This window comes from Coffea arabica, chromosome 6e (assembly GCF_036785885.1).
Source record: "Coffea arabica cultivar ET-39 chromosome 6e, Coffea Arabica ET-39 HiFi, whole genome shotgun sequence".
Taxonomy (NCBI): Eukaryota; Viridiplantae; Streptophyta; class Magnoliopsida; order Gentianales; family Rubiaceae; genus Coffea; species Coffea arabica.
Window position 1 is genome coordinate 58,628,395 of NC_092321.1, and position 72,089 is coordinate 58,700,483.

The following is a 72,089-nucleotide window of genomic DNA, read 5'->3' on the forward strand; positions in this document are numbered from 1 at the left end:
GAATGTAGAAAATGGTGGGATGTAAAGAGAACTATTGATGTAAAATTTTTTTGATACTTTAAGAAGTAAAGTGTTCAAAATTAAAGTTTAAAAATGAAAGTGAGAACCCCTTTAAAGTTTAAGAGTCCAAAATGAAATTTACTCATGGCAAATCATGAAATAACAAGGTCATAGCTTACAATTAGTCTATAGATCACACGTACTCACTCTGTCTCATTGAAAGATTTATGTTTTCTTTTTTAATTTATAAAATTATTGTCACTTATCAAAATTGGCAATGAGAACTTTCACACATTTTAATTCTGTTTCCTTCAATATAACAGTCCTTTTTTATATTTTAGTGAGCCCAAATATGTACTTAACCAGTGCACTTGATAGTGCGTGACTCCCATGTGAAATGCAAACAACAATCGTACAAGAGACTTTCCTCAAAAAGCAGGTTGGAGGCATTTCATTCCTTTGCATCCCACATCTGTCATCACATATCTTGTGGCCTTTATATCATTGAAACACGTGTGAATATATTGAAAGTCAAGCGGGGTATTACTGAAACTTAAATTCAAATCATTCAAAAGTATTACCGGCATTACTGATAATATTGCGAGTCTCAAAATGTGACAAATATTTCAGAACGGAAGGAGATTATTTTCAGACCATCTTTAATTGACTTAATATTGCAAATGTTAAGGCAGAATGACTCAACATGTATATATCATCTTGCAAGTTGAATGAATAATTTGGTAAAGAAAAATACAGGGTTGGCATTCGATTTACTCTATCATTAACTCCCCCTTTTCCAATCATCTTCTCATCAGCTGAAATCTTTGAGAGTGGCAGCTAGCCTATGTTGTTTGTTTACGGCAATAAAAGAGATGTGTTTATGATTTATCGTAATGTATAGTACCATGTAAATTGGCACACTAAAGAAAACAACCTAAATGAAAAAAAAAAAGTTTTATACGCTATATAAACTAACTCAACATGCACTGCACTAACAGAATTTTTCAGTTTGTTGCAATTAAAAAATTATGTTTCATCTATTTAATATCCTGTCACGTGCAACGCATGTGCTTTGTTTCTATCTAGTTAGTATAAATGACAACTTAATAATCTCGAACTAAGCATCAAATCTGCTGGTTTCAAAGACTTAATTTGCCTGAAACATTTCTTTTTATGCCAGAGAACTAAGCATCAGAACTAGAATTTTTTTTTGACTGTTGGAAAAATGGCTCGACAAGTTTGTTTAAGTAGAGAGGCTTAAGAAAGAATGGCTGATTTATATTACGCATGCGACTGATGTTGATCATCCTGGTCACCGCTAACAAGTAACTGAAATTTTCAACGCTTTGAGCTGTGAAGCGGTGGGATTTGGCTTATTCTTGCCTGTGATCGATGGTAATGTCGCGTGATTTTCCCTTGTCCGGTTTATAATTTTTGGTCTTGCGACCGCTGGCACTTCGGGCCAAACTGAATAAGTTAAGGCTAGCTATCTGTGTCCTATGTGTATTTAGTTGCATATATTTTTAGCGCTCACTGAACACAGCAATTGGTGCTTGTTTTGTGTCACTAGTTAATAACTTCAAACCCTAATGTCCCATGGTTGATAATTAGCAGCCCATGCAGTGACAAGGTTGTGACCTACGGTGGGAGTGGGAAAGGTGTGGAGACGGATGAGAAGGTGTTAAAAAAAAAAAAAAAAAAAAGATCGTGACCTACAGCTTTTAACACGTACTGTATTATTCTCGGACCATTTTTGGTTGGCTTAGTATAAAAAATATTGTATACATACTTATTTGATAATTAAAAGTTTGAGTGATTTTGCCTCAAATCATCACTACTAGCCAAAGCAGGTTCTTGGGATTGTAAGTCACTTACGGAGGTACTTTACAGATTATATATCGATATAATCCTACATTGATAGAGGAATTAGAACACATCAACTTTTGTGATGAAGTCCAAACTTTTATTGCTTATTCATTTGTTTGCTGTGTAAAAAAACATTTTGAATTCCCAGTAGAAAGAGATTTTTCTAAGGAAAAAGCTTTTAAGGCTGTCCAATATCCCTTCTTTTTCCAAATAATTTTACGAATACGCTTTTTTGATGTAGAAGTACGCTTTTTTGTTCTTACCAACTAAGTCAACTCTTTTGGTCCAAAGTATATATTTCATTTTTAAAATTGAATGAATAATTTGAGAAAGAATCACACAGGGTGTACGATTTACTCTACCATTGACTCCGGTTTTCCAATGATCTTCTGATCAGCCAAAATCTATGAGAATTGGACCCAGCCAATGTTGCTTAAGGCAATTATCAGATTTATGTATAGTATATAGAACCATCTAATTTGATACATTAATGAAAATTACCTTAATGAAAAGGAAAAGTTTCATGCACTGTATAAACTAACTCAACATGCACAAGTACCAAAATTTTTCAATTTGTTGCAATTAAAAATAAATTTTATCTATTTAGTATCCTAACACGTGCAATGCATGTGCTTTATTTCAAAGACTTTAATTTGCCTGAAACATTTGTTGTATATACGACTTCATGAGCTTGAGCAGATTATTATACTGTGTAACTTATTGCTAGTTTGGCTGTAGAATACTACAATCTTCTTTCTTCCTTTTCTTTTCTTTTTTTTTTCTGGTTTGGCTTTTCTGTTATCACTTTTTGGTTCATTATTAGTGCGAAGCTATCATATTCTCCTCGAGCTTCTTCATCCAACTGATTTTGTCCATTTATTTTTTTCACGTTTATAGCTATATCAAAAAATTTAGATGTTAGATGATTTACCTTTTGAATTTATTGCTACATATATGATTGCATAGGAGTGTAAATAAATCTAATCAAACCAAATGCCTTAATGTTTAAATTTGTTTAATTATTTTAACTAGTTTGAAATTTTGTTCAAACTTGGCATACTTTATTTACTGAATCGAACTCGAACGACCTTTTATCGAGATAACTCAAGAAGTTTAAATTTTTTACATATAAAATCTAATTTTATACTAATCAAACCAAGTTCGAGTCAAATTTAAAAGTTTATCGAATATAAAACGCTGTTCAAGTTTAGCTTGTTTAGTTGGTGAACTAAATTCGAATAAAGTCTTACAAGTCGGGCTCGATTTGATATTGAGTAGTTTAGCTTATCTTTTAGATTTATGAATGCAAAATGGATATATTTTTGTGTTATGCATAGCATATCATGCTTTACGTGATTAGTTATGTAGGTTTTATGTCATTGTTTAGAGGTTGCTATCTTAATTAGATTTTGGCATGTACAGCAACCTATATAAACATTATTTTTGACATGCCATTATTGTACTTTGTAACTAACAGGTTTACTTTAAGAAATCGGTGCTTTTAAATTATTCATTAGATATTATTTTCTGCGATTTGGTTTGGTTTCTTGTCATTCCATACTAGTGTGATTGAACCACCAAGTAAAAATATTAATCACATTTTTATCAACGTGATCATGGTCCTGTTTGATAACTTAATTCATCATTTAAATTTAATGGATTCAAATCTTAATATATTCAGACGTATTTAATAACCAAAAAATGAATTCGAGTAATGCGAAATAAAATCGAACTCGAGCTCGAGCTTAACTTTCAAAAGTTTGATGAGTTTAAGATCGAATTCAAGTTCAAATTTTTTAACTTGAGTTAAGCTCGAGTAGTGAGTTTGACTCGAATCGATTATATCCCTAGGTACAAATAGAAGTAAAATGTTATCTCTCCTCTTACATATATTTTTTAATGCATAAGAGACGATAACGTTATAGAACTTGTCAATCAATGGGAGGTAAGAGAGAGATTTGTGAAATTATCCCTTGATAGTTTTCAAAATTCTCATTCACTGAACACAACATGCTGTTCGCCCTTGATAGCTTTCAAAATGATCTCACGTTAAATTAAAGGACGAAAGGTCTAGTGGAAAACTAGAAAGAATAGTACTTTCGAAGTTACATTTTGACCCTCCACATATCACAACCATAAAAAACAATTACAAGAAAAGGTCATATATTACAGCAATCCATTTCAAACAATGGCAACGAATGTGAAATTGATTATTTTTTTTCAATTTTCTGCATATTATATTAGTCCTTGTGTCACTTCATATAAGCTAAATTATGTCTCTCAAAAAAAAAAAAAAACAATTTACGTCATTCTATTCCACAAAAAAGGGAATTAAGAAACAAAAAAGGGCCAGTCAGATTCGTGTCATCTTTTGCGCTTTCATAATTGTGAGATTTATTATGTCCCAAGAATTCTTTTATTATTATTATTATTATGTCCCAAGAATTCATTTCTTTAGTACTTTTCCTTTTTCAGTTATTGGGAAAGAAGATATATATTTTAGACCTACCACGTTATTCATGGGTATCAGGCATGTTTGTCTTTTTATTTTTTTTTCTTGTTACCTTTTATTCTCTGTTAGAAATTGCTCTTCTAATTGGATCTCATCTCGCAAAATAGTTATTGAAACTCTAATTTTTATAATGATGTTCCCTTTTGTAATCGCAATTCTACTTTTTTTTAAATCTGTTTTCTCTTACTATAAAATTAAAATAGTGAAAGTATCATTACAAAAAAAATAAAAATTTAAAAAATGTGGATAGTCATTAACATTTTCCTTTTTTATATTTTTGAGGACTGATGAATTATCTGCCAACGATGGTGCCATTGTTCCTTTAGTTGGATAACTCCTTCAAGAAGAATGGATATAAAAAATACTGATACATGCTTTACTGATTGTTGTCATGTTGATGGTAAACAAGCCTTGCGGATAGGGTTGTAAATCGAACCAAGTAGTTAAATATTTGATTTGAACTTGGCTTGAATTATACTCGTTCAAACTTGTTTTTTTAGGTATCAATCTAAGAATAAACATGATTTCAAACTCGAAAATATTAACTAACCAATCACGATTTTCACGTTGTTCAACTAGATATGTTCATAAACATATAATGCAAATAAATTTCATAAAAATATACTTATAGTTTCCTTCCTTAACTCCACTTATTCCTTCCTGTATATATATTACTTATCTTCAAAAATTGCAAGTATGTAATACTCTTGTCTCTTGAATAGGCATAATTGAATTGAATCACATCTCTAATTCATTATAATAGATTTCTTGAATAAGCATAATTGACTTTAATTACATCCATAATTCATCGTAATAGACTTCTTGAATATCAGAAACACTACAACAAAAATGTCCTTTTGTGAGAACCCGTAATTTTCTCATTTTCTAGGTTTTATTCTCTGTATTGGCGTGTTTTCTGCATTTTCTTTATTAGGAAAATTTTCCCGATAATTTTTATGAGTAAATATAGGTTTTAGATGATTTTTCTAGTATCGGTTAGTTTTTGAGAAATTAAGAGCGTATACTGGACGTGGGACCCGCTAGTGCGGAAAGTTCGGAAAAATTCGGCCAATTAGGTTAAGTTTTGGATACCGGGTTTAAATTATCGGGTGCTAAGAGATAATTAGAGGTTACCAAGTGGATTGGTGTGAGAGGAAACAAAGTGATATGCATGCATTAAATAGGGTGACAAGTGTCACCATATGATTAAATCTTGCATTTTGACTACTATTCACCTTGACGGGTTTTTACTTTAAGTGCAAGTTTAATTCCGAATTTACACCCGTTGGACTGCAAGTATACAGGTCGCAATTGTAGTACAAGATGTGTATCGGGTCGATCCCACGAGGAGCAATTTAAAACGATTATTAGATACTAATTTACTCTATTATTTAGACTCACAATAAAATTAAGCAGAAAATTTAGAATTAAATTCAACTACAAGAGTTCTTAACTAGAAAATTGCAATATCTCAAGGGGAGTAGAATTCACTAAATATTAAGATCTAGGGATGTAGATTCCACTTATGACACAAAAGATCTAAAATGAATTAATTCAACACTTGTTACTGCTCTTGTTTAACCAAGGATTCATTTCCAAAAATACCAAAATCACATTCTCATGATAATAATGGGTTAAAACATATTAGTTTGTCCTAATCTCTTGGTAAATACTAAATCTGTTCTTATTCACACATGAAATGCAGATTTCATCCACTTGAATGTATTTCTATTCTCATGAATATACAACTCAAGTTCTACTTGTGTCATTCCATTATTTTTACCATTTCTTAATGAATAAAAACAACTATAAACCTGTTATTGGTGATCAAACAACAACAAGTAATCAAGCATACACAAGTAGACAAGTTAATACAACATATAACAAGAATGAATAACAATCAATTCATATCATTTGGCCATAAGTTTCATCTACTCCCTAGATAAAGAAAATTAGCTACTCATGAATGATAAAACACTCATAACTTCATTAATGTAAATCATCATGAATTACAAAATACAAGAGGAGTAAAGAAAGCCTTAGCCAAGATATGGTGAAGCCTTCAAAAATCTTCTTTGTTCTTCAACTTAGATGATTACACAATGAAATCCCAATTTTTCTTGCAATTCCTAGGTAGAGAGAATATGTTTTTCTGTAAGAAGCTAAGCTCCGAATGAATGTCCAGACCTCTCCCTATATCTCTGCATAAAAAACACTCAAAGGCTTATTTTTCCAAGTCAAATTCCAACTTTTGATTCCCCAAATCTAACTTTGTTATAATTGTCAATAACCAATGTTTTTGACTTGAAAATAAGCCACCTTTCTTGCCCTTTTGGCTTCTGAAGCATGTGCACCGAATTCCCTTGCATCTTATAGCTGGAAAGTGGTATGAACACAAGAGAAAATGGCTGAGCAATTTGCAGAATTTCGGCTACAAAACGCGCTTACACAAAACGCGGCTACAACTCGCGTTTTTTTGCACTCGCGTTTTCACTTTGACCTTATTTCAACTGAGATTTTCTCCATGATGCAGGCCGAACTGGTTTTTGTGCAAAACACCATAGTTGTAGCCCTTTGAGTTAGCTTTCCAATGCTCTAAAAATCATCCAAATCGGAGTTTTGTAGCCTGAGATATGATCGAAATACTGAAGAGTGTCAAAACTGTCTTGAAGTGCAATTCTTCATTTGAACGTTTTTCACTTCATTTTTCTTTTCACCACTTAATTTCATCACCAAATCTCTATTTTTCACCTCATTTGCCATCCTTTGGTGATTGAGTCATCATTCCTGCATAAAAATGAAGGTTTTACCATTAAAATCACTAAAAATGCAATATTATCCACTTTTACCAAAAATATATAATTTGACCAAAAACCTCTTTATTTTAATTATAAAACTAAATAATCAACTCAAAATTAACTAATAAAATGCACTTAAAAATACGTAAAATAAACTCTTATCACACCTTTTTACCATTTTACTAAATAAACCCAAAAATTGACCAAAACTCTTCATTTCCAAGCTTCTTGTGGCCGGCCACTTCAAACAAAAAGAAAGGGAAAAACTCTCCAAATTCTTGCTCCAATCTTGCTCAAATTCAACAAACCAACCGTTTAATCTTGCTTTTACTCCATAAAAACCCTAAAGTGAGTGGTTGTGAGGTGATTAGTGAAGTTGTTTGGAAGCTTAAGGTGCTAAGTGGTCTCTTTTCTTTGGTTACTAAGGTGAGTAGTGAAGGAACCCCTCTCCTCTATCTAATGATGTTTAATTAATGACTTGTGGTAGCCTAAGGGATGAGATTAGGTGTTATTTCATGATTTTGGTTGAGATTGATGACATTTTCTATTTAATCATGATTTTTCTGATTTAATATGATTCATATGTTGTGGCCATGGATGATGATTGGAAATGATCTGGAATGAAACCTTAGTGTGTCAATTGTAGTTATTTGCGGAAAATTTCCGCATTGAACGGAAATTTCAGAAGTTAGGGTTTCGATTACCCCCTTTCTGCCTGGTGCTGTTCATCATAGTTAGAGGCTGAATTAGCCTTGGGTTAAAAAATGAAAGTTGTAGGGAATGATATTTTAGAGATTCCTGCAAAATTTCAGGCCAATCGGAGTAAAGTAGCTTATGAAAAGACTGAAATACCCCTGCTGCCCTGTTTCTACCCGAACTTGATAATTGCTTCTGTAATTGGTTAATTTGGTTGGGAATACTTCTGATTTGGTTATTGACGCCATCTTAAGAAGTGTAGCCTGGTGTCTTAGCTTTCGGATGGCTTTGGAATCACTTGATTTGGACTTAGGTAGCCTAAATTACGGTTCGTTAACCAGAATGCGGTTTGTTAACCTGTTTTTGCAGTTCTGGTTTAGTATATTGAATTTTTGACCTGGTTGCACTAGAAACTGGACTGAGTATCCTTCTTCAACCGTGTATTGTACCTCCATCCGATAATCGTAGTGCCAATGGTGCCAAAACCGCAAAATGATGTCAAAAACTGTTTTTATGGTTTAGAGCTTAATTCCATTTCCGGATTTCCCTGGTTTACTCTAGTGCTTATACATTCTTATGGAGCCCTATTTTGGTAGTATTTGAAATTGGTTTATGACCTGTAATCGAGTCTTATTGTGCTTATTTGAATGTTTTAGGACGTGACGGTGGTCCAAGACGCTCTTTGGGCGGAAGTTTATGAAATATCATTTGCTTGCTTGGTGAGTATACTACTCACTTGTTTGTTTACAATGTGGCTTTATTATATTGAACTTGATGCCTTGAAGGCTTATTTGCACTGTTGAAACTGATTAAAGTGAGGGTGTACTTGATCGCCCTCACCCCCTTTTGTATTATACACGACTGTCTACTGTTTCACTGTGGTACTTGAAATGTACATGGAAAACTGGATTTGGTGTCGTTTGGACGAGGATCCAACGGCTTTTACTGTTACTACTGAGCTCAACCCCATTGGTAGTCGATTGAATCGAGCCAACGAGGGCTTGGTCGTGAAAGTTGACGAGCCATGGGAACTGTTATATGAAATCTTGTAGTAGTGAGACTCTTGATTCCGGTATACTCGAGTATTATCAAATTTCTACTGTTTGGAGTTCGGGCCCGGTAGGGGTATGTTGGGTGGAAGGAATGGACGTAAAGTGGAGCCTACGGTTGGTTACTCTTAAACATTGACGGAGGGTCAATGAGGTCCGATCAAGAATGCAAGCGAGGAAAGGAGCTCTTGAGAGCCGCCCGTATCCTTTTATCAACACTATTGATGTGTGCCTTTGCTTACTTTTGATGTATTGGAATGAGAAGCTTGATGCTTATATGAACTTTGCTGCTTGAGTGATAGTATATCACTGGGCGTAAGCTCACTCTGTTTCTTTTGTTTTCCTTACAGGAAATTGATTACTTTTGGAAAGGTTGTACATGTTGGTTGTCGAGTTGAGCTTATGTAAATGTATTTTTGAATAGCTCCTTTTGGGCAAAACCCTAACTGTATTTTGATCTAATTATCTCGCTTTTGTTTTGTAAATTACAAACGTATGTATATAACACTGCTTAACCCTGTTTATGGGTCTTATTTGGTTTGGAAATATTTTTTCGAGTTATATGACATGGCACCCACTACTCACCGACGATTTGATTTGCATTTGGCTATCTTGCGATTCCGGCTTGTGTGAGCACGTTTTATTTTTTCGAAATGTTTTAGATCGCGTTTGTCTGCAACGTTAGTCCTGGCGAGAGCTAGGCAGGCAGTCCGCTAACCTCTTTGGTTTGCCTTAGGGGAAGGTGGGGCTGTCACACCTTTAGCGGCATTTAAAGGTGTCAGTATAGATAATCTAACCTGACACTTTATCTATCCTCACACCTAGGGCGAGTGTTGTCCCTTCCAATGTGGGGATAGCCTCAAATCTTTAGCAGCATTCAAATGTGTCAGGAAAACCATGCTGCTATAGCATTCCCTCTGCCAACAAAAACTCTTTTTTGTGATAATCGAAAGTGTCCGTATAGCATTAGGACATCAGTAGCGGATCAGTAGGATATCCAATTTATGAAGGCATCTTGAGTTGTCTTAATATATGGCTTTAAGGACACGTAGCCATGTGAATTTACACTGCTTTGGACGATATGCCCATTTGTCATTAGTGTTTTTCGAAGCTAAGTTATGCTGACACTTTTAATTGCCAAGAGTTTTTTCCTTGTTTTTTTTTTTATATGGAAGCAACCTGCAATTAGTCCTCCCTGCTGTACATTCCATCAACCAGAATCCCAAGGGACTTGTAAAATTATCCCAAAGAGCAGAATGCATATAGCAATTTAAAAGAAGAAGTCGATACTCAAATATAATTCATTGAATTAAAAGTCGATAACAAGTACAAACATAACAAGTACTAAAATGGCAAACAAGTGCTAAAAGCAAGTACTAAAATCCCAAACCAGTATCGAAAGATTCTCATTTACAATAACTTGAAAGACTTTCCTGTGCACAAACTAAAAGACTCTCATCCCTAACAAGTTGAAAGAAGTAGAAGTAGCTTCCAAACTTTCCATTTTGTTGAGAGTCCTCAGTCATAACCATGAAGTCCCCATCATTCTTCAGCTGGTTCCACCTGTGCACAAAGACCAAGGGGATCATTAGATCATCATAACTAAAACTAAAATTCCAGAAAATCCGTAATGTATTTAAGTGTATATCTCACCAAATGACAAGGCCAAGCAACTGGTGCACCAAGTTTATCTTGAATTGTTTGTTGCAAATCATACGGTCTAATCAATTGCTCACGTGGACTCATTGCAACTTGTATCTGTATTTCACACCAGTTTGGCCTCATCCAATGGATTCAGACTCTGTAAATATCCCTTTGCCACGATTTTTGTTGGGTCAAACAAACTTTTTAGTGAAACCATATTCCCTACCTAATAAAGATCCAACAAGTACAAGAATCAAACTCATGCCAAATTCTAGATTACAAATGTAAAAGTTTAAAAGTTGTAAATACTTACTCGAATAGGTCGCGTGGCTCGCGATGGAGTATGGCTTGACACATTATTAGATGATGATGAAGGATGTCTCGGGCTGTCAATTGGAGAGCCCCTTCCATGTTGAACTAAAACCATTTTCTTCAAGCTGGCTAGTTCATCATCTTGTCGCTGAAGCCTTTCCTCCAAACGGACCAATGTTGATTGTTGTTGAACACTTATACGGTAACATGTGTTACGACTAGGAATGTCTTCCCATAAGTCCGTTGGATTCACACCGTCACTAAACAAGCGAACATGACCATGTTTGTCTTGCCCAACCACCTGGGCAAATATATCATTGCGACCAACTGGATCTTGCGAATCCGATGGAAGCTGATTAAATCTGCCTTCCGGCTTCTCCATTTTTTGCCAATAGATCTTAAGGTCCAAGCTTCCAGTCCCATAGGCAAAGCAAACCTTTCCTGAAACGTAGTTAGGAACAAGAAAATCAACATAACTTCACAGTAATTTTTGTAGAAAGCATACATAATACAAAAGATACCATTACCTTTATCACTTCTAACATGTCCATTTTAAGTTTCCTTGGCATCTTAAGCCAACTTTCAACATCTATTGGACAATACATACCATTCCTAGCCAAACTGCCCAAGAATTCAGAGAAAGAGGTTTTCTCACTTATTGGGATCCCATTGTCATCGAGTTTAATCTCAATCCGTGGAAGGTCCTTAGGCCGACCCCAAATTTCTTTCATAAATGTAGGACCTCGGGTTTTCTGATGTACTTCACTTGAATCATTTGTAGTTTCTTTTCCTGTATAAAATAAGAAAAAGGTGCAAGTTATGAACATAAAAAATGCACTTCTGGAATTGGTTCAAAACAGTTAGTAATACCTGCATCGTCCGAGTTGCATGACATGAAGGTGGTGTCATTGGAATGTGGACCTCGAGAATCCTGATTTGGATTTTCTTCAGTTGGTTCATGCCTTGTTCCAAGTGGAGATTGTTGAATTGGAGAGTTCTGGCACTACTCATGCGACTATGAACCTCCATTGGCTTGTTGAGTAACTTGGTCACCTGATTCATGCATTATTCCTAATGTAGAATTCTGAATTGGAGATTGAGGTGCCCGAGCAGCTTCTCCTTGAACTTGTTCAATTACATTTTCATGGCTTGTTCCAAGTGGAGGCTGCTGCCTTGTTTCATGACATGAGGGAGGTTGCTCAATTGGTTCTTCTCTCAATCCATTTGCAGCGCGCTTACATTTTTTACCTCTACGGGCCATACCTGCATAATTCACCATTTATTTGATACCAGGTCCACCACTATATATATATATTTTGGGTGAAGAAAGGGACAAATGTAAACGTTTAAAATTTATTGAAGCAAACACTCTACCTATAGCAGTGCATCAATCTGGGATAATGGATAAAATATACAAGCTAAAATTAATGAACAAGTTATCTTGACTACAGCTTACACTGCAAGCCGAGCTCAAGCATACTTTTATTGAACTAATTTTGAGTTGCAACGAATATTATTGAGTCAATTGTATCAAACTCGGGCAGTTTGCTTCTAATTATATTTGAAAAACCTTTTTGCATATAAATCAGAACTTGAAAACAGCTTTAAGAACTTGATGATTACAGTTGGGTAAATTTGACGAAACCCACAAATCAATTCTCAAAATCCTAATACTATCATCTCTACCAACAAAATGTTCTCACGTCACGAGGTCTGTTCAGGTCATGTAGTTCCATTTGAGAGGTTACTGAAAAGCTCCCATGGAAAGTAAAAACAGAGCAGAACCAAAAGAAGTCCATCATTCATGGGGAAACCCCCTACTTGCTCAAATCAAGCAGTCCAGTACACAATCATTTGCTGGTGAAAAACAAAACTAACAGAATAGGCATTTTAGAGCCCAATATCTACCAAGTACTAGCAAAGACACTTACAATTTTCAACAATCATACTAGAATCTAGAGCCATCATTTTCATTTGTGACTACAAATTTCCTCATAAACAATCAGCACCAACAATTTAGAAGTCCATCATTCATGGGGAAAAAAACTTTGAAAATTTACTCTTTAAAGCTGTAACAGAGAGCAACTGACAATACACAACACTACGTCGCATTCGACAGCTCTCACAAGCCACATTTTCCTAACCTGACAAGAAAGAAGAATAGATAGCATCTTTACCAGGCATTTGACCTATGCAACTAGAAATGTGCTTCTCAGAAATGGAGAAGGAGCTTGTCAGAAATGGGAATCGAACAACCTAAAAGCTAAATCTGACAAGAAATGGAGAAGGTGTGCAAGAACATGTCTACCATGCAATGCAAAATTAGACACAAAATACTGAAATTACCTCAAACTATGGCTTGAATCCCTAACTTCTCGGTTTACCCAAGCTTCAAGATCTGAACTCCAGCTTTCACCCAAGCTTTGAAGCCCTAATTTTTTATTTCTTGCCACCAAGCCAATGCAATAGCCGAATTAGGAATTTTCAAGGTGCGAGCTCAACAAAGTTACCCAAATGGGTGCGAGTTCATGGACGGGTTTACCCAAATTGGTGGTGCGAGCTTGAAACAGAGAGAGAGGACAAAGGGAGAGGACAACGAGAGAGGGAGAAGATGTCTGAAATAAAGGCGGTACTAATGACGCCAAAGTAAATTAGTCAAGCGTCTTGAATTTTTCAATTTGCTGCGCTACTAATGACAATTTTAGTGTGTTTGGGCAAAATTTTGTTAAAGCTATATAACAACTAGAAATATAACAACTAAAAATTTTGTTAAAGCTATATACAATATAATATAACAACTAAAAATTTTGTTAAAGCTATATAACAACTGAAAATATAACAACTAAAAATTTTGTTAAAGCTATACACAATATAATATAACAACTAAAAATATAACAATTAAAAATTTTGTGAAGCTAACAAAAAACATTCTTTTAATCAAAATGTTTTCGGTACTCAATTTATTTTATGCTGCTAGCAATTATGTACAGCTTGTAGTCTAACAAGCCATTAGAAGGATCGAATTAGTTTATGGAACAAGAAAATGAACTTGTGAATAATACATGAACTTTCCACTGATAAACGTTAGGATTAGAATTGATTGAACATATATATATTTAATGTTTTCAATTCCAAAGCAATTGCCGTTCAACTTTGTGTTAATTAGAAGCTATTAAACACTTAGAAGATCTTAAAATTGAACTTTTCACTCATAAACCTTAGGTTTACACTTAGAATTGATTGAACATATATATATATATATATATTCAATGTTTTCAATTCCAAAGCAATTGCCGTTCAACTTTGTGTTAATTAGAAGCTATTAAACACTTACAAGATCTTAAATTTGAACTTTCCACTAATAAACGTTAGGATTAGTGGAAAGTTTGATGGTTAATCCAAAATTTCGACTAAACCAATTAAACTCGATCAAAGATCAGTTATGGAGTGGACATAATATGCAATAACAATCCAAGTTCGGAATGATCGGTTCGGTTGATTCGATCGTGTCTCCAGTCTTGTTCAATGGTTAATCCAAAAATTCAATTAAACTGAACAAAGATCAGTTATGGAGTGGACATAATATGCAATAACAATCCAAGTTCGGAATGATCGGTTCGGTCGATTCGATCGGTTCGATCGTGTCTCTAGTCTTGTTCAATGGTTAATTCAAAAATTCAATTAAACCAAACAACCTTCAATCAAAGATTAGTTATGGAGAATACATAATATGCAATAACAACGTTTGATCAGTATGATCGGTTTGATCGATTCAATCGTGCTTGATCGGTTCGATCGTGTCTCCAGTCACTTTGATGGTTAATCCAAAATTTCGACTAAACCGATTAAATTCGATCAAAGATCAGTTGGACCGGAAAGTTCTATCGGAATTCACTTTTTGAATTGTTATTTTTTAAAAAATAAATTTTCCATTGTATTAAAAAATTATTTAAGAAATTTAGAGATTAAATTTTCAAATTATTTCTATTGATAAAAAATTAGAGAGGGGTGATTGGGAAAAAAATTGGCCATAATATAATGATTCACTAGATTAATATTACAGCTTACAATTAATGGAATTGCTTATAAAATAATGACCAGTATTTATCCAGCCCATTGGGCTCTTAAAATTAGTAATGGGTTCCTTGGAAAATTGGGCTGTTTTATGTTTGGTCTGAATTGATTTGCAAAAATTGCATTATATCTTACACTCAAAAGTTTAAAAAACAAAACAAAGAAATGATTATTGTAATTATCAAAAATAATAATAACAATTTTGTTAAAACATTTAACGAATCATAATCAAACTTGAAAGTGGATTTAATGGATAGCAATTTCCCATAACACAAAGGCAGATAAAGATTGCACAGAACATTTCAATTGAAGCCATGTATGGTGTACGGGCAGATGCTTGAATAAACACCATGAGCTGCAATTCCGTAAATTTGAAACCATATTTGTCCCTTCAAATTTAGTTGTTGTGTATAATAATCAAACGAACCAAACTCACAAGCTTCCTTCCATTTCAGACCTCGGCCTTCCATTTCAAAACACTTACAAAGCCAAAACACTTACTAACACCTTATATGGGAAACAATGAAACAATGTCCAGGTCCAAATTTCATCTGTTCCATTGTACAATAAATTCTAACGTCTAACTTTCAAAGAACAATACAAGACCAACGAAATGTAGGCAAGTAATTGGCGCTGACCTCAACAAAATTTTAAAAATAATACCAAGTGTTATAAATAAGTTGTACTCCCTGAATTGCAAATTGAAATAAATGACAGCCAGTAGTAGAGCCCTAGCAATTGAAACAGAGAACAAAAGGGCCAGCAAGCTTAGCAACTATAAAAGATACTAAATCAGATTATATTGGGACAAATCAACTTCAATCCCGAGTCCATCCTCACGAACCCAACTAATTTCCTCATTTTCATTCTCAACAACAGGATTGCCAACATCACTTTGCAAATATGTCTCAACATCCATGGTTATGCCCATGTTATATCCAGCTCTTGTAGTGGTAGAGGTAACAACTTGTCAATCCTTATCAGTTGGATCTTCCACATAAAAAACCTGTGATGCTTGTGAAGCGAGTATAAATGGCTCAACATGAGGCCTCACATTTGCAAAATTGACTACAGTAAACCCATCAGCATCTTGTTTCATTCTCGAACCATTTGATATCCAATCACATTCGAATAACACCACCCGACGACCTCCGTAAATTAATTCAATCATATTTTTCAAGACGCCGAAGTAAACTAGTTCACTCAAAACTGGATTTTGATCCCTTATACTTGCAAAACTGGATGTTGTTGCATTGACTGTAACACCACTATTCTGCGTTTTTCTTTTCTTCTCAATTTCGTTGGTGTGAAACCGAAATCCATTAACAACGTACTTGTCATGTTAGATTCCAACAACATCTGGACCTTTAGCAAGGAACCTCAAGTCTCTCAACACCGAAACATTTTGAGGAAGTTCTACTTGTCAATCTGTAAAAAAAAAAAAAAAAAAGAAGATGAAACTATATTTAAAGTCCTACAATTCAAATTGTACTTAATATTCAGAATTTTACTTACATGTTCAGCAAACCAACAAGCAAAATTTTTGCTGTGCAAGCGCTCTTTTAGATGTTGTGGAACTTGAGGATGTCCTTCTTCTATCAATCTACGATGCTGCCTAGAAGTACATGAGTCAAAATTGTAATCATACATTGAATTCTACAATAAAATTTTAATGCATCAAGTTGTAGTTGAACTTACTCTATGTAAGGTGTGACAGCATCACAGTTAAATAAAATATACTGATGTGCTTTACTCAAGATATGAGCATCAAAGACTGTTGGCTTGCCCCTCCCTAAAGGATGTCCTGATTCAGAGAATATATCTAAACCCTCTTCAATTTCCTTATGTACTTCTTCATTTCTGCTTGGACGATTGAATTTTGTCTCAACATAGTCCGCAAGATACAACGAGCAAAAGTTTATGCATTCCTTTGCCAAGTAGCCTTGAGCAATCGAATCTTCAGGCCTACTTTTATTTCGAACATAAGATTTTAATGTTCCTAAGTATCTAAAGTATCATCATTCCAAACTCTCTGTTTAGTTCCACAAATCAAAGAAAGAAAAAAAGTAATAAACATTTAAGGCATAATTAGAATTACAAGCAGTACCTCTCTACAGGATACATCCAACGATAATACACCGGGCCACCTAATTTCACTTCAGTTGCCAAATGAATAGTTAAATGCACCATGACATTGAAGAATGTTTGTGGAAAGCATTTCTCAAGATCGCAGAGTATAACGGCAATTTCACTTTCCAAACGAACCACATCTTGAGGACAAATAACTTTAGAACAAAGCTGCCTGAAGTATCTACTCAATCGAATCAAAGGATAGCGCACTGATTTTGGCAAAGGCTTTCTCAAAGCTATAGGCATCAATTGCTGCATTAGGATATGATTATCATGACTTTTAAGCCCCGAATTTTTGGTGGTTTTACTCGAACGCATCTTGAGACGTTAGCTACATAACCATTTGGAACTTTCACTTTTTTTAGCACATTGCAAAACATAGTTTTCTATTTTTTATCCATTACAAAGGAAGATGGAGGTAAGTACACCTTTCCAGGTTCTGTCTCAATAGGATGCAGCTCTTTTCTTATTTCCATTTCTCTCAAATCACGGCGGGAATTATAATGGTCCTTTGTTTTATCCTCAATTTCCAGCAATGTCCCCCAAATGTTTTCACAAACATTCTTCTCAATGTGCATGAAGTCAAGATTATGGCTTAAAACATTATCTTTCCAATATGGCAAGTCAAAGAAAATACTTCTCTTTTTCCAATTAAAAGGCAGCTTCGGATTACCTTTTACCAGCTTTCCAAATTTAATTTGCAAGTCTCCCAATTCACTCACAATCATATCAGGGGCGGATTTAAAGGGGGGGCACTGGGGGCACGGGCCCCCACTGCCCCCCTTAAATTCCTATAATACATATACAATTTTGACATAATTTTAAATGTGCCCCCAGAATTTTTTTTAGAAAAAATGTGAAAGAATGGGTCACAAAATTTATATCATTCACTTTCCTCCTCTAGTCCTCATTTTTCTCCCAACAGGGCCAAGTACCAATTATATCAGTCATTCCTTTTGGTCACCACTCCCCAAGTTCCCTTTACTCCTGTGGTCCTCCATTTCCCTTCACAACCGGCTCCTCTTCTTCCACACCCAAGCCAACTACTCTTTCTTTTTATCACTTCATCCAATTATCATTTACTTCCTTTGTCCCCACTCCCCAATTTTCCTTTCCTCCTCTGGCTCGCGGTTGTCCCCACTCCCCAACATACATACGAGAGCCACTTTTTCTTCCACAACCAAAGCTTGTTACTCTTTCTGTTGATCACTTCATCCGATTTAGAGATTGCACCAGAATCAATTGATCTTCTAGGACATGGGTCCGCCACATTTTGCAGCTCTTTTTACCAACTTTAGGAGACCATCAAAATCAGGTTCTAAACAATTACTTCTTATTATTATTATTTTAAATTTTTTTGCAAATATATTTCTAGAGCATGAGACTATTACTGTTTTAAAGAAATTTGAAAATTGATTAGTTAATGTAATAACTAATAAATGGGTTATTTGATAAATATTTTAACTTGTGAAATGGTGATTTTATGCATGAGACTTTTTTTTTGCTTAAAAAAATTAGAAAAAAAGTAGATAAAAAATTTTAGTGTTATTTTTGCCCTCACAAAGATTTTTTTCTGGCTCCGCCCCTGAATCATATCCCCAGTTTGCAAAGTTGGTCGCTTTCCATATTCTTTTTGGGATGCATCATAAGTTTGAATGCTAAAATCCCACAATTCGGTCAATTCTTTAACTAGAGGCTGTAGATAAATATCAATATTATTCCCAAAAGAGGATGGTCCGGGTATTAACAAGGACAACATGAAGTACGGTTGCTTCATACACATCCACAGAGGTAAGTTATATGGTATTAAAACCACAGGCCAAGTACTGTGTGTAGAACTCATATTGTTGAATGGATTAAACCCGTCAGATGCCAACCCGAATCTAACATTTCGACAATCCTTAGCAAATTCTGGATGTAGATGGTCAAAAGTTTGCCAAGCTGGAGAATCAGCTAGATGTCTCATACAACCATCTTTTGTACGTTTTTCCTCATGCCATCTCATTTGAGATGCAATTTTAGAAGACATAAATAGTCTTTGTAATCTAGCTTTTAAGGGAAAATGCCACAACACTTTTTGAGAAATTTTTCTTTTTTCACCAGTTGGATCATTTTCTGAAGCAACCCACCTAAGCTTGTTACATGTTTCGCATGAAGTTCTTTTTTTAGCACTACCCCAATAAAGAGAACAATCATTAGGACATGCATTGATCTTTTCATAACCCAACCCCAATGTATTCATCAATTTCTCAGCCTCATAGTAAGAAGAAGGCAAATTAGTCATGGCCTCTGGAAATGCTTCTCTCAACAGCTCAACAAGCATATTAAAAATCTTGTTACTCATCTTACCAAGGCATTTTAGGTGAAGCAAACGAATAATGAAAGACAACTTCGGGAAATTTTTGCAACCACTGTACAAATCCTGTTGAGAATCATCAATCAATTTGTAAAATTTTTCAACCTCTGAAACAGGAAAGTCCCCTTCTCTATTCAATTCATTTGTTCCATGTGGTATCCCAAATACATCATGGACCAAGTCTTGCATGTCATTAGTCCCATTTGAAACCCCAATTGATGTATTTTCAGAATTAAATGTGGCTTCATTGTAGTTTGAAAGTTCTCCATGTGCTATCCAATTATTATAACCCTTGATAAAGCCTACCACTTTCAAATGATCATATGCTTCCATTTTAGTCACACAAACACCCATGCCGCAATTTTTGCAAGGACACAAAATCATTCCGTCACAACTTGATCTAGAAAATGCAAAATTTAGAAACATTTGAAGTCCTGCCTTATACTTTTCACTTGTTCTTGGAAAATCCATCCAACTTTTATCCATACTTTTAATATAAATAAATGTCCTCCAACAAGCTTCCAACGGCATGAAAACAACAACTACACATTAGTACTAAATCAAGCAGTCTCTAATTGCAAGTTCAAGAATTTACAGTCTCCTAAATCAAGCAGCCCAGCAAATAAAGGAAATCAACAAAATGCACAATTTCTCAACAATCTGTCAAAACAGAAATTGCAGGAAAGCGATTAGAAATTTTATTTACCTAATAACAGGACAAAGCTCTTCGTACCAACTCCTGCGCTCGCGTCTTCGCAAAATTCCTAAGTTCAATCTGAAATGTCAAAGGTTAAACAAACATATGACCGTGAAGACTAAAGCTGAATTTCAAGACTCTTACTAAATTTCCATCAAAGTATACATATATCTGTCACAGTCATAATCTCTCACAGTCATGTCTTAATGGACTAGTTTCCAAGTTATGGGAGTTTGATGCATGAAAGTATACACATTGACATAATTGTAACTCAAAGAAGCTTGAATTAGGTTGACAGGGACAAATGCACGGTGACTGTTAATAAGGTTTTGATTGATTAATTTATTGAAGTTAGATGACCAATGGGGTTAGATTTCAGCCATCAACCTCACTTCGCTCTCAGCTTGTTGTCTTGCTTGGCTGTATCAATGTGACAGATTATTTAATATCTACTGGCTGTATCAGTGTGCATAGAAACAGAAACCAATAATGTTGCTTAGCATTAGATCCAAAGAAAAAAGGAAACCAAGAAACCTCTACACTAGCTGACTAAATTTAAGCCAACTAAAACTTGAAAAAAAACATATATCACAAGAACATGGTAAGAGGTTCTTTTCACATTTGGATAAATGTTGCTGCGCAAAATCAAGAATGAAGAAAAATATGAACATAGTTGCTTAAAGAGAACTTCAATTATAACTAAGTTTCATAGATTAACATTAAAAGAGATTCAGAGAAAATAATGAAAAACAGGGGGGGATTGACATTTTATCGAACAGGTTATGGGCAACAGGTTCATTGTGTTTACCACTTTCTTTTGGAACAACATATGCCTGAAGTATCTTCCCGCTTTCCCAATGTAGAACTCCAATCTTCTAACTTTTACTCCTTGCCTGCCCTTCCAGATGTCTTAGCCGAGGGACAACAGTTGATGTTAGAAAAGATGAAGATGGTTTTCAAGGTGCTTGGATTCCTACAACTTTCTTTTGGCCGAGATATAGCTTGTTTGCGGAGAGGTGAGAGAGATGAGAAGAAGAAAATTTTGGCCGACACATATAGCTTGTTTGCAGGCAGAATGAAACTTCAAAGTATTTCACCAAGTGTTTCACCAAGTATTTCACCAAAGTGTTTTAGATTTTGCCGGCAAAATGTTTTGGCAAATTTTCACCAAGTTTTGGCAAAATAAAACGACGTCGTTTTGTGTCTTTTTTTTTTTTTTTGGTCATCTCACATTTTTCCGAGTATCATGATAAGTAGTCTAAAGGCACATTATTAATTTTATATCAGATAAAATAAAAAAATTTATAGTACATATTATTGAGTTGATTAATAAGTGTCATGATAGGATTACTATAATAACACAAACCAGAAAGTGTCCTTATAGGAATGTCAGGAAAGGCTATTTTTGTTGTAGTGAAAGTACAAATTAAGGGAAAAATGCAACAAAATTATGGTGAAAATCTTTATATAATACAACATAAAATTTCAGGCGAAGCCAAGTCTTGATTATATATGCTTGAACTTGATATTTTGACAAGCCAAACTATGTTTTTCGTGAACATACATCTGAAATTTTAAGTTAAACTCAATTAGTTTCTTTCAAAAAATTATTAAACATAAGCCAAATTCAAACCGTTTTTTTAAATATTCGAATCAATCCTAAATATAATTCTGTCCGACTCGTTGAGTTTTGTTTTCAACCCTACTTGTGGACATTATTGCTGAAACTTGAAAGACTTCCACTAGACTAGGTTCCCCTTCTTCATTGCACTGGGAGAAATTTCTCCATTACACCAGAATATCACCATTCACAATGTAGAATCAACACCAGAATAACACCAGAAATTTCCCCTTCTTCATTGTTTTTGAAAATACTCTATAGAATCAACACCGTTCACAATGTATGCCATCACTCATTCTAGTTATACACAAAAGTTAAAATCAAATTGATTAAGGTTTGCCGTTTAAGTAACCTTTAAGAATTTGTCATGGTTTTGATCTAATTTTCACCCTTCAAAATTTTATTGCAAATTCTATGGAAATTGTTCTCAAATGGATTTCATTTTTAAATATGGATCTACTCACCAACAAAAAAGGGAAAAAGAGTGACACAATCCGATGGTTTTTAAAATTAGAAATAAACGTAAATTAATAGGAGGAGAACATTCATGGAGAGGAGCCCATTCCGACTTCCTTAATTATTGGCTAAGTCCAACATTTAAAAAATTCTTATATCAAACTAGTTTTGTACCCGTTCGTTGAACGGGAATCGTCGAAAAATAATAAACTTTAGTCAATTTATAAAAATGTCGATATAAAATACATATTTAATGTATAATCTATTATAACTTGTCTTAAGTATATTACTATGTGCGCATTGTAATGTAAAGTATTCTTATAATATAAATTTGAACATCTAATTCAGTAAATAATAATTCAAAAATAGAAAAAATAACATTCAACAATACCATAACATTCAAAAACTTGAAAATAAATAAAAAGTGCAGTAAATAGTATCAAATAATATTCTACTATTCAGAAACTTGTTTTTGTTTTTTTCTGTTTGAACATTCTCCTCGATTTGTCCGTGTAAATCAACATTTATTGATTTTCTATTATCACTGCATGATAGCAAAGTAGGATAACTAAGTATAAAAAAAATAAATGATTTATCGCATTCAAGTTTGTGTATAACAATACGTAAAGATTATAATTAAGTAAACGGCCAGAGTCTTTTAATTAACTAATGAATTTGCAGATATATCTAATAAAGATATTTATGTCTCTTGTATTTATATCGCATTACTTTCCAGTGCCTTTTGTTTTTGGTTGTTTTTCCTGAAGGCAAATTAACAAACATCGTAGTATATGATCACAAAAATCAATTAACAAACATGTTAGAAAAAATCCTACAAAAATAACGATGAAAGTACTTATTTAAATCCTATGTCTTCATACAAAACAAATAAAAAATAAAACAAAAAAAAAACAAAATTCAAGAAATGTTACTAAACTCTTACAATTGAAGATCAACATGCCTTTAAAAAAATATATATATATATATTGAAAAAAGATGTACCTGATAATCAAGAGGAGTGGAAACCCAAAATCGATACTTTAATATGCCAACCGCTTGCACTGGAAATACCTAACCATGAATTTGATGCTTGAAATCAATATATTAGAGGCTATATGTAGTGTAGACATAGGAAATAAGAATTGATAAGAATACAAAGAGATATTGATAAGAACATTAAAAGTATGTTTATCTTAATTTAAGTTGCTTAAAGTACGTAACTTTGGGTAGGAAATAAGAATCCTATAATATTAAGAATTCTTATAGGAAATAAAACCATAATCGTCCAAATAATTTTGGGTAGGAAATAAGACCTTATATGACCCGTACTATGCACGTATATAAACCTGTACGTAATAAATTTACAAATGCATTATCAAGATAGATTTTACCGACCTTAAAAGACCACCTCCACTATATTGAGTCCTTTAAGTGCATGGACTCCTATGATGTGGGTCCACACACGAAATGCTCCCCACCATCTGGGTAGAGATGTATTGTGATTAAGGAATTATTAGCAGAAATATATTTAAAAAAAAAAGACGGGCTGAGGACATTATGGACGGAGGCCTTTCTCTTGGATTGGAGGACACTACGGACGGAGGGTCGGATAGGGGCCTTCGGGGTGCAAAACTTCAACAAATATCTAATGTTTTATCTCATCTTTCTTTAGCTATGATAATGAGATTTTATTTCTTTGGTTGATGACACTCCATTTTCTTTATGGATTTTTCCAGAATTTTTCAATCAGATGAAATGCCATTTCTCTTTGTACATCAATTATGCATGGGGACTGTGAGTCTTGTAAAAACTTTCTCGGGCTAACTTTCTTTAATTTTCATGTCTAGATTGTTTGTATGTTGTTCTATATATGGGTAGATTATCTTAAAATAAAAAGGATCTATGATGAAACTGTTAAAAAAAAAAAGAATAGGACACTATAAAAAAAATATTATCATTTATTCCTATATATCTAATAGAGGAGATTTATGTCTCTTTTATTTATATTGCATTGCTTTCCAGTTCCTTTTTTGGGTAGGAAATAAGAATCATATAATATTAAGAATTTTTATAGGAAATAAGAATTGATATATATCCAAACAAAAAAGGAGCAAGCCACGTAGGAAACTACTTGCCATCTCGTTAAGCCACGTAAGAAAGAGAAAATATGAAGGGATAAGTATGAGAATACGACTTTATTATATATATATATATATATATATATATATGATAATTGATAGGGTTATTATCACTTCACCCCCTTAACGTTTGGTACTACTATCAATTTTCCCATTAAAATTAGTTTTTAGTCACTTTACCCCCAAGACTAACGGTCAAACTTAACGGAGTTTGTTAATTAAAGTGAAAAGACATATTTAACCCTTAAAATTATTATCACTTTACCCCCATAAAATATAGTCTCATTATCAATTTACCCCCTAGAGTTATTTTTTAGGCAATTTATCCTACCATTAAACCAACTTAGCAAGTTAAAAAACTTTACAAGAAAATACCCTCCTCTTTGCATAATAAAAATAATAAAAAAATTTAGAGTGACTCTTCTCTTTTTTAGTATAAAAAAAGTCAAAATATTAATTTTTTTCTTCTTGGCAATCTATTTAATATTGAAAAAAAATAGAAAGATGGGGAGAGGGAAGGGGGTGTGGGAGAGAGAGAGCTCAATTCTTTTTTTAAAAAATTACAAATAAGAAAGAATTAAATACTTTTATTATTTTAAAATTATTTCACTTTTTTGTTTACCACCAAATTCCAATTCTAATCCCGACAACCTTAAAGTAATACAATAATGTTAGACTTTTCTTTATTTATTTTTTTTTTGCAAAATCTAATTTTTGTCTCCTTCTTTTCTATCTCCTTTTCTTTTTCTAGTATTAATAAGTGTGAAAAAAGAAATTTGAGAAAACCCTTTTATTTTTATGTTTTTCGATCTCTTAAAGTAAAAAAAAGGAAGAATAACCATTCCAACTTTTTATTTTTAATTATATATAAAAAAGGGTAAATATATTTAAAATTTTTTGACCATACTAGTTAGATTAATGATGAGGTAAAATATCTAAAAAATGATGTTAGGAACTAAAGTGATTGTATCACTATAATCCAAACGAATAAAGTGATAATAACAATGTAGTAATGCAATAAAATAAAAGGGTATTTTTGTCCAAAATTTCTTAACATGTTGAGTTGAATTATTTATGGGGGTAAAGTGACTAAAAGATAACATTAGAGAGTAAACTGATAGTAGTGATATAGTTTAAGGGGGTAAAGTGATACGAGACGCGGAAGCTACTTCGGATCTAGAGGAACACGATGAAGATTTGACGGAGTTGAACCCGAACTTGGACCACTCAAGAACAGATTTAACGGTAGAGGACGCCACAATCAAGTATGTGTGCTTGATTGATAAGTCAAGAACAGACTAGGATCAACTCTAGGATGTTCAACTTAGCTTTTACAAGCTAAGGGAATTTCCCACAAGGAATGGACGAAATTCTGGAAATTTTATTCAATACTCCCCCGTACGGCTCAGCGAGGGTACTTAACTGCGGCTCAGCCCGCCGTTTGGAGCTTGAACACTCGCATCTTCAATTGTAAGCAGCATTTTAGTTGTCGTGCAAGGATATTCCAACTCAATTCCTTCAATGCCCGGTTTCTCTTGGGTTTGGATGGCACGTACCAAGGCTTGGAGGGACTCCTTGAATCTCTTAGCTCGTGCTCGTGTCACTGGGCCTTGGGGCACCTTCACAGGGTTTACTTGTACACTTTGGGCCTCGTGCTCAACCGCATCATAAAGTAATAATTATCCTAATTGATATGGCTGCACATTATTTGGGTCAATTACTTTATTGGGGAAGACAAGTCCCCCCACATTAATATCTAATTCATTTCCCAACCAACCCCAGCAACCCCACCCTCCAAAAAAAAAAAAGGTGGTATACTCTGATGCCACAACCACCAGCCGTGGCCACCACCAATGCATTAAAGCTTATCTCCCCACCAATTTACTACAATTAAATGTGGCCTTGTTTAAAAAATTCAGGTGGGTGCGTAGTGCGCCCGTCTGATCCGGTGGTGGTTCAGTCCCCTCCGAGTTACTCTAGGATCTCTTCAGACCCTCCCCCTCCCCCTCCCCATAGTGTAGGAAACTATCGTATCGACCAAAAAAAAGAAAGTATACTCTAAAGCCACCACTCTTTAAGGATGGCAATTTTAAGTAAAAGAAGAAATGCAACATTCTAGTCTAGATTAAATTAAAAAAAAAAGATTACTTGCTAATATTGAAGCAAGTTTTATAATTTTTAATATAAAAAGAAGGAATTTTATTACTAAGATTACTAGAAATCATCCAACAGAAAATGATTGACAAAAGTTGGAAGAAAATTCCAAAGGAATTCAACATAATCAGATGATTTGGCATAAGGAACTAATCCATGAGTAACTTTGCTTACACCCAATTTACATCAATAGAGCTATGATTTGGCATAATGAGCCAATCCACGAGCAATTTTGTTTGCACCCAATTTAGATCAATAGAACTATGATCTGATAACCTATTCTAATATCATTAATCAAAGGTTCGGTAGCATCCTCAGAAGAGGGCACATTTTGAATGATTCCCAGTGCATCACCTTCGAGAATAAATTGGGAGATGAACAAGTTTTTAGCCATAAAGATAGCTTTCTTAGCAGCAATTGCCTTAGCCACTTCCGGAGTAACAATACCACGAAATAAGCAAGTCAAAATGTTAATACAACTTTAAAGGATGAATTATTGCAAAAAGAAGTTTAAGATGCTTGTTCTTCTAGCATCACAATTGCAAACTCTGCTACAGTTATAATTGATTATTTGTGAAAGGAAATTGAAAATGAGATTTAAGAGGCGGGGCAGTTGGCTGTTGTCCTGTTACATGTTATCTGATAGCGGTCAAAATAGTATCCAATTCCAAACACTGGAGAAAAAGCACATCCTAACCCCGGAATCTAGGACGATATCAATGAACTCCAGACTTAATTAGTCTATTAAAAAGCCAACAAGGTTACTTTCTTTGATCGTTAATTCAGATTTTCTGGAAGAATTAATTTGTGTACTAATGGTTTTTGTCAAGACTGAACTTAGAAAAGGGGGAAGAAGTTTGATTGACCAAATTCTATTGATCAGGTTTCAAAGAAAAATGGCATGGATTTTCCTATGCTCAATTCTTCTTTTGATCCTATTTCTTCTTCTTCAAAAAACCAAGAAAAGAGAAAAAAATTCGTGGTCCACCAGGTCCTCCAGGGCTTCCTTTCATCGGAAACTTGCACCAATTTGATAGTGCAAAGCCTCATGAATACCTGTGGAAACTATCCAAGAATTACGGGCCTCTCATGTCTTTAAGGCTTGGTTCTGTGCCAGTAGTTCTGATTTCTTCATCGAAAATGGCAAAAGAAGCCCTGAAAACCCATGATCTTCTATTCTATGGATGGCCAGCATATGTTAGCCATAAAAAATTATCATACAATGGCCTGGATGTTGCATTTCCACCTTATGGTGAGTATTCAGGGAAGATGAGGAAGATTTGCGATCTTCATCTCTTTAGCCTCGGTCAAGTTCAATCCTTTTCGCCAATTATTCAGGATGAAATTTCCCACTTAATACAGAAGATATCAAATCTTTCTTGTGCATCTAAAGTAATCAATTTAAGTTCGATTATGATGTCGCTTAGTAGCACGATAATTTGTCAAATTGATTTTACAAGAATCTCAGGGCATGATGGGAGGGTTTTTCATCTCTGATCACCTTCCTTCATTGAGCTGGATTGATAAGCTCTCAGGGATGTTTGCTCGTCTAGAGAATAATTTTAAGGACTTGGATTTGTTCTACCAAGAGCTCATAGATGAGCACCTCAATCCCAATAGGCCAGAAACAATGAAGGATGATGTTCTTGATATCTTGATCCAGATAAAACAAGAACAATCATCAGGATTTGCACTTTCTTGGGATCACATCAAAGCATTGCTCATGGTAATTCCCTTTTTATTGTAATACAATACTTTGCTTCTCATTCTTTTTGGCCATTTTTTCTAGGACAACCTACCTTTTGTTCTGCCAAAGGTCTAAATTTTGGCAATCAATTAAATTTTGCATCATCGACGTGTTAATCAATTAATTTTTGCATCATCTTTTGTCACTAGACGTGAAGAAGTGTTATTTTGTGGTCATTAAAATTTTGTTTGCGATGTTAAGATAGGATTCATCACAGGAACACCAACAAACATTTCAATGCTTGTTTCGTTTGCCTCAGTTATAACCAAGCCAGCCAATTCTGAAGTGGTAGTTGTGATTGGCATAAATAACAATTCAACGGACATTAGACAGATTCCTAAGCAAGTGTTTTGCCTAATTCACGGGAGTGTTTGGTTAGAATGATAATATAGCTACAATTTAACAGGTGCACAGTCAAATCGATACAAACAAGGATTCAACAAGTAAAACTTAGACCTTTTTACTTATTATTTTGGGACATGGATACTCCAAATAGGGAGGCCGAAATGGGAGCCGGGAGGCTTGAGAGTGGGCCTGGGAGACCTAAAATTGTTTATCCCACAGGTGTTTATCATAAAACACCCAATGATTGTCTATCCATTCATTTTTCTTTTAGTTATGTTGAATCCCCAGAAAGAATCACCATGATTGATATTTACATCCTTTGGTTTACTAATTTCTACAATGCAGAATATATTCATAGCTGGAACAGAGACAAGTGCAGCCACAGTTGTTTGGGCTATGACAGCCCTGATGAAGAATCCTTCAGCATTGAAGAAAGTACAAGCTGATATTAGAGATTTGGTTGGACAAAAAGGAGCTGTAGTAGAAGAAAAACTTCAGAAGCTTCACTATTTAGATGCAGTAATAAAGGAAGCTCTAAGATTGTATCCCACTGCACCAGTTCTAGTGCCAAGAGAAACTATAGAAAATTGCAACATAGAAGGCTAATGGGCCATATCTAGAGACCCTGAAAGCTAGGAAAGGCCAGATGAATTCATTCCTGAGAGATTCTTGAGCAATACTATTGATGTCAGGGGAAATGATTTTGAAGTGATTCCATCTGGAGCTGGAAGAAGAGGATGCCCTGGAATTTCTCTAGGACGGTCAATTGTGAAACTTGCACTCGCCAACCTTCTTTATTCCTTTGAATGGGAATCGCCGTCCGGGATCAGAACAGAAGATGTTCATACCAACGTTTTGCCAGGAATAACTAGAAAAATGCGCTTTGAGTTTTGGCCAAGTAATATCTCGATCAAAGCTCTTAACACCGCAGAGAGTGAACATTAACGGCATGTATTTTTCTTTCTTTTCATCCTTTTTTTTCGTGTTTTACAGACTACTCGTACTTTATAGAAAGTTATCTGTGAACAAAACAAAAGTTTGCAAGAAAGTTATTGATGGTAAATAGACAGTATTAGTTAATGGTGTAATGCTACATGATTCACCACTTGCGGCCTTCATTTAAATGAATACCAAAAGTTTCTGGCGGGTCATTCATATTCCATGAATTGTGTAGTTAAATCCTAAAAGCACAGGAAACAAAACAGTTCATTCAAAATCATGGAAAACGGTCTACCAAGCCACCCACCTCAACCACCCCCCAAACCCCATTAAAAAAAACATAAATAGAAGTGGTCTTCTTCTGAAACGTCATAGCAATCTTTTATCTCATCTCTTTAACATCATACTTCCTTCAATATTCAAGGGTAACATGATCATGTGAATACGAGACAATACAATAGGAGACTTTCTGTTCAAGCGTAACAAAGATCATGTGAATCCGAGAGAATACAATAGGAGCCTTCAGAAATCCAAAATATATATAAAAGTTATCAAGCTTTTGTGTCTCGACCTATAGTTAAAAGTTTATACAAGTAGAACAAACTTCCCTTGCACAGATAAGCAGAGCAAAATCAACTTTATGAACCAAAAAACAAGCAGAAATAAAAACCATTGCAGGTACAGCACCTTAAAGTCAACCTATTATGCATGTGGCATCACCTTGTATTATCCTTCCTAAGCCATCCGAGATCAGCTCAGTTAATTTTCAAGTAAGCATCTGTATAAAGTAAACACCTTTTACAAGATGCCTATGTTATCTAGACAGTAGTTACTTGTGTACTTGATGGACAACCCCAAACAAGAAGATTAAGAAGACATAGCCCTTTCTAAAGATGGTCATCCAAACCTTTCACATGAAAGGGAATGAAAACGCATGCAAATTGGGGAAGGAACTAACATAGAGATGGATTAGGATTCACTAAATCACATGCAAAATCTGCAAGGATAGATAAAGTTCACTACATCTTTCAAATCTTAAGTTCCATGGTTCAAGAAATTACACTAGTTCTTTCAAAAATTAAGTTTAATTATCAAATACTACCAAAACTTTAAGCAGCTAGATGCACATTCAAAAGTTGTTTCACCAAAACAACAATATACCACAATGTAAAAGATGGTAATCTAATCAAAGAGGGACATTCCAAAGTCCTCATCATCACTCTCCTCCTTCTTCTCCTCTCTCTCTTCCTTAGCTGGAGCAGCTTCAGCAGCTGGCGCACCACCTGCAGGAGCAGCAGCAGCAGCAGCTCCACCACCAATGAAACCACCACCACCACCACCACCACCACCAATGACAACCTGTCTCAAGATAAGATGATCCTCACAAGTTAGTTGAGCAATAAAAGCCTAACCAAAACTTGCATTACTACAAGCAACACATTACTACAGACCAACCCCAACATTCAGACTACTTTTTGTCCTATACAAAGTACAACCTGTTAAAGAAAAATAAATAAGAGACCAGTTCTATCATGCTCCAGCTATAACAACACAGATTCATCAAAGCTCCAGGAAAATAGAAACAACATTATGCAAATTCCTCAATGCGTTATTAGCAGAACTTTTGCATAATACAAAACTGCCCTATCTCTTATCTAATCATAGTACCAATTCTTAGCAAATATATATAAATACAATTGCATCAAGACGGTAAAACAGCAATTCTGGAGCATAACAAATTTAATCAGGTATAAAATGCTGAAACGCAAAATCTATTCATCCTATTGTGTTACAATCCCTGCTACTAGTGACCATATCTTGTTGACTTACTCATTTTACCACACTGGAAATAGCAGTCCCTAACTCTATCTACCATATTTACGGCCAAAGAGAAAAAATTCAAAGTCTAATTCAGAACAATTTACTTAATCGGAAAAGCACAAAGTCTAATTCAGAACAATTTGCTTAATCGGAAAAGCACAAAAGAAATACATTTTCCAATTTGGAAAAATTATCAGTATACTCAACAAGAAAATAAAGAGAAAAATTCAAGTCATCATCATTACTATGCACTTCTAACAAATGATTCTCCCATCTAATTTATAAGGCAGACAAGAAATTTCAAAAAAGAAAAAAAATTCTAGAACTTTATTCAATAAATCGACTAAAATCTCGAGAAAACTTAAATAAAAACTTAATCCTGATTAACAAAATCTTAACATTCATCATTAAGCAATGTACAGAACGACTAGATCATCTACTAAACATGTTCAACCTTCGAAATAAAAGCAAATTCCTACACAAAAAAAGTACAAAAGAATAATAATAAAAGGGGACCTGGAAAACAGCGGAGGAAGGTGTGATGAAGGAGAAGGAAGACTGAACTCCACCAGCGGAATCGGCAGCAGTGGCGGCTTGAACGAGCTTGCGCTGCAGCTCGAAAGTGGAGGCGGCTGAAGCCTCAAGATCGCCCTTGAGTTGCTTGGCGCTCCAGTCGCCGTCGGATCCTTTGACAACAAATGTATAAACTCCCATTTCTTCTTCGTCCTCCTGATTCTCAGTGTGTGTAGTGCGTGTGATTTTGCGATTAGAGTTTGAGGACGCAGCCAAAAGTGGTGGTCGGGCGCTTTTTGTATGAGCAGACGAACGGGAAACCCTAGTTCTACGATTTTGGGTGGGGTTTTGGATTTTATCGGTTTAGTGAAATGACGATTTTGACCTTGAGCTTTTGTGGGTTGTTGAGTTGGGCTTGAGTTCAGGGGAAACTGGATATAGTTGAATTTTGATGCCACTTAGTCTGAAATGAGATGGCTTGGGCTAAGCTGAATCTGCCAGTACAGATTAAAGGCCTATTCTTTTCTCTCTTTTTTTCTTTTCTTTTTTTAGTTTGTGTTCTATTTCTTGTATGATCTTTGGCTCTCTTATAATGCTATCTCCTCCAGAAGGAAAAGAATAGAAATTGCTAAATTATTTGCTACTCTGGCTCCAGGAATGGCTGGTCCTTCATATAGATTTGAAAGGCGAAGCAAATTGCTTGATACCTGAATCAAGGTCGACTAGGTTGGAGCTTAAAAATTAATCAAAACACGAACAACATTTATTTGTTCAATAAAATCTCAAATTAGACTTAAGTTTGGCTTGATTAGCATAATATTTTGGAATTTACATCATAAATTTCTAATTATTCGAATTCAAATTGATAAAAACTCATTTGAAGTTTGGATCAATATATGTACAAGTTAAATTTGAAAACAATTTCGAACTTGTTAAAATAGACAAGCAAATTTAAACACTAAACTATACGGTTTGATTAAACTCATTTATACACCTAAGTATTCATCGAACCCTACTATCTATCCCTAATGAGGTTGGGCTTTCTTGAATGGATGTGAAATTTGCTTTTTTAAATGGCTTTTTTGAAGAAGAGGCATATGTTGAGCAATCTGCAGGTTATGTTAGAATGGGTCAAGAAAACAAAGTATATAGATTGAAGAAGGTGTTGTATGGGTTAAAACAATCTCCTAGAGTTTGGTACACCCATATTAATATTTATTTTGTTAAGCATGATTTTCTAATATGCCCATATGAGCGTACTTTATACATCAAATTCAACCCTGGAGGAGATGTTCTTATTGTATGCTTGTATGTGGATGACTTAATATTTACAGGCAACAATCCCAAACTAATTTTTGAATTCAAGGAGGCTATGATCAATTAGTTTGAGATGACAGATTAAGGATTCATGTCTTATTTTCTTGGTATTAAAGTTCGTCAATTGGATGGTGGAATGTTTATTTCACAAAGAAAGTATGCAGGTGATATTCTAAAGAAATTTAAAATGGATGTAGCTAAACCAATGATGATCTCAGTTGAAGAAAATTTGATATTGACCAAAGATGGCATTGGTGATTCTGTTGATGCTACTTATTTCAGGAGATTAGTGGGGAGTCTTAGGTACTTAATTTCTACAAGACTTGACATCACTTATCGAGTTGGTTTGATTAGTAGATTCAGGGAATCTCGACGCCAATCTCACTTACAAGCTGCTAAGAGAATTTTGAGATATGTTCAAGGTACACAGTATATTTTATTCATCTTGACATGGTAGCAACCTTGTTGGATATACTGATAGTTTGGTGACACAATACAAAGAAGGAACACTTCTGGTTATGCATTTTATTTGGGTTCTGGTATATTTGCTTGGTCTTCCAAAAAACAGCAGGTGGTTGCTTTGTCCACAGTAGAAGCGAAGTACATTGAAGCTGCGAGTAGTGCTACTCAAGCACTTTGATTAATGAGAATGCTTGGGTTTTTACAACATAAGTAAGATGGTCCTGCTAAAATACTTTGTGATAGCATGTCTACTATTGAGTTGACACAAAATCTTGTTTTCCATGCACACGACATCAAGTCATTTTATTCATTAGTTAGTTCAAGATCAAAAGATTGTCATTGACTATTGTAGAAGTGAAAATCAAGTAGCTGGTGTTTTGACAAAACCACTCAATTTGGAGATGTTCATGAAGTTGAAAAAAATGCTCGGCATGGTGAAGTTTGAAGATCTTGATTTAAGGGAGACAATATAGGAAATAAATCAAGATTATTATTATTATTATTATTATTATTAGTTTCCATATTGTTTGCTCCTGGTCTCTTTGTTATGTCAGTAGAGGTTTTTAAATCCAAATCCAATTGTATAATTGATTCCTTTGCAGTTCGGGAACTATGCTTTAGGAATCTTAGCTGTGTGTGTTAGTCCACGCTCTACTAATGTATTGAGAGTTAAGAAATTGAGCAATAAAGTCAGAGAATTGCCTCCCTGTGGCCGTGCGTATTTCTTGCTCTTGGCCCGCGCCGCTGTCTTTTGTTGTTTCTGCTGCCTACTCAATTCGGGTTTGTGAGACTTATTTGTTGTTTTCCTGTGGGTAAATTTCCTGCAGCTTGCTTGTTTTTTGGTTCGTAAGTTGATTTTCCTCTGCTTATCTGTGCAAAGCAAGTTTGTTCTACTTGCATAAACTTTTAAGAATAGGTCGAGATACAAAATCTCGATAACTTTTCTATATTTTGGTTTTCGGAAGTTTCCTATTGTATTGTCTCGTATTCACATGATCTTTGTGAGGGTTGAACATTGAAAGATTAATTTGCTATGATGTTTCAAAAGAAGACCCCTTCTTTTCTTGGGTTGCTACATAATGTTGACTGTTTTCCATGATTTTGGATGAACTGTTTTGTTTCCTGTGCTTTTAAGTACAAAATCCATGGAACATCATAAACCCGCCAAAAACTTTTGGCGTTCATTTATAAGAAGGCTGCAACTGGTGAATTATGTAGGCTTGCACCATTAACTATAATTGATAAGTATCCATTTTACTTAATAGTTTGTAAATACATTAGTTCATTTATAGTTAGTTTTAAACTCCTATGATAATGTGAGTGACCATTTTGACAATTTTGGATGTCTTTGAATAACTTTGAGAAGACTTGTGAATTTGTTCTATTTTACTTGTTAAAGTTTATCATTTTTGATAGAGACGAAGGAACAAGGAAATCTGGCACTATTTACAAAAAGTCATCACAAGATTGGCAGAAAATATAAGGTGCCGGATAGACGGAGTCAAGCATGATACCATACCAGATACTCATCAAAAAGTTTTGATGAAACAAGGGTGTTAAGCAATATGTAGGGCCGGATGGTGAATTTTGAGTTAGATACGAGTCAAATACTTGAGTGGGAAAATTTTGCAAGTTGTGCAACTTGTAGCCTACTTTTTATCCTTCTTTTCTATAATGACTATGACTTTTTGACAACCACTTTTCGGGTTAAAACCATCAGCTTTTGTTAACTTTATGTCATTCTACTTAACCTTTAACTCTTCAAAACAAAAGAGACTTTTTGTGGAAGATTAAAGGCACTTGAAGTTTGACAGCCCCACCTTCCCCTAAGACGTACCAAAGGGGCTAGCGAACTGCCTGCTCAACTCTCGCCAGGACTACTAAAACGATTATACACAAACTAAAATGTTCCGAAATATATTAGCGCGTTTAAACGATTCAACAACCACGGAATGGAAAACGAAAATCGAAACTGAAGGTGAATAGTGACTGCCACGTCACAATCCGGCCGGATATCCCTTTGGTACGTTTTAGGGGAAGGTGGGGCTGTCACATGAAGAGCATAAATAGAGAGAGTTTTGTTTAGGTAAGGAGTTTTGAGTTTTGCTTTAGCTTGGAGTCTAGTTAGTTTAGAGAGGAGAAAAGATTTTGGAGCAAAAGGAAAAAATAAAAGAGGTTGAAGCAAGACACAAACTAACAGCATTCATAGCTTTTTTCATTTATATTAATTTGCAAGACTAGTTTTGAACTTGTGTTATGTATTCATTTATGTAAAAACTAAGCAAGGAGGAAGATTGGGATGAAGAATGAGCATGGTGGGAGGCTCTAGTAATAAGGGTTATTCTCTTCCCCAAACTCTTTATCTTGTATTTGACTCTATACTTGGTGAATTTGCTAGTTTGGACATTATGTTTGCGATTTTCTTTTAAAGTTTATTTCTTGGGTATTTGGTTGAACTATTTATGATTACTATGTATTGGATTCTAGATTATTTTGGGCTATTATTTTAATTAAGTTGTTTAGCACTTTTGTTCGTATAATCATTATTAACTAGCCATTGATAGTGATCATCTCATGGTGTTAGATTTTCAATGAAAATTGGTAATTGACACTAGTTCATGGAAGTACTAAACCTAGAGAGTACAATCACCAAAGTAGATATTTACCTTTGTGACTTATTTTGTAGTAATTTTATAGGAATGAATGAGTTTGTAATTAATTTCATAACCACGAAAGTAGTTATGGATTAGTTATAGGTATATTAAGTATATCGGCGAAAGTAGGTATCACGAATATTAGGAAATTACGCTATAATTTAGTCGATATTTTAGTGCTCAAGTAGTTGGGAAGATGCACTAGCATGAGTAAACAGGAATTCCATTATCTAATGAGCTTTCGTTTGTATTTTTCTTTCCATTAGTAGCTATCTAATTTATTGATAGTCTATATAATAGAAAAGTTTTAGTAGTACTAGTGTTGTCCATTTTCATTGTAGGTTAACTCTTAATACTCTATACTCAAACACAACCAATATACTTGCAGTTATATATGGAGTATTTAGAAATTTACAAATTTAAAACTTGAGACTTAGCATGTGATTATTTTTATAGACACAGCCCACGGCTATCACTAATACTGTCTATCTAGCATCAATAATTGTCATGCATAATTTCATTTTTTTCACATATAACCCTCTATCAAGTACGAGCAGTTCATAAAACATTAAGAGAAAGGATGAAAAGAAGGGAAAAAAAAAGCCCAAAATGCTCCTAAGGTCACCACCTGCAGTCTTAAGAGCTTTTATGAAGATATTCCTTGGCCAAAATGCAAAGAGCATTTTTCTTGTGCATGGTTATTCCTGGCAAAACATCAGTATCAATATCTTCTGCTCTGATCCCAGAAGGCAATTCCCATTCAAAGGAGTAAAGAAGGTTCGCGAGTGCAAGTTTCACAGTTGACAGTCCCAGATGAATTCCAGGGCATCCTCTTCTTCCGGCACCAAATGGAATCACTTCAAAATCATTTCCCCTGACATCAATAGCATTGTTCAAGAATCTCTCAGGAATGAATTCATCTGGCCTTTCCCAGCTTTCAGGATCTCTAGATATAGCCCAATCATTAATGTAAACTAAGGTTTTGGATCCAATTTCATAGCCTTCTATGTTGCAACTTTGTGTAGTTTCTCTTGCCACTAGAACTGGTGCAGGGGGATACAATCTTAGAGCTTCCTTTATTAACCATATATAGACTAAGTGCTTAGGAAGTTGTCCGATGGTGCGTTTTGTTTGCTGACATGGCATTTGATGATTTGCTGGAAAGTGGTCGTTCTCCATGCGCCTTTCACGTGAACTGCTGCTTGCAATTGTTGGCCTGTGGATTGCGTTTGTCAGCCACCGAACCCTGGCTGGAAAAAATCAACTCCTTCAATGGAACCCGAGACCGGACTCATAGTGGTCATAGTGGTCATCAACAATAATAATAATAGTGTTAGGCTTGTGGTGCTGATAATAATGCTACTCTGCTTCCCATTTTACCTAATGTCAGGTTTTTGGTGAGGTTAGAGTGTGTATTTGGGTCAAAGTGACAACTCCTGTTTTACCTGTTTACCCTTGTCTTACATGTTTATTTACTTTTTTTTTTGGCTTGGCTTAGTTTAGCTATTGTTGGGTTATAGATGTCAAAATAATGCTTTGTCACTTTGTAGCTTGTCAGCCATGCGTACCTTCTTTGCCTCTTATACTTTCAAAACGTTGTCTTCCGTACGTCTTGGGAAGCTATTCCATACTTTATGTCCTGGATTTTGCAGATGCTATCATGCTTTGTGGTTGGTTTATGCATTCGGTGATCATTTTTCCTCTTTCGTTCCGTTGTTTCAGCTATAAGGTTGGTTTGCTCTTTTTCCCTCTGCTTGGTTCTCTGTTCTTTTGGAGCTTTCATTTCTATTGTCCAGCTTCGAGGTAATTATCTCCGCCAGTTTTTTCCTTTTCGGTTTATCTACTGTTTACTGCTTCTGCTTATCAGCTGTGCCAGCATTTGCTATTTTATTCGCTGACTTTGTTCCATTTTCCCCTGTTTGCGTGCTTGTGAATGCTGATCCATGCATGCCGTTGCTATTGTGGTAAGCTCATTTTAAAACCAAAAAAAAAAACCTTTCCCGCCTCTTTGTTTTCTTTCCAATATCTCATCTTTCTGTGCTTGCCATCTCCTCTTTTATAGCTTTATTTGATGTCGTTGTGCTTGGGATTTTCTGGCATTCTCGTTCTTCCGAGGGCGCTGCTATGGAGCTGATCTTCTGTTATGTGTTATGGCAGGAACTTGGTTGCAGGTCAGATGCTTGTTTCTTTGTTTTGCTTGCCTTTTCCCTCCTTCTGCCTGCATTAGTTGCTGACTATTTCTTGCCTCCTTCCTGGTCATTCCGTACTTTACGTATTTTCCCCAGCATGCATGGCTTCTTCAGAATCTTCATGCTTTCTTTAGTGTTCCCAGCATGCATGGCTTCTTCAGAATCTTCATGCTTTCTTTAGTGTTTTTGCTTGGTGCATTGTTTAATCTTTCTTTATCCTTTTCGCTCCCTGCATTTTTGTACTGTACATCGTGCTCATGCATGTCTTCATCCTTTGATTGTTTAATTTCTTACACCAATTCGCATGTGCTCCTGTTCTTTCCCTTGGTTTCTGCTATGTTCTTTTATGCTTATTGTCGGTTCTTACAAAGTCATCATATCTGGAATGTTCTTCCTTAGTTATCTTAGTGAAATGGATAAAAATGCTCTGCGCCGAAAGCGCTGTGCCGAAATGTCTCCAGATGCCAAGGCTGCACTTTTGTGCTGGAGACGTGAAGCCAGGCTTGTTAAGAAAAAAGACAAATCCTCTCGATCTTATGTTCGTAGTGTACCGTTAGGACATGTTGAAACTGGTGTTTGTTTCTCTGGTTCTGCTCCTGCTCCTGCTCGTAACGACCAGCTACCAGGCTGCCATAATGAAGTTGCTGATGGTTGTCCTGCTGTGCTTCAGCAATCGTTGGACTATATGTCTACCACTATCCCTGCTCCACTCTGCCTATCTAGTGGAACTTCTTCCTCTGCTGTTGTCCCACATTTAGTTCAATGTAGTTTAGTTTCTGAAGGTATATACCATCGCAAAATTCTAGCTCTCTTCCCCCAGGACCTTTATAGTTATTTAGTTGTCTTCCCCATGTTGACATCTTTTATTGTCTTCGCTTCCCTCCGTACTATTCTCATACAAGTGAGTCCATATATTTGTACGGTTTGCAGCATCTCTGATAAGTCGTTCGGTTCACCGTAGAGAAGCTGCGGTAGATAGTGGTACTGCAACGCTAAAAGAGCAGGCCTGTCTCTCCCCCCATGTTTCGGCTACTGTTCAGCCTTCTCGTCCTTCTAGAAAACGTTCCACAGCCAATTGTTCTCCGAAAAAGAAAAAGAACAAGCTCCTGCATTTGCATAGTCAAAATGAAAATGAACAAACCTGTCATTTGCATACTGAAAGTACATATGCCGTCTTAGGATCTATTGATGAGTCAAATCTTGGATCCCTTCGTTCTTCTGCTCCTTCATGCTTAGACGACTTAGGTGAGCATGGAGTGTCTTCCTCAATCACAGTCACCCCTGTGTCCAAACATTTGTGCTTGCTGACGCAGAGGTAATATATATCCAAGTCTTCCTTTTACCTTCAAATCATCAAACTAACTTCAATACAATTTAATACTTGCTAATCACAGGGTACGACAGTCGAAATGCATGTTCCTCAGAGCATTCTCCATCAAACAACTGAACTGCTTGTACCGTTTAAAACATACCACATCTCTGGAGCTTTGGTTTCTCCGCCAATTACTGATACTGCCATCAGTCAATATCCATTTCATTTCATTGCTACTGAAGATACTTTAATTGAAGAAATTCAAGAGGCTGGTCAGCCTTCTCTTCCTCTTCATTTCCAGCTACATTCTTTCTCTACATTAGCCGTAATTGCTGACACTGATCAGCTTATAAGTAAGTTAGTCCTCACACCATGCGATATCTTGTCCACCTGCCAACAAATTACTAGCATCCTGATTTTTTTTTTAAAACTTCCTTAGATGTCATGGGAATTGTACTACATGCTTTACCTGTGAAAACTATCACTTCTGACAGAGAAACATCCATTGCTCGAGACTATGTCATTGCCGATCGAGAGTAATAACCTTACCTGCTAATTCATTTAGTTATTCCATACATCATATATCCGAACAAACTATTCACATAAATATTTATTCTTCCTGTTTTTGCTAGCATGAGGCCATTCATTTTAACTTTGAAGAATGACTTCCTACAAGCCAATGGTCCTGCAATTGCAGTTGCTCAAAACAATTTTCCAGTCATCATTGGCATAAGAATGAAAGTCACAACACAGAACTGTAACCAAATACCTACTATTTATTATTTAAAAAACACCATCACACTTATAAGCAAAAAAATCTTTTTCGTTCATCTTGCTGTTCATATTTTCTTCCTTTTTTTCCCTTATATCCCAGATCTTAGTCTTTCAACTCAAGATTCGACCACTATTTTGATATCTCCAATAGTACAACAAGCAACGGATCTGCATCACTGGTCAGAATTTTTTAGGCGCTCTATGTTCCATCATTCCAATTACTCTGTTCCACCTTAACTTTTCCTTTCTTATTTTAGGTATCATCACAACGCGCCTCAGCTAGCACAGATGGTCCATGAACACAGTTATACTAATCCGCACATCCTTCTTCCTCCCCCTCACTACAATCAAATCCATGACATAGCCGCTCTGCTTCACTTCGTAAAATTCTTATACTACTGGCCAATTTCACATCTTAACTTCTTTTTCATATTTCCTTGTTAATATTTCCCTATTGCTCCTCCTATTGCTTTTATTATTCTATGTAGAAACCAAGGACTGCATGGATTAGAGGTGTCGTCGAGCTTGATTGTAAACCTCAAGATTTTACCTACATAGCTTGTCCCAATTGTTATCACCCAAACAACTGTGTAGATGAACGGAAAATAACTTGCAAATACTGCCAAGCTAATGTTGATCTCCAACCCAGGTACTTATAAATAATATACCCTGTTTATCTTACTCAATCTATACCTCCAATCGCATGTACATCACCTCATTAATTCCAGGGCTTGCATTTCGATCTGGATCACGGATTCAACTGGCACTCTATGTCTTACTGCTATGGGCTCTGAAGCCGAAAAGCTAGTTCAATTTTCAACTGCTGAACTATTCTATTTGCAAATGGAGGTAAGTACCTATTTTCTTTTATGCATCACTTGTTTCGGTCTCTTTTTCCCAACAACTTATTATATTCCTTTCACACTTTATTCTCACCAGAATATAAATATAACCCAGCATCTCCAAACAATTCTCCACGGAAAAATACTTACATGCTACATCAAACCCTCCACATCAAAGTTCAGAATGATCAGACGCTCAGCTTATCAAATGATCACTTACTACGCTATGGATGAAGTTCACAACGTTGACAACCTCAACATCAATGATCTCAACATTAATCACTGAAGACCTACTTATTCTGTTTTCTAAATCTACGTTCATTAGTATTAATGTTTTTTACTTATCTGTTAAATATGTTGTTCATTACAATTTCCAAATTTCTTACTTTCTACTTTCCAATTTCTTATTACTTTACTCAACAACACTGGGCATGCCAATCTTTCAAATCCACACCGCGCTTATGCGCGGTGCACACCTCCTAGTTACTGCATCTAAATAGCGAAGCTGCTGAAGTTTCTCTCCTACTACAGCTCCTTTTTGTCCAACCAAATCTCTAATTTCAGCTTGTACTTTCTTTAATGCGGAAGGGTTCTTCATCAGGGCTGTCATAGCCCAAACAACTGTGGCTGCACTTGTGTCTGTTCCAGCTATGAATATATTCTGCATTGTAGAAATTAGTAAACACAAGGATGTACATATCAATCATGGTGATTCTTTCTGGGGATTTAACGTAATTAAAAGAAAAATGAATGGATAAACAATCATCAAATGTCTTATGAAGCCGCATTTTAGGTCTCCCAGGCCCACTCTCAAGCATCCCGGCTCCCATTTTCGGCCCCCCAATTTGGAGTCTCCATGTCTAGGGCTGTCGGATTTGGACCGGGACCTGATATCTAAATAGCGAAGCTGCTGAAGTTTCTCTCCTACTACAGCTCCTTTTTGTCCAACCAAATCTCTAATTTCAGCTTGTACTTTCTTTAATGCGGAAGGGTTCTTCATCAGGGCTGTCATAGCCCAAACAACTGTGGCTGCACTTGTGTCTGTTCCAGCTATGAATATATTCTGCATTGTAGAAATTAGTAAACACAAGGATGTACATATCAATCATGGTGATTCTTTCTGGGGATTTAACGTAATTAAAAGAAAAATGAATGGATAAACAATCATCAAATGTCTTATGAAGCCGCATTTTAGGTCTCCCAGGCCCACTCTCAAGCATCCCGGCTCCCATTTTCGGCCCCTCTATTTGGAGTCTCCATGTCTAGGGCTGTCGGATTTGGACCCGGACCTGATAGTTTTTTTTGGGGTACGAGTTGAGAAATAATTCCATTATTCAGACTCGGGTTCGGACCCATTTACTCTAACAAAAAAGCAGGTCGAATATGTAATATAGGATTCCAATTCGTATCCAATCCGGACCCGAACAATATATTAATAATTATAAAATATAAATATTTCTAAATACAATAGTAATTCTTTTACCAAATTAACAAACCCTAATCTTACAATCCACCTACCTGTACATCTCTCTCTCCTCTCTTGCTCCACCTGCCCATTCCAAGCTTCCAACAAAATCACTAGTTAGTCCATTCCGCCATATCCAAGCTTGCAGAGTTCGCCATCTCTGTTTAAGCTATAATCAATTCTGCCATGTCCCAAAATAATAAGTAAAAAGGTCCAAGCTTTACTTATTGAATCCTTATTTGTATCGATTTGATTGTGCACCTGTTAAATTGTAGCTATATTATCATTCTAACCAGACACTCCCCACGTGAATTAGGCAAAAAACTTGCTTAGGGAGCTGTCTATGTCCATTTAATTGTTATTTATGCCAATCACAACTACCACTTCAGAATTGGCTGGCTTTATTATAACTGAGACAAACGAAACAAGCATTGAAATGTTTGTAGGTGCTCCTGTGATGAATCCTATCTGAACTTTGCAAACAAACTTTCAATGACCACAAAGTAACACTTCTACATATCTAGTGACAAAAGATGATGCAAAAATTAATTGATTAGCCCGTCGATGATGCAAAATTTAATTGATCGCCAAAATTTAGACCTTTGGCAGAACAAGAGCTAGGTTGTCCTAGAAAAAATGGCCAAAAAGAAAGAGAAGCAAAGAATTGTATTACAATAAGAAGGGAATTACCATGAGCAATGCTTTGATGTGATCCCAAGTAAGTTCAAATCCTGATGATTGTTCTTGTTTTATCTGGATCAAGATATCAAGAACATCATCCTTCATTGTTTCTGGCCTATTTGGATTGAGGTGCTCATCTATGAGCTCTTGGTAGAACAAATCCAAGTCCTTAAAATTCTTCTCAAGACAAGCAAACATCCCTGAGAGCTTATCAATCCAGCTCAATGAAGGAAGGTAATCAGAGATGAAAAACCCTGCCATCATGGCCTGAGATTCTTGTAAAATTTGATCAAACCTCTTCCTTTCATGCCCTTCTTCATCATATTTCTTACCAAAAGCAATTCGACAAATTATCGTGCTACCAAGCGACGTCATAATCGAACTTAAATTGATTACTTTAGATGCACAAGAAAGATTTGATATCTTCTGTATTAAGTGGGAAATTTCGTCCTGAATAATTGGCGAAAAGGATTGAACTCTACTGAGGCTAAAGAGATGAAGAACACAAACCTTCCTCATCTGCCTCCAATACTCACCATAAGGTGAAAATGCAACATCGCGGCCGTTGTATGATAATTTTTGATGGCTAACATAAGCTCTCCTTCCAGAGAATACAAGATCATGGGTTTTCAGGGCTTCTTTTGCCATTTTCGATGAAGAAATCACAACTACTGGCACAGAACCAATCCTTAAAGACATGAGAGGCCCGTACTTCTTGGAGAGTTTCCACAGGTACTCATGAGGCTTTGCACTATCAAATTGGTGCAAATTTCCAATGAAGGGAAGCCCTGGAGGACCTGGTGGACCACGAGTTTTTTTGCTTTTCTTGGTTTTTTGAAGAAGAAAAATTAGTATCAAAGGAAGAATTGAGCATAGGAAAAGCCATGCCATTTTTCTTTGAAATCTGATCACTAGAATTTGGTCAATCAAACTTCTTCCCCTTTTTCTAAGTTCATTCTTGACAAAAACCATTAGCATACAAGTTAATTCTTGCAGAAAATCCAAATTGACGATCAAAGAAAGTAACCTTGTTGACTTTTTAACAGATTTATTAAGTCTGGAACATCCTAGAATCCAGGGCTGAGGTGTGCTCTCTGATTTTCAGATAACACGTAACGGGACAACTTAGTTGGATATAAAAAATACTTTACGGGAGCAGATAAGTTCCCCATTATTAATTTTTAATTCATTTCCCCACCACACCCTGGCCCCCTCTTCCCCACTACCCCTCCCCCGGGTAAAAAAGAACCAAAAAAAAAACAACGCAAAAATAAGTTGGAGTGATCCAGCTGAAGGAACAATGGCACCATTGTTGACAGATAATTAATCAGTCCTCAAAAATATGAAAGAAATGTTAATGACTATCCACTTTTTAAATTTTTTATTTTTTATAATGGTACTCTCATTATTTTATTTTTATATTAATAGAAAACAGATTAAAAAAAAAGTAGAATTGCCAGTATAAAAGGGAGCATCATTATAAAAAGGGATAATTTCAAAAACCTCCCCTGAGATTTTTGACTATTTCACTTAGTTTTCTTAAAATTTTAAAAATTACACTTACCTCTCTTGATTTGACACTTTGGTAACCCAACATTAAAATAGGGTAAAAATTTTAATGAAAACCCTAAAATGCCCTTATCTTGTAAGGTTTAATTTATTCTTCTAAACAATTGTAAAGTAATTTGGCACAATTATAAAAGAAGAAGAGTCTCAAGTTTTTCATACCAATATTTGTTAATTGATAATCAACTATGACAATAAATCTTTTGATATAATAGGCTATTGTTTATAGTGCTTTATTAGGGATATAGATTCTTTTTAAAATAGAGAAAAAATTGCTATCTTTTTCTTAAAAGTTTTTGGACTATTTTTTTAATAAAAGTTTATGGACTAGTTTAGTGATTGAACTACTGTAGTTTGGTAGTGATTTTGGGCCATTTGTTTTTAATTATTCTTGATTTTGATACAAAAAAAAGAGCTACTAAAAATTGGATGATATTAAAAGTTATAAAAAAAAACTTCTAGTTTAACGTTTGATCTAGATGGATATTAGCGATAACATTGATAGTTCTTCTATAATTCTAATAAAATATTAGAGAAATGAATAAGAAGGAAAAAGAAAAAAAAATTATAAAATCCATTCTTTGTATAAACATGGCAACAAGGGAGTTTTATTAAAATATTAAGGTTAGTATTGTCATTTTAAATAGGCAAGGGAAATAGTTGTAATTTTTGAAACCTTAAAAGAGCCAAGTGAAATTATCAGAAACCTCAAGGGAGGTTTCTGAAATTATCCCTTATAAAAATTAGAGTTTCAATAACTATTTTGCGAGATGAGATCCAATTAGAAGAGCAATTGCTAACACAGAAAAAAAAAGGTAACAAGAGGAAAAGAAAATAAAGAGACAAACATGCCTGATACTCATGAATAACGTGGTAGGTCTAAAATATCTTCTTTCTTTCCTAATAACTGAAAAAGGAAAGCACTAAAGAAATGAATTCTTGGGACATAATAAATCTCACAATCTGACTGGGCCCTTTTTGTCGTTTGTAGAATTTTTTTTTTCGATAATTCCTTTTTTTGTGGAATAAAATGACATAAAAATTTTTTGAGCGACATAATTTAGCTTATATGGAGTGACACAAGAACTAATATAATATGCAAAAAATTGAAAAAAAAATCATCAATTTCACTTTCATTGCCATTGTTTTAGAATGGATGCCGTAATATATGACCTTTTCTTGCAATTGTTTTTTATGGTTGTGATATATGGAGAGTCAAACTGTAACTTGTCATGCTCCCACATCGGTTAGGGAGGGAGCCTGGGCTGCTTTGATAAGTCTGTTGTGGTTTCACCCACCTCGACGAAGCTTTTTGGTGAGATAGCCTGCGGGTGCCTGTTGTGTTGTCCAGCACCGCCGAGAACAAAACCCACGGCCCCACAGGGTGTCAAACTGTGGGACAATATTGTCGAGGGACTGTTAGAGTTGGTATTAGAGCCGACTCCCGACCCCGGTGTGCCAGCGAGGACGCTGGGTCCCTTAAGGGGAGTGGATTGTAATGATCCCACATCAGTTAGGGAGAGAGCCTGAGCTGCTTTGATAAGTTTGTTGTGGTATCACCCACCTCGACGAGGCCTTTTGGTGAAGTAGCCTGCAGGTGCTTGTTGCGTTGTCCAGCACCGCTAAGAACAAAATCCACGGCCCCACGGGGTGTCAAATTGTGGGACAATATTGTTGAGAGACTGTTAGAGTTGGTATCAGAGCCGACTCCCGACCCCAGTGCGTCAGCGAGGACGCTGGGTCCCCTAAGGGAGGTGGAGTGTCATGCTCCCACATCGGCTAGAGAGGGAGCCTGGGCTATTTTGATAAGTCTGTTGTGGTTTCACCCACCTCGACGAGGTCTTTTGGTGAGGTAGCCTGCGGGTGCCTGTTGTGTTGTCCAGCACCGTCAATAACAAAATTCACGGCCCCACGAGGTGTCAAACTGTGGGACAATATTGTCGAGGGACTATTAGAGTTGGTATCAGAGCCGACTCCCGACCCCGGTGTGCCAACGAGGGCGCTGGGTCCTCTAAGAGGGGTGGAGTGTCATGCTCCCACATCGGCTAGGGAGGGAGCCTGGGCTACTTCGGTAAGTCTGTTGTGGTATCACCCACCTCAACGAGGCCTTTTGGTGAGGTAGCCTGCGAGTGCCTGTTGTGTTGTCCAGTACCGCCAATAACAAAACCCACGGCCCCACGGGGTGTCAAATTGTGTAACAATATTGTCGAGGGACTGTTAGAGTTGGTATCAGAGCCGACTCCCGACCCCGATGTGCCAGCGAGGACGCTGGGTCCCCTAAGGGGGGTGGAGTGTCGTGCTCCCACATCAGCTAGGGAGAGAGCCTGGATTGTTTTGATAAGTCTGTTGTGGTTTCACGCACCTCGACGAGGCCTTTTGGTGAGGTAGCCTGCGGGTGCCTGTTATGTTGTCAAGCACCGTCATTTTTCTGGCGAGGCATGCCTGTTGTGTTATCAAGCACCGCCAGTGATGAATTTTTTGAACTGAGCCTCTCTGGTGGGGTATTACCTGTTGTGTTATCAAGCACCGCCATTTTTCTGGCGAGGCATGCCTGTTGTGTTGTCCAGCACCACCAGGGATGGAATTCTTGAATTGAGACTCTTTGGTGAAGTATAGCCGCAGTACTTCCTTTTGCCTCAAGCCTTGTGGAAGGGAAACAAATAGTTTTGGGGTAAGTTAGAATCTCAGCGAGTGTCCAGTAAAATCAATAATCAAGTACGTTTTACAATAATGCATTTAGATCATGGCATGACTCAATGATCAAATATACGTTTGTTGCTTTTGTGAGCCAGTGAAATCCTCGTACTTAGAACTCCAACGCTCAAACAGATCCAGTAACAGTCAAACAGTAATAGGGAGCCATCGGTGCTTCAGATAAACAGTGGTGGAGACGTTGAGTTTAAGCACACAAATTCCAAGTACTCATTGTAGTCAAAACATTTCATGGCACACATGCAAGCACACATGATGTGCAATCGAATAAGCAATGCAAGAAATAGTTCAAAAAATAACTTTGCAAATAGTTGAGGAATCACTCACCAACCACAGCTCATGAACCTCATCCATCATAACTGGTTAAGCCATGTCCTAAATTTTTCGAATATTTGGGACTTTATTTCCAACTCAGGGCTAGTTGTTTGAACCGAGCCCTTTTGCATGTTTTGTTTGATTACTTGTTTAGTTATCTATTGGCTCTTTACTAAGTGATAAGTGGGATTCGAGTGATTCTTAATACTTGACTGACTTTCGAGAACTATTTGGATCTAGTTAGTATAAGTTGAAATGTCGAGAACGACATTTTTTCAAGGAGGGGAGTATGAAGCCCTGAAAGATGAAGAAAAGAAAAAATATCTGGTGAATAGTATTCTGAGGGAATCCAGCCGGAAATCCGGCCAGTTCTTGGCCGGATTGACAGGGCCATTTGAAAAAAAATTGGAAAACCCACTGCCTTGAATCCAGCCAGCAATCCTGCCGGAAATCCGGCCAGATCTTGGCCGGATTGTAACATGGCACTTTCGGTAGCCAAATTTGACCAGCTGTTTTCCTTCATTCTTATCTTGTTACTTACCTGATATTTCTCTAATTTCTTCACCTTCTTGGGCGGCACTTTGAGGAGCAAAATAAGAGAGAAAGTTCTTCAATTCCTTGTCCAAAACTTGAGATTTCACCGTTAGTTTTGCAATCTATTCCATACAAGTGCTCACTAAGGAGGTTTAAAACTATTGGTGGAGTTGTTTTGGAGGAGGGAGTACTAAGCTACCAATTTTCTTGAGATTTGAAGGTATCTTACTAAGAACTTCCTATCTACTTCAATTGATTGTTAATTGGTGGATTAGAGATGTTAAATATGCTATTTTGTGGAAGATTTCATGATTTTAAGTAGAGTTTGACAAATTTCTGATTTATTAGTGAATTTTCTGATTTTATATAATAATTGTTGGTTGGTCATGGAATGATAGCTTGATATGGTGTCAAATGGAGCCTTTGTGTGTTGGTTGTGGTTGTTTGCGGAAAATTTCAGATTTGTGCGAAAAATTTCAGTTTAGGATTTCGAATTAGGGCTTAATTGCGATTGATTTTGGAGTTCTCTATTGGCTTATATTGAAGGGGCATTGTGGCCTACTTAGATATGTGGTATATCTTATGATTCGTATGTGTAATTGTGGTTATATACAAGGGTTAGTTTAGAAGTGTAATTTCCGTTTACCATGTTTCTGGACTTAACTTGGACTGCAAATTTATCCATGTTTTAGACCGAATCAGCCTTTGCTCAAAACATGAAAGTTGTAGGTATATGAGTTAGCTATCTACCTACGAAATTTCAGATCGATTAGAGTACTATAGCTTATGAAATGACCAAAATACCCTTGATTACCCGTAAGCTCTGTTTCACGGACAGTTTCCATTTTCTCTCTAAGATGTTGATTTTTGTCCATGAAAATGTATGATTTGGCTTTGGAGGTCTTAATAAGAAATGTTGGTATATGTCTTAGTTTCGTAACGCCATAAGATTCGTTTCAATCGGATAAGTGTAACTTCAATTGTGATTAAAATGCCAAAAGATGATAGGAACTTGATGCTTTTAGAATTCCTTTTGTTTGACATGATATATGTGGTCTAGGGCTTGGAATTGAGCAAGGCAATGAGTTATGATGGATGAGATTCATGAGCCGTGGTTGGTGAGTGATTCCCAAACTATTTCCAAAGTTACTTATGAACTGTTTCTTGCACTGTTTACTCGCTTGCATATCATAAGTGCTTGCATGTGGACCATGACATATTTTGGCTCAAATGAGTACTTGGAATAAGTGTGCTTAGAACCAACGTCTCCACCCCTGATTATTTGGAGCAAATGGCTCCCTTGTACTGTTTGACTGACTGGATCCATTTGAGCGTTGGAGTTCTATGTACGATGATTTCACTAACTCACAAGAATAATAAACGTACATTTGATCATTGATTCATAATCTCATTTAAATGCCCTATTGTGAAACTTATTTGATTATTGATTTTATTGGACACTCACTGAGCTTCTAACTCACCCAATAATATATTTTCTCCCCACAGGGCTCAAGGCAAGGGAAGCGCTTGTATTAAGTTTTTCGTGTGACTGGATGGTTCATCTCTTGTATAGTTTGAATTTAGTTGTTCTTGTGTAATAGTTGGGATTGTATGAATGTTTGAAATTGAATGAATGTAGGTATGCGTTCCACACTTATGATATGTAAATTTGTGGAGTATTTGATGTAATATTTGAGATGTGAGTTGTAATTTAATTGAGAAACTGTAGTGAGTGAGTGAGTTCTGACAAGAGTTGGGCAGGCGGTCCGCCGAACCCTTTGGTTCGTCTTAGGGGGAGGTGGGGCTGTCACAAGACTCTAACAGTCACTCGACAATATTGTCCCATAGTTTGACACCCCGTGGGGCCGTGAATTTTGTTCTTGGCGGTGCGGGACAACACAACAGCCACCCGCAGGCTATCTCACCAAAAGGCCTCGTTGAGGTGGGTGAAACCACAACAGACTTATCAAAACAGCCCAGACACCCTCCCTAGCTGATGTGGGAGCATGACACTCCACCCCCCTTAGGGGACCCAACGTCCTCGCTGGCACACCGGGATCGGAAGTCGGCTTTGATACCAACTCTAATAGTCCCTCGACAATATTGTCCCCCAATTTGACATCCCATGGGGCCGTGGATTTTGTTTTTGGCGGTGCTGGACAACACAACAGGTACCCGCAGGCTACCTCACCAAAAGGCCTCGTCAAGGTGGGTGATACCACAACAGACTTATCAAAGCAGTCCAGGCTCTCTCCCTAGCCGATGTGGGATCATTACAAAAATGCTATCATACGAGGCAGGTGGTCGCAATAGCCATCTGCATTAAAAAATATTCTAACTGAGGAACAAATTAGCTTTAACGGCAAAATTAGCTTGTAAATAGGAATCTGAGGAGTGAAGCACAGAAGAATCAAATTGTTATCTCACTCATTACAAAATATGGTCTTGTCATATCACTAGCTGCCGTGCACTAAAATGCAACCAAGTTACTAATGTTAGCGTAATGCTCAGAATTGGAAGTTGATGGACTAATACATTTACAACTCTGCAACCTTGAAGATATCCAGTACATGCATTAGACGACGGCATAATCTTGGATTGAGAATGAGAGCTTCCAACATTGCGATATATCTCGTCACTTCCTGTTTCAAGGCAAGCAAACCAAACTCATCACCTAATTACGCTTTTGGTCATATATAAGAGAAAAGACAGTTTTTGGTTTCCTAGATTCTCAGTTGAAGTTAATATTTGGCTTCAATTCTACAAATGTGGTTATGATATCCCCTGTTCATTTGGATAGAAAATACAAACTAAACTAACAACGGGGGACTTTCAGATTAACTGTTTCAAGGTTCTTTCAATTCCATCCTTAGAGTATAAGAAAGATGAACAAGAAATCTCTTGCTCTGCTAATAAACAAATCTGCAATTTCTTGCATCTTGGTGCTTATCCAAAACACATAACTCATAACTAAGTTTATTCTTTACAATTTAATGGAGAAATTTACATGATCACAAAGAAAATGAAGCATGCATTGAATACTGATCGGGGGAAATGGTTGTACCTTTTTCAAGATACCCATTGTCGTACGAGAATGGAGCAAAAAATGACTAGTAAGATAGTACATTTCTGCTTTTTGATTAGCATCAAGTTGTAAGAATCAAAATTCCAATCAAAAGCAGATTGAGTAGCAAAACGATCCCACTTAATTCAACAAGAAAAAATGACGGTAGCAGAAGCAATTTTGAATAGTTCAGGTCAGGGCAGTGCCTTACTTTGGAATGAGGCAGAGACAACAGTAGCACATGAATATGTGAAGTAGGAGTTGAGGAGGGATTCTTCTGGTGAATGCCAAAAAAGTCTTCACGTACGGCAGTGAAAGATGATGAAGGATGAGTTACTTTAGAGTTTAAACCATGTAACCTAAAGCCATTTATGGAAGCAACACTACTACCATATGGTCCCAAATACTATTGAATGAGTAAAGTAAAACCGGCTTATATGTAAAGACGTAGAATGCTACTGCATGCTCTTCCAGTAATACTTCAAGAATCAGCGTTCCAAGCTGTGATATAGAAGATACGGTTGATTGCATTACAAGCAAGAGCAACTTAATGAATGGCTTCGACTCTCTTGTGATCTTCTGAAAGTTAGCAAACTGCTCAAAACATGACATGAAGGTTTGAAATTGCTCGTTAATGGCACGAACATATGCGGTCAGAAATCAGAGGCTCACCAGTTTGGAGGACTCACGTCCATGTCTCATGCCAACCTCAATACAATCTATCACTTCTTTCTTGAGAATCTATCAGACGATTCTGGCATCTCTAGCCTTTGAAATTGAAAGAAATAGTTTGCAGTTGGAATCAGATGAATATACAGGTTGTAGTTGTCTCATATACTGATGTACCTGGCATAGGAGTTCAACAACAGGTAGGACACATTCTCGAATATCCTCACATATTTCTTCTGGCACTCTCGTATGAAAAAATGCTATCATACAAGGCAGGTGGTCGCAATAGCCATCTGCATTAAAAAATATTCTAATGTAGACACCAAATTTTTAAATAATTTGTATGTTGCATCTAATTCATGATTTTGTTTTAGATTGTCTGCATTTTAGTTGTTACCTTTTTATTTGTCTTTTATTTGCTAATTATTTGTCATATTAATTTTGTTCACGTTTTAGTTTTAGTTTTAGTTTTAAGTTTTAACGTAAAATTTGTGAAAAAAGAAAAGAAAAGAAAAGAGGAAATTGATGAAAAATGGAAAATTGTGCTTTGTGGATTCTAGTTTATTTAGATTTAGTTTCTATTCAATAAATCAAAAAAAAAAAAAAAAAAAAATCACAATTCTATTTCTGCCGGTTCCATTTTCCACTTCTCAACCTAGCACCTTCCATTGTTATTGCCGACTCCACTCCACTCCACTCCACTCCCAATACCTCAATATATACATCCCACTACGCTATATCATTGCCAGTTCACTACAATCATTATCACTCACCATAACATTTTTATTTTCAATTGTTCCTATGCCGGGAGCTGTGAAGTGATCAGCTTCTTTGGAAATAACGACGAGAGAGAGAGAGGTGAGGACTTAGCTTATCTTCCAGCCTCACTTCAAGACCAACCGAGAGAGGGAGAGAGAGAACCGAGAGTCAAACTTCCTCCAATCCAGCCGCAAGTTTGAGCCAGGGAGAGGGAGAGTTGCGGACTGCAATTCTGGACAGCCGAGAGTGGAGGATTTGCAGCTGCTAGTCGTGTGTTTTAGGCTTCAAGCTAAGGTAATTTCTGAACTTAGATGAGTTGTTTATGGGTTGATGAAGCTGACTATAAGCATGCATGTGGGATTGTGTGGTTAGATGATAGGTTAAATCATAGAAAAATCTGTTTGAGAAGGAAGTGAAGCTGCCGAGAGCTTGAGCTGGAAGTTTCGGTTTTTAATTTGCTAGCTGTGATGATCTGAGCTTAATTTTGGACTCAACCTGATAGATAGTTTCTTATTTGATGTTGCATGTGAACTACGTGGCCTGAATTTCGGTTGCATGGCTGGAAATTTTAATGGAAGTTGATGGATTGCTGAAACAATTTTTCCAGTTTAGCCGTTGAAGTTGTTTTGGAAATTGCATGGGTATTTTAGCATGAAATTTGCTGGAAAGTGGTTGATTTTCACTTGGTTAGGTGTTTGACTAATTAAAATTAGATGATTAAGCTTTGCAGGAAGTTTATTGGTCCGGCTAAGCAAAAAAAAAAAAAAAAAAATGAAATAGTGAACGGCTACATGCAAGTTCATCCAAGGATGGCGAACAGAATTTCTGGATTTGTGGATGTTTATAGTTGCTGTCCGAACTTGATCTGAACTAGAAATGATAGTAATTTCATTAAGTAGCCTTGCATGTTAGTTTTGGGTACTTAACACAATGATTTAACCGAGGTAAATTCGGATTCATGCCCAAGTACTTGCTGGAAAATGCATTTCAACTTGCCAAATCAGTTTTATATGTTCCAGATTTTTCAACTTGCTGAACGTATTTTATTTGTATTTGCACTGGATTTTGCTCAGTTTTTTTTTTCTATTTGTTTGGATGATGGTTTGCTGCCTAGTTTAAAGCCTTGTGTTTGGATTTGATTGTGTTTGAAAGCTGGATTTTGTAAAGTGCCGAATTGCAGAAAGCTTGCTGCGTTTTTTTTCTGTTTCATTCTTGTGCTGTTTAGTTTTCTTTCTACCTTTGATGATTAGCTCCATTTTCTTGTTTCAATGCTACAATGAAGTTACAAGTTTAGTTGGTGATTGGTAGTTAAAACTCTGATATATGGTGAACACATTTGTATGTTGAAATGCAAGAAAAGCTGCGGCTGAAGGTGCACAAAGCCAGATTTGCTTCTTTTATTATTGATGGATAATGAATTTCCTTCCTTTGTTGATGATCAAAACCAGATTTGCCATCTTAATCTTGCACCCAAAATTTCATGTTTTAAATTGGGTCAATAATTTCTGGGTTGATGAATTTGTTTGCATGATAAAAATGCGAAAGATTGCGGCTGGAAATTGCTGCTGCACTTTGTTTTTTTTAGCAGTCACCGAACTATATTTTGCTTGTTTGAGCATGTTAAATGGTTTATGTCTTGGGGTATACTAGTGGGTAACATGCGATATTTGCCTCATTATGTTTTGATTTGAGCTCATGGATGGTCTGTACAAAGAGTAAGCTACAAATTTGCAGCAGATTATAAGAAAGTTTTTTTTTTCATTTTTCTTCGCATGAGAGGCTGCCAGAATTTGTATTTGGAGTTGTTGGCCTGTTGAGTTACGCTTGTCTTTGATTTAATGTTGAAGCTTGGATCGATTGGCTGAATTTTTAATTGTGCTAGGAGTGCATTTGAGCAACTCGGTAATGCAGCAATTCACCAAAACTGGTTTAGTTGTCTACCTTGCTAGTTTTCAGTTTTTGCAGCATGAAATAGGAAGAACAAGTCAAAGTTGCTGGATTTTGTTTTAGCATTTGAATATTCTTGTTTTCTGGATTTTTGCGTTCCGAAGAGGGGGAAGAATGTTTGATCTCCTTACAAGTTTTTTTGTTTGTTGGATTGTGTTTGCATGGTAGAATGGAAAGAAGCCACGGCTGGAAATGAAATTTGTTGCAGAGAAAGTTTCTTCTACGTGATTGCATGGCTTTTGCATGAAAATGACTTTCAAAAATCGCACTCCAACCCCTTGGCTTCCATCTAATGCTTCCATGGCCCAATTAATTGGAAACTTAATTAATTTTGTCCTCCTAACATGCCATTTCCTCTTTAATACATCTTGATTTGTTTTGGGTAGATACTTAAGGGATTGTAGAATGAATTTGAAGGGTCTAATAATTTCTTTTTCCTAGACTTGTAGTTAATTTGATTTTTTTTGGATTCTTTGGCATTTGGTTGTTTAGCTACTAGTAAATTGCTCCTCGTTTACCTTTTTGTGAATTTTCTAGTTTGATTTGGTAAGTTTCACCTTAGATTCTTAATTTTATTTTATGTTTTTTTAGTTCCTTAGTGTTTATAATAGTAATAAATTGGCCCTTTAGACCTCTTTAATTTTTTTCCAATTGGGTTTTTGTTTGTCTTAATTGGTTAAGTACGAGTAGTTTACTTTCCTTGGAATGCTTCGAGTGATTCAATTTGACGGTTGTTTCCATTTTCTTTTAATTTTTCTCAATTAAAGTGGTACCTTGACCTTTTTATTGTTTTGAAGCCATTTTTCTTTCATTTGGTCACCATTCAAAGGGGGCGGTATATTTTCTTTTATCCCTTTTTGTATCTCTTCTATGTGATCCAACGTGTTACGTGGAAATTACATGACTATTTGCTTTCATTGCCTTTCTTTAGTTCTTTCATTTCATTTACTTTTGCTTTTATTTAAGTTCTTCTTTATGGGGTATGTGTACACCTCTTGGCTTGTAATAGATAGGGCTTGGAGGAGCATTCAATGAAGACCTATCGAAGACGTGTGCCTAGCTAGCAAATGTAATAGTTAGGGCTTTAATTGCCTATGTGTTATGTGTTACTTGCTTTAATTAGGTTCTTGCATCTAGTTGAGCATGCTAAGTGTTATGTGCTATGTGTTTATAAGTGTTTGGCATGTCTACTCGCTTTCCATGGTCATGAATGAATGTGATGGACGAATGTACGTTTCCACTAGTCCAACGCTAGTCGGAATTCATAGAATGGGCTAGTCCAACGCTAGACCCTTAGGGATTTCCCCTCGTTAGTACATGTTTGCATGTTCATTACATGTCATGCATTCTTTTAGTTTTATCATTTTGCATGCCCCTCGACCCCCTTTTCCCTCCATTTTAGGATTTTTGCATTTCATGCTAGTTATAGGGTTCATTTGCTTGAGAGTCCCCTTAAATATGGGATATAGACGAGTGTGGCTTTTTCTAAGCCTTAGCACGCTTGTATTCCCTCTATAAAAGGGTAAATTGAGTCACGATTTAGGTCTCCCCGTACCCAATATGCATGCGTTCCCTAGGCTCATGCATTCTAAATCCACTCTATCATTACACTTTCACTTTTCATTCCATTTGCACACATACACCTTTTATCCCTTCACTTGCACACGAACACTTTTGTTCCATTTTGCACACGTGCACCTTTATGTTTCTTCACTTGCACACGAACACTTTTATCATCACTTGCACACATGCACTTCATATTATCATTTCACATACCGTACCTTGCCCACTCACGTGCACATTTTCCTTTACATATTTATTGTTTTTTTATTACTTTTTCAAAACTCATGTCCTCACATTGCATACATGCATTCCATTCATTTGCATCCCACTCGCATTATTCGTGACTTCTTCAAAGGATCGTCATTGGGCTTCACAATTAATGTGATTGGCACCACTCAACCTTTGAAGAGAAATTTCCCCCAATACCCCTAGGTCTAGGGTTTGCATTCATGTAGTACATCCAAATGTAATAAATTCTTTGATTAAAACAAGAAAATCTTTGATTAAATCAAGCAACTAGCCTTGGCTAGGTCGAAGGGGTGCCTTGGATTTTATCCTTGCCTTCCCCTTCGTCAAATGTGACTCCCGAACCTTTTTCGTTGGTTTACGTGGACTAGGAGTCGTTTAAAAGGGGTTTCTTACTACTTTTTCCTATTTTTCTTTAAAAATTCATTTTTAGGTGACTTGGTACACCTTAACTCATTACCAAGTGGCGACTCCGATTTTTTATTTCAAAAAACCCTTTTTAAACTATAATTTTGGGTCAAATCGTCGCATTCTCAAACCCCCATTTAGACCCATTTTTCTTTTAAATCACAATTCATTTTCCAAATCACAAATTGAATCAAAAAATACATTTTTAAACCATTTATTTATTTTATCAAAAAATGGGGCGCGACAGTTGGCGACTCCACTGGGGACATTCGAGAGTCCGAGCAATTTTGATTTAATCAATCTTTTTCTTCTTTTAATCTTTTCATATATCACATTTGGGTGTTTAGGATTGCATTTTTCCTTTTATTAGGATTTTTGCATTTCACGCGTATCCAACTACTCCCTCACTCACGAATGTATGATTGGTTGATTGGATGTATGTTTACTTGCTTACCTCGCGCTCGCATTGCATTTGGGGGGGTGTGTCACCTTAGAGCCTCGCGTTGGTTCTTGATCCCTCCCCTCCAAACGAGCACTAGCATACGCGCATACGCTTTAATTATTTTTACCCTTCATTTATTTTTCTTTTAGTGGCTTGTCACGCCACTCCACCCTATTAGGATTTTAGGCGACCCACTTGGACATGTGATCGTATCACGACGTGTGCGTAGCATGATCCGAGGGGTCACTCGATCTTCCGCTTTAAACTTTAGGTTGATAACCTATTAGTTTTTAGTCGAAGGTTGAGGATTTTTTTTAGATTTGCCCAGACGGGTAGCCGTAACACGACGTGTGCGTAGCAACGCCTGGGGAATCGCTCGAGCCACCGACAAGGAACCTTGGGAGTGATGACCCTTGGTTTCCAAGTCTGAAGGCTCGGGGACCTATGACTTATTGAGTCTAGATGCATTAGTGAACCCTAACCTCATGCATCCATTTTAGCTTGCCTAGGGTAGAGTCGACCTTACCCTATTAGGGACACTATTCACGAGGGGAGGGGTCCAACCCCTTTCTTCTTTTTATTGCTTTATTCCCTTGTGTTGATTTCGTTGTTACAATGTGTTATGTGTATTTATCGGACTGAGCTAACTTTTCTTGGTTTTGTGCCCCCATTGCATTCACAAACATTAGCAAATAAGAGGTCTGGCATGATCCTCTTTTAGGACCTACCCTTATAGATAGGCTATTGCACGTTTAGAAATTTCGGTATATTTTGTTCATAAATTAATGTCATACCATTTTAGGCTTACCCTGGCAAACAAAGGGCTCCTTAGGTCACGTCTCATTTCAAATCGCATTTTTCCCTGCTTTGATAAGAATGGCATCATGCATAAGCCTTAGAAAGGGAATGCCACTTAGGGAATCCCGCATTAGGGACAAGCCAACCTAAATCCCATGGGTATTTAACTCAATTTTTGGGATTTGCACGTTTAAATTCCTGTTAACCAGAGAAATGGGACCTGTAGGTAAGGTATTTAACTCCGGTTTTGGTTTCTAGATGGAGAGCCCTCGCCGAGTGCAACAGATGTTAGTAGTGCCGCCGGAGGTACAAAGATGGCCCACGTTACTCTCACCCAATGAGGTTAACCAAATAGCCGATCGATTAGGACACATCGGGGATTTCAAGGACATTAAGTCCGATGGATATTTGGTAGAAGCTTTGGTGCATCTATGGGACCCCATTTGTTCTGCTTTTAGACTTGGAAAAAGGGAGATGACCATAACAATTGAGGAAATCGCTGGATTTCTCAATTTGCCGATTCAAGGAACTGCCGTGGTATTGCCGCTAGTATCTAACAAAGCTGAATTTTGCCGTTTCACTGGGTTAAAGGAATCAGTACTACAAGGGGCAGACCAAAATATAGAGGCGAAGTTCTTATTTGATCGATTTGCGCTAAGAGATGGTTTTGAGAGGCATCAAGGGGATTTCTCGTTTACTTCCAAGGAAACGTGGGATCGAAAGAGAGTCTGGGTATACGGTTTAGTCATGACGGGAACCTACTTTTTTCCTAGGAAAGACAAAAAGATAGCCTTCAAGCTCACTAGAATCCTGTATGACTTGTTTCTCGGAATTAATGATAGGCCGTGTTCCATTATTCCTACCATTTTGGCCGACATCTTCATAGCCTGCACTACCTGTCAGAAAGGGAAAAAGTTCTTTTGTGGTTCAAATTTGATCTTACATATATGGGGAATGGAGCATTTCATGAGACGATCGGCTATTTCATCGAGTCTACCAATGTCCGCATACAACTGGATAACCACGCATCACAAGAGAATTAACAGAGACAATCTGCCGTGTAATGCATCTGAGTTTGTGGATTTCTTGAAGAACGTGACCGATCAAAATATTAGATGGGTGTTGGATTGGACCGATTGTACTAAACCCGTTCTTCGCACTCAGGCATCCGAATTCATTCTCCTACTGGGTACTCAAGGGATTACCGCGTACGCCCCAAAAAGGTTTCTCAGACAATTAGGGCGTGTCCAAGAAATACCACCCGTAATTGACATGAGCGAAGTCACCATTATTTTTAACTGGGGAATGTGTCCAAATCAAATCCCTATGAAAGATCGGATTATTGACGCCTGGGTGACGCTATCCGATGACGTGAGTTTTAGATACATCCCGGAGCTCAAGCAGAAGGGTTTGACGACTTCACAATACGAAGACTGGGTAGGAGGATCCGCTGCGCAAGAAATTCAAGATGAGCCAGCTGAGGAGGTGAAAAGGTTAAAGGCCATTGTCGAAGCAAAAGATAGGGAAATTCTGCAGTTAAGTAAGTCTGCCGAAGCATACAAAGGGATGGCCGAGCAAAACAAGCAATTGTATGAAAATGAACAAGGAAAGCGTCAAGAGCTGAAAAGGAAATGTGCAGAATTATATGACCAAACTGAATGTGTTAGAATTTCATATGCTAGGGAAACAAAGGACTCTGTATTAGATAGGTTCAGAAGTTTTGGTAATCTTGTACGGAATCGTCTTCGTGACATGATGTAAATATTGGCAAGTTTATCAATGAAAATGACTTTTCTTTTGCTCTTATTTTGGATTATTGTCAAAAACAGGTTTGTATTACGGGTCCCATTTCGAAGGTGTTGCATCATGCTAGGCCTACCCTTGGCACAAAAAGGGCCCCCCAAATAAGACATGCATCCGAATTGTTTGAATAATTACTAACTCATGTCTTTTTCTTTTTTCTCTTTTTTTGAATAAATTGCAGAAATTCAGTAATCATTGATTTATCTAAAGAAGTCTTTTGCATTCTCAGGTAAATTTCAAAATAGCTTTTCGGAAAAGCCCCATTATTACGCGATCCCGAAGTAAAGCCCAAAGGAATCGTGTAGACATGAGTACTCAACCAGAATCATCTGATAAGGCCGTCGCAACTACCCAGCCGGAAGCTGCAAGTCCTGGGGTTCAGTTGACAGAGTTACTCACAAAATTTGGGGAAATGGCATCGGAAATGGCCGCTCAGAAGAAGTTGATTGATGAGCTCGTTAGTAGCGGAGTGCAACCTGAACCTGTACCCGCCACACAAACACAATCCGAACCATTTGTTATTCCTCCATTTCAAACTACGTTTGAGGGAACTGTAAACCCGCAATATGCTTTTACTCAAAATCCTCCTTTCTACCCTCCTTATGGTCAAGGATTTCAGCCTCAAGACAATCCGACCCTGCATTTGAACCCACCAGTTTTTTATCAGACTACCGCGGAGCCCGTGGTGCCGGAGCACACTTTTCAAAATAAGCCAGAAATGGGAGAGTCGTCTGCCCAGATTGATATGAAGTTACTTAAACGCTTGGATCGTTTTGATGAATTTATTCGGAAAAGCCAAGGTTTAAGCAAACAAGGGGTGTTGGATTATGATGATTTGTGCCTATTTCCGAACGTACAACTACCGGTGGGGTTCAAGACCCCTAAGTTCAACAAATATGATGGAACGGGTAACCCTAAGACGCACCTGCGTTTGTTTGCTAACAAGTTGGGCAAGCCAGTGGATGACGAGAATTTGCCGTTGAGATTATTTCCAGAAAGCTTAGAAGGGGATGCTCTCGATTGGTATTCCAACCTAAAGCCAGAGGAAGTGAAGACCTGGCTCGATCTGTCCAATGCCTTCATCAGACAATATGAGTATAACTGTGAGCTGGCACCAACCCGAACTACTTTGGAAGGAACGAAGAGGCGACCATCTGAAGATCATAAGACATATGCCAAGAGATGGAGAAAGATAGCTGCGAAAGTGGAGCCTCCGATGACCGAGGATGAAATTATTCGCACATTCATAAAGGCGCATGATCCTCCATATTTCGAAGAAATTTTCCGTATGACTGGTTGTTCATTTGCTGCCATTGTGAATAAATTGGAAGAGTTTGATGACTTTGTAAGAGCCGGGAAAATTGTCAACGTCTCTGCTCTCAAATCCCAGTTGGATGCTTTACAAGGTCAAGGAAGCAATGTGAAAAAGCCGCCGTTCAAAAAGAAGGAGGGGGATGCAACCTTTATTTGGAACCAAAACCCTTCACCCCGACCCCGATACCAACACAATCCAACCTACCAACCACATTACCCTTACTACTCAAACCCGCATCCTGTATATACCACCAACATCCACCACCCTCGACCTCGCCCAAGTTATCCTAACCCACTTTCAGCCCCTTTTCAAATTTCCCAACCAAATCCACCTCAAAACCGACCTCGCCCTCCATATAACCTAAGATTTCCTCCACCAAATAGACCTGTTTACAACCATCCTCAACCTCCTGAACCTTACAACCGACCACCTAGCCGTACATTCACCAATTTAGGCAGGCCTCTGGACCAATTGTATGACCAGTTGAAGGCCGCCGGGAAAATTAGTACAGTACCCCCTCCTACCTACCCATATGGCATGCCCGCGTGGTATAATCCACAAGCTGTCTGTGCTTATCATTCTGGGGCCCCCGGACATGCCACCTTTGATTGCAAGGCGCTTAAGCATAAAATCCAAGATATGGTTGAAGCCGGGGAGATTGTAATCCGGAAAAGGGAGGCGCAAGGGCCGAACGTAAATAGGAACCCTTTACCGGAACATGCCAATATCATTGGGGTTATTCTGGATGATACGGAGTATGTGGAACCGGTCAAAGAATTGACAAGGGAAGCTGAAGTGTTTGGGGTCACAGACCAACCCTTTGTCATAGAATTGCCATTTGAAGAGGACGAAAAGCCCTTTGTTTTGGATCTCACGCCAGCGGAGAGTGAGGCTTTGGAGCCAGTAATCATCGAATTCCCGAAGCAGGAGCCTGTTCTGAGTCTGCAACAAGTGCCATGGAATTACAATGAACCTACTGTACAGATTGGGGAAAAGTCAATCGCGAAGGAAGAAGTGTCAGTGGTCACCAGATCAGGGAAAATCGTAAGTCCATTTGAAGCTACCATTCCGATTCAAGCAAATAATTCCGAGCCACCCGCCAAACCAACAATCACTGAGAAGGAAGCCTTGGATTTTCTTAAAAGGCTCCAGAGAAGTGAATACAATGTGATTGAGAAGCTAAGCAAGTCACCTGCCCAGATATCCATGTTGGATTTACTTTTTTCTTCAGATGTGCATAGGGATGCGTTGATCGAGGTATTGACTAAAGCTCAAATCCCTAGGGACATTTCTGTTGATAATTTTTCGCACGTGGTTGGGAGTGTGTTATTCACCAAGCAAATTACTTTTTCTGACGATGAATTGCCGGCGGAAGGCATTGGACATAACAAGGCCCTGTACATAGTTGTTAGGTGCAATGGGAAAAGGCTGCCGAAGGTTTTGATTGATAATGGATCCGCGCTTAATATCTGTCCTTGGAGCACCTTGGAAAAGCTGGGATTGCAAGACATCAAGCTGAGGCCTTCAGGGACCATAGTTCGAGGTTTTGATGGAGCACAAAGAGAGCCAATAGGAGAAGTGGATTTAGTAGTTGAAATGGGACCCGCCCAGTTTCAAATAACCTGCCAAGTCATGCACTTTCCTAGTGTTTACAACGTTTTGCTTGGCAGGCCATGGATTCACAAGTCTGGGGCGGTGCCTTCTTCATTACATCAGTTGTTGAAATTTGTAGTAAATGACAAGCTGATAACTATATTTGCCGAAGAGGATTGCCTTGTAATCATCGATTCCGAGTCCAAAGAAGAGGGTAGCCGAAGCTCCACAGTGACCCCTCATAGCACATCTGATATTGTCTCCGTCAGTTGGATAACAAAGGAGGAGCAAGCTCTATCAAGGGCCAGTGTCATGATGGCTAAGGAGATGATCCGTGGAGGCTATGAATTTGACAAAGGGCTGGGACGAGATCTGCAAGGAATTTTAAAGCCAGTGGAGATTGTGGAGAAAAATGATTCGTTTGGTTTGGGTTTCCGACCGACTGCTAAGGATATCAGAGAAATGAAGGAGCGCAAGAAAGCGGAGAAAGAAGGAAGGCAAAGGGCTCTTGACATTCCACCCCTGCATTATACTTTCCCACGACCAGCCGAGGTGATCATGTCAGAAATCAACCCAGTTGACGAAATTGAAGCTAGTTTGGCCCAATTGTTCGTTGGGGCAACATTTGAAGATAGTGTTCCAGGCGAAGCTGAATTTCCTGACATCCCCGAAGGATCAATTCCCAATTGGACAGCCGAGTTCCTGCCCGTTCGGAAGGAGTTTCGGTAAACTGAAAGGGGTTTATCATTCATGTGAATTCATGAAAAGTTGCATCTGTAAATAGCCAATGAAAACAATTTTACTTTTTGACTAACATTTTCGCATGTAAATATTGTTAAGTTTTCATTTCCATTTGCTTTCAATCAAAGGTTTTATGAAAATGTACAAGTTGTTCTTGTCATGTTGTTTTGTTTATTCATTTGTTTATATCTTCGTTGTATTGCTTGACCATTTGTTTGTTGTATGCTTATTTGCTTATTATCCCACATTCGTTAATTCTTTCAGATGGCCAAAAATAAAATTATTTGACCCTTTGGATATCACAATTCTGGAATTCAATAACGGCAATCTCTATATCACTCATGACTTGGAGGTCTGTGAATCCGAACTCCAAAGCGAGAGTGATAATGAGGAGGTATTCGATTCTTTTGCAAAGGACCTTGAACAATATGAGGAAAAACCAAAACCGAACCTGGAAGAAACAGAAAAGGTTAACATTGGCACTGAGGATGAAGTTAAGGAGGTGCAAATTAGTATTCATTTGAATGAGAGGCAGAAAAAGGAGATGCTTGAATTTTTGACTATGTTCCAAGATGTCTTTGCATGGTCCTATGATGATATGACTGGCATTTCAACTGACGTGGTAGTGCATAGGTTACCCACAGACCCTTCTTTTCCACCCGTAAAGCAAAAACCCAGAAAGTTCAAACCCGATATGAGCCTCAAAATAAAAGAGCAAATTGAAAAACAACTCAAAACCAACATTATCATTGTTTCCCATTACCCAATTTGGCTTTCAAATCCAGTCCCTGTTCCAAAAAAGAATGGAGAGGTGCGAGTTTGCGTTGATTATAGAGACCTTAATAAAGCCAGTCCTAAAGATGATTTCCCTCTACCAAACATTCACATTCTCTTAGACAATACTGCCGGACATGAGATTGAATCCTTTTGCGATTGTTTTGCTGGCTACCACCAAATTTTGATGGCAGAAGAGGATAGGGAGAAAACTGCTTTCATTACCCCTTGGGGTACCTTTTGCTACCGAGTCATGCCTTTCGGTTTAAAGAATGCAGGAGCAACGTATCAGAGGACCATGACAACCTTATTTCATGATATGATCCACCGGGAGATGGAGGTCTACGTGGATGACATCATAATCAAGTCTAAGAGGGCAGAGGACCATTTGGTTGATTTGAAGAAGTTATTCGAAAGATTGCGGAAGTACAATTTGAAGTTAAATCCTGCGAAATGCGCCTTTGGAGCACCTGCGGGTAAGCTGTTGGGATTCATTGTTAGCAAGAAGGGCATAGAAATAGATCCGGCGAAAATCAAAGCAATTCGAGATATGCCAGTGCCGAAAACTCAGAAGGACGTGAAAAGCTTCTTAGGGAAGATCAATTTCATTGGGAGGTTCATCGGCCAACTAACTGCCACATGCGAGCCGTTGTTCAAATTATTGAGAAAGAATGTGCCGTTGTATTGGAATGAGGAGTGCCAACAGGCTTTCGACAAGATTAAAGATTATTTGTTGCATCCACCAGTTTTAGTGCCACCCAAACTGGGCCGACCTTTGATTATGTATTTATCTGTACTCGATGGAGCAGTAGGGTGTGTTCTAGGTCAGCACGATGACTCTGGGAGGAAAGAACAAGCCATTTACTATCTAAGTAAGAAGTTCACACAGTACGAAGCTAATTATTCATTCATTGAGAAAAGCTGTTGTGCATTGGCCTGGGCGGCTCAAAAGTTGAGACACTACTTGTTGAGCCATACCACTTATCTTATTTCCCGATCTGATCCTCTGAAGTTTCTTTTGGAGAAGCCGATGTTAACCGGACGCCTGGCCAAATGGCAGATAATTCTATCAGAGTTCGACATTGTTTTCACTTCACAAAAGGCGGTCAAGGGGCAAGCTATAGCTGATCATCTGGCGGAAAATCCAAGGGATGATGATTATCAGCCACTTCATACTTATTTCCCTGATGAGAAAGTTTTATTCGTAGGCGCTACAGATGATATGAGTGAACAAAGCCCTGAATGGAGGCTTTTCTTCGATGGAGCTTCGAATTCCCTCGGAGTTGGAATTGGAGCTGTTCTGGTTTCACCCGAAGGGAAACATTACCCTGCCGCTGCCAAATTGCAATTTGCCTGCACAAACAACATGGCTGAATATGAAGCTTGCATTTTTGGTCTCAAAATGGCTTTGGAAATGGAAATCAAAGAGTTGATAGCTTTCAGCGATTCAGATTTGCTTGTACATCAAACCTTGAAACAGTGGATAACCAAAGATTCAAAAATTCTGCCCTACCATTGCAGTCTGCTTACTCTGGCCAAGCAATTTCGAAATTTGGAGTTCAGACATCTTCCACGTGCCCGAAACGCATTTGCCGATGCTTTGGCCACTTTAGCTTCTATGATCCAATATCCTGATGAATTGAGGATCGAGCCAATTCCGATTCAACTTCAAGACAAACCTGCCCACTGTTGGGTTGTAGACAAGTCCTCCGACAATGTTCCGTGGTATAATGATCTTAAGGAGTTTCTCAAAACAGGATCTTACCCTCTGCATGCTAAGACAAAGGACAAGAATTTTCTGCGTAGAATGGCTTCAAAATTTTTCTTAAATGGAGAAGTGTTATACAAAAGAACCTCAGATTTGAACCTTTTAAGGTGCATTGATGAGGATGAAGCTCAATATATGATGAAAGAAGTGCATAGTGGCGTTTGTGGACCTCACATGAATGGCCATTTGCTAGCGAAGAAAATCATGAGAACCGGATACTTCTGGCTTACTATGGAGCATGATTGTATAGATTTTGTCCGGGGATGTATAAAATGCCAAATGCACGGTGACATTATACGCGCTCCACCCACTGAACTGCATAGCATGACCGCCCCATGGCCCTGTTCAATGTGGGGTATGGACGTGATTGGTACAATCGATCCTCCCGCTTCAAATGGACATCGATTTATATTGGTGGCGATCGAGTACTTTACCAAATGGGTTGAAGCAGAGTCATTCAAACATGTCACGAAGAAGGTAGTGGCCAATTTCCTGAGAGATCACATCATCTGTCGCTTTGGAGTACCCGAAACGCTTATCACGGACAATGCCAAGAATCTGAACAATGACATGGTAGATGGACTATGTGAGCAGTTCAAAATCAAACACCGCAATTCTGCCATTTATAGGCCTCAGATGAATGGAGCTGTAGAAGCCGCAAATAAGAATCTGAAGAAAATTATCCGCAAAATGACAGAAAAGCATCGCGATTGGCATGAAAAGTTGCCTTATGCATTGATGGCGTACCGGACTTCTATTCGGACATCGACTGGGGCAACGCCATATTCACTTATGTATGGGATGGAAGCTGTATTACCAGCTGAGGTTGAAATTCCGTCGCTACGAATCCTTATGGAAGCTAAATTGGAGGAGGCCGATTGGATCAAGCAGCGCCATGAGCAATTGACTTTGATAGATGAGAAGCGATTCAATGCTATCTGTCATGGGCAATGCTATCAAAAACGTGTGGCCCGAGCTTACAACAAAAAAGTCCATCGGCGGGCATTTGAAGAAGGTGATAAGGTACTGAAGCGAATTTTGTCAATGCAAGATGAAGCTAAAGGCAAGTTCGCTCCAAATTGGCAAGGGCCGTTCATTATCCAAAAGGTATTACCTGGCGGAGCTCTTATTTTGGCGGAAATGGATGGACGGGTTTTCCCTCAACCCATCAACTCAGATATGTGCAAAAAGTTTTTCATTTGATCATGCAAATTTTCTTTAGAAATTCATGCAAATGGCGAAATGCAAGTCAGGCCATCTTCTTTTACACTAAAAACATTTTATCTCTACTTGTCCCCTTTGAGCCATCAGAATTGACAAATTTCGTTTGATAACCCTTGAGAATTGCAAACCCCACACTGGGGTAAATTTGTTTCGAAAAAAAAAAAAAAAAAAAAAAGAAGAAAACCCTATACTGGGGCAAATTTAGTTTTCAAAGAAAAATGCAAAAAGTGAGGAAAATACAATGAAAAATGCAAAGAGAGAAAATCTGATCAAACTGGGGCAAATTTTCCTCAGTTTCGGAGTTGTTTTCAAAAGGGTGCAATCTCAAGTTATTTCACCCCTCGTATCAAATCTGCTTTCAAGCCTTAACCTTTCTTGAAAAACACCCCACCGGACCTCATTACAAAAGCCCAAAGTCCTGGTTTTCATCACTTGCTGCATTTCTATTAGGAAATTTGTTAATCAACTGGCAGGTGATGTCTATAATGCTTTCGCCTAATCTCACAAGGGAAATGCATTCTACTGATGCCAGAAATCTTCAATTCATATTTCTGAGTCGATAATGGTCGAGATATTTCATGGTTCTCTAGGTGAAAACCCGAAAGGGCGCCTCGAAAGAAAAAAGAAAGAAAAAAAAAAAACAACAAAAAGGGTGGGGGCAACCTTGGTGAAAACCCGAAAGGGCGCCAAGGTAGGTTTTCTCAACAGACAAGCTCAAGAAGGAACAGCCGGTGACCTGGTTCATTTGGGGTTTTCCTCATATTTGTGATACTTCTGCCAATATCGGATTCCGAAGAGAAAATATCCAAAGTTTTGAATATGATATTCGTTGGTTAAATTTGTATTTGTTCTTTACAAATATTCTTTTGCAAAATGTATCTTTATAAACCTCTTGGTTATTCTCAAATTATTTGTGTGTGAATGCTTATGATTGTCTACATTCTTTTGCATGCTCATCTTTGCCTAACATAGGAAATCATCTTGCATATACTAATTTTCATGCATCATTCTTTCACCATTAAATTCAAATGAATGATAAACCCTGAGGTTTGTGCAAAAATAGGGGATTCAATCATCAGTTACAGGGAGTAACATACAACAAAGCTACCACCTGGATTGGGTGACGTGGTAAATCTGCATTTTATCAGTCTCAGAAATTGAAAGGTTTAAGGCAGACGCCGCCGAGCCGAAATAAAAGCATCACAAGACTCATGTTTACACGACTCTCAAGGCAAACCGGATCAAATAATGGTGGCAAGCCCATTATTTCTTCTTTTTTTGCAGGAATGTTGCATTTACAAACAAAAGCAGCCACTCTCTTTTTGGCACCTAAACCGATGTCAGACAAAAGCTTCCCAGTAAACAAGGATCGATGTTATTTGCAAGACTCGATCATAAGAAACAGCATCAGCTATCGTTTCAGTCACAGAAATCCAAATTTCCCTCTTGGTACAAAAGTTGAAATATTCTCAGGTAAAAAAAAAAAAAAAAAAAAAAAAAACTCAATTCATTGTTTAAACTTCCCCAGTGAAGTCCCCTTTTAAATCCTTGTTCGGGTCAGTCCCGTTTTAAATTCCTGTTCGGGCCAGTCCAGTTTTAAATTCCTGTTCCTGTTCGGGCCAGTCCAGTTTTAAATTCCTGGGGCCAGTCCCGTTTTAAATCCCTGTTCGGGCCAGTCCCGTTTTAAAATTCCTGTTCGGGCCAGTCCCGTTTTAAATTCCTGTTCGGGCCAGTCCCGTTTTAAATCCCTGTTCGGGCCAGTCCCGTTTTAAATTCCTGTTCGGGCCAGTCCCGTTTTAAATCCCTGTTCGGGTCAGTCCCGTTTTAAAATTCCTGTTCGGGCCAGTCCCGTTTTAAATTCCTGTTCGGGTCCCGTTTTAAATTCCTGTTCGGGCCAGTCCCGTTTTAGTCCCGTTTTAAATTCCTGTTCGGGTCAGTCCCGTTTTAAATTCCTTGTTCGGGTCAGTCCCGTTTTTTTAAAAGTCCTGTCCGTTCAAATCATTCTGCAGCCGAATAACACAGGTAAGTATTTGGTGTCTACTTCTTTGTCTCAAGTTTTTTCAAAACTCAAACAAAGAGGGGCAAACTGTAGACACCAAATTTTTAAATAATTTGTATGTTGCATCTAATTCATGATTTTGTTTTAGATTGTCTGCATTTTAGTTGTTACCTTTTTATTTGTCTTTTATTTGCTAATTATTTGTCATATTAATTTTGTTCACGTTTTAGTTTTAGTTTTAGTTTTAAGTTTTAACGTAAAATTTGTGAAAAAAGAAAAGAAAAGAAAAGAGGAAATTGATGAAAAATGGAAAATTGTGCTTTGTGGATTCTAGTTTATTTAGATTTAGTTTCTATTCAATAAATCAAAAAAAAAAAAAAAAAAAAAAAAAAAATCAAAAAATCACAATTCTATTTCTGCCGGCTCCATTTTCCACTTCTCAACCTAGCACCTTCCATTGTTATTGCCGACTCCACTCCACTCCACTCCACTCCCAATACCTCAATATATACATCCCACTACGCTATATCATTGCCAGTTCACTACAATCATTATCACTCACCATAACATTTTATTTTTTCAATTGTTCCTATGCCGGGAGCTGTGAAGTGATCAGCTTCTTTGGAAATAACGACGAGAGAGAGAGAGGTGAGGACTTAGCTTATCTTCCAGCCTCACTTCAAGACCAACCGAGAGAGGGAGAGAGAGAACCGAGAGTCAAACTTCCTCCAATCCAGCCGCAAGTTTGAGCCAGGGAGAGGGAGAGTTGCGGACTGCAATTCTGGACAGCCGAGAGTGGAGGATTTGCAGCTGCTAGTCGTGTGTTTTAGGCTTCAAGCTAAGGTAATTTCTGAACTTAGATGAGTTGTTTATGGGTTGATGAAGCTGACTATAAGCATGCATGTGGGATTGTGTGGTTAGATGATAGGTTAAATCATAGAAAAATCTGTTTGAGAAGGAAGTGAAGCTGCCGAGAGCTTGAGCTGGAAGTTTCGGTTTTTAATTTGCTAGCTGTGATGATCTGAGCTTAATTTTGGACTCAACCTGATAGATAGTTTCTTATTTGATGTTGCATGTGAACTACGTGGCCTGAATTTCGGTTGCATGGCTGGAAATTTTAATGGAAGTTGATGGATTGCTGAAACAATTTTTCCAGTTTAGCCGTTGAAGTTGTTTTGGAAATTGCATGGGTATTTTAGCATGAAATTTGCTGGAAAGTGGTTGATTTTCACTTGGTTAGGTGTTTGACTAATTAAAATTAGATGATTAAGCTTTGCAGGAAGTTTATTGGTCCGGCTAAGCAAAAAAAAAAAAAAAAATGAAATAGTGAACGGCTACATGCAAGTTCATCCAAGGATGGCGAACAGAATTTCTGGATTTGTGGATGTTTATAGTTGCTGTCCGAACTTGATCTGAACTAGAAATGATAGTAATTTCATTAAGTAGCCTTGCATGTTAGTTTTGGGTACTTAACACAATGATTTAACCGAGGTAAATTCGGATTCATGCCCAAGTACTTGCTGGAAAATGCATTTCAACTTGCCAAATCAGTTTTATATGTTCCAGATTTTTCAACTTGCTGAACGTATTTTATTTGTATTTGCACTGGATTTTGCTCAGTTTTTTTTTTCTATTTGTTTGGATGATGGTTTGCTGCCTAGTTTAAAGCCTTGTGTTTGGATTTGATTGTGTTTGAAAGCTGGATTTTGTAAAGTGCCGAATTGCAGAAAGCTTGCTGCGTTTTTTTTCTGTTTCATTCTTGTGCTGTTTAGTTTTCTTTCTACCTTTGATGATTAGCTCCATTTTCTTGTTTCAATGCTACAATGAAGTTACAAGTTTAGTTGGTGATTGGTAGTTAAAACTCTGATATATGGTGAACACATTTGTATGTTGAAATGCAAGAAAAGCTGCGGCTGAAGGTGCACAAAGCCAGATTTGCTTCTTTTATTATTGATGGATAATGAATTTCCTTCCTTTGTTGATGATCAAAACCAGATTTGCCATCTTAATCTTGCACCCAAAATTTCATGTTTTAAATTGGGTCAATAATTTCTGGGTTGATGAATTTGTTTGCATGATAAAAATGCGAAAGATTGCGGCTGGAAATTGCTGCTGCACTTTGTTTTTTTTAGCAGTCACCGAACTATATTTTGCTTGTTTGAGCATGTTAAATGGTTTATGTCTTGGGGTATACTAGTGGGTAACATGCGATATTTGCCTCATTATGTTTTGATTTGAGCTCATGGATGGTCTGTACAAAGAGTAAGCCACAAATTTGCAGCAGA

At 37.1% G+C, this 72,089-nt stretch overlaps 5 protein-coding genes across 5 annotated transcripts in view; 2 read left to right on the forward strand and 3 right to left on the reverse strand.

The window, feature by feature from the left end:
* Nucleotides 1–15,921: 15,921 nt before the first annotated feature.
* LOC140009975 (uncharacterized) lies at nucleotides 15,922–19,791 on the reverse strand. The gene is made up of 6 exons (XM_072056326.1): nucleotides 18,643–19,791; nucleotides 17,510–17,644; nucleotides 17,059–17,333; nucleotides 16,650–16,916; nucleotides 16,467–16,566; nucleotides 15,922–16,284 (listed from the first exon to the last, which is right to left on the reverse strand). Exons 1-6 carry the CDS (start codon nucleotides 19,789–19,791, stop codon nucleotides 15,922–15,924), a joined length of 2,289 nt encoding a protein of 762 aa, XP_071912427.1.
* Nucleotides 19,792–27,643: 7,852 nt separating this feature from the next.
* On the forward strand, nucleotides 27,644–29,540 carry LOC113696864 (5-OH-xanthotoxin synthase-like). Its single transcript, XM_027216250.1, has 4 exons — nucleotides 27,644–27,755; nucleotides 27,964–28,229; nucleotides 28,941–29,137; nucleotides 29,288–29,540. Exons 1-4 carry the CDS (start codon nucleotides 27,644–27,646, stop codon nucleotides 29,538–29,540), a joined length of 828 nt encoding a protein of 275 aa, XP_027072051.1.
* Nucleotides 29,541–30,509: 969 nt separating this feature from the next.
* LOC113694698 (large ribosomal subunit protein P3) lies at nucleotides 30,510–32,204 on the reverse strand. The gene is made up of 2 exons (XM_027213551.2): nucleotides 31,872–32,204; nucleotides 30,510–30,893 (listed from the first exon to the last, which is right to left on the reverse strand). Exons 1-2 carry the CDS (start codon nucleotides 32,067–32,069, stop codon nucleotides 30,717–30,719), a joined length of 375 nt encoding a protein of 124 aa, XP_027069352.1. The 5' UTR covers nucleotides 32,070–32,204; the 3' UTR covers nucleotides 30,510–30,716.
* A 4,733-nt stretch (nucleotides 32,205–36,937) lies between these two features.
* Nucleotides 36,938–44,455, reverse strand: LOC113696865 (6,7,8-trihydroxycoumarin synthase-like). The gene is made up of 4 exons (XM_027216251.1): nucleotides 43,574–44,455; nucleotides 41,906–42,079; nucleotides 41,663–41,671; nucleotides 36,938–37,375 (listed from the first exon to the last, which is right to left on the reverse strand). The coding sequence occupies exons 1-4, from the start codon at nucleotides 44,453–44,455 to the stop codon at nucleotides 36,938–36,940; spliced, it is 1,503 nt and encodes a 500-aa protein (XP_027072052.1).
* A 17,787-nt stretch (nucleotides 44,456–62,242) lies between these two features.
* LOC113729216 (uncharacterized) overlaps nucleotides 62,243–72,089 on the forward strand; it is a 17,849-nt gene continuing 8,002 nt past the window's right edge. The window contains exon 1 of the mRNA XM_072056327.1: nucleotides 62,243–63,795. Within this exon, the coding sequence (XP_071912428.1) occupies nucleotides 62,243–63,795 (1,553 nt within the window). The remainder of the gene's footprint in view (nucleotides 63,796–72,089) is intronic.

Coding starts and splice junctions, on each gene's coding strand:
- LOC113696864 (XM_027216250.1), top strand. CDS start 27,644: ATGGCAAAAGAAGCCCTGAAAACCCATGATCTTCTATTCTATGGATGG. Junction 28,230..28,940: donor ACATCAAAGCATTGCTCATG/GTAATTCCCTTT, acceptor TCTACAATGCAG/AATATATTCATAGCTGGAAC. Junction 29,138..29,287: donor ATAAAGGAAGCTCTAAGATT/GTATCCCACTGC, acceptor TATTGATGTCAG/GGGAAATGATTTTGAAGTGA.
- LOC140009975 (XM_072056326.1), bottom strand. CDS start 19,791: ATGGGTGTTTGTGTGACTAAAATGGAAGCATATGATCATTTGAAAGTG. Junction 17,334..17,509: donor TTGAGACAGAACCTGGAAAG/GTGTACTTACCT, acceptor ATCCTAATGCAG/CAATTGATGCCTATAGCTTT. Junction 16,567..16,649: donor GCTGTCACACCTTACATAGA/GTAAGTTCAACT, acceptor ATGTACTTCTAG/GCAGCATCGTAGATTGATAG.
- LOC113696865 (XM_027216251.1), bottom strand. CDS start 44,455: ATGGCATGGCTTTTCCTATGCTCAATTCTTCCTTTGATACTAATTTTT. Junction 42,080..43,573: donor ACATCAAAGCATTGCTCATG/GTAATTCCCTTC, acceptor TCTACAATGCAG/AATATATTCATAGCTGGAAC.
- LOC113694698 (XM_027213551.2), bottom strand. CDS start 32,069: ATGGGAGTTTATACATTTGTTGTCAAAGGATCCGACGGCGACTGGAGC. Junction 30,894..31,871: donor CTTCCTCCGCTGTTTTCCAG/GTCCCCTTTTAT, acceptor ATCTTGAGACAG/GTTGTCATTGGTGGTGGTGG.